General features: G+C 41.6%; 1 protein-coding gene and 1 pseudogene across 2 annotated transcripts; both read right to left on the reverse strand.

Moving 5' to 3' along the window:
• Positions 1-8,865: 8,865 nt before the first annotated feature.
• On the reverse strand, positions 8,866-53,189 carry MFAP3L (microfibril associated protein 3 like). 2 transcript variants are annotated; one of them, XM_024568778.4, is made up of 3 exons: positions 52,451-53,189; positions 31,016-31,441; positions 8,866-17,769 (listed from the first exon to the last, which is right to left on the reverse strand). In XM_024568778.4, exons 2-3 carry the CDS (start codon positions 31,308-31,310, stop codon positions 16,835-16,837), a joined length of 1,230 nt encoding a protein of 409 aa, XP_024424546.1. In that variant the 5' UTR covers positions 31,311-31,441; positions 52,451-53,189; the 3' UTR covers positions 8,866-16,834. The 2 variants fall into 2 exon arrangements, with proteins under 2 accessions (XP_024424546.1, XP_045058309.1); XM_045202374.3 differs by lacking the exon at positions 52,451-53,189 and adding an exon at positions 38,821-38,912.
• On the reverse strand, positions 23,078-24,672 carry LOC112312367 (mitochondrial import inner membrane translocase subunit TIM14 pseudogene; annotated as a pseudogene).
• Positions 53,190-72,089: the final 18,900 nt, after the last annotated feature.

The raw sequence follows: 72,089 nt of genomic DNA on the forward strand, positions 1-72,089 counted from the left end.
ATTAATCATTCATGATAGAGATCAATGGTTCCACTTTTCTGACAGCGTTTGTTCGCTGTTCCCAGTAACTGCATTCTCTCTTTTCTCGAGAGGGCATTTAGAACTTGAAGCTCGTTCCCTCAGCTTGTTTATTGTGTGCGGTCATCTGCAGAGTGGCTGCAGCATCCCGTGCCAGTTTGGCAGCGGGAGAAGGGTTTGCTCTCCCATTCTCCCAAGAATAAGCAGTAGCTCTCTGGTGACTTAGAATTCCCTTCCAAATGATGACTGTGACTAGAGAGGCCAAGAAGTTTATTTCAATCGGTCCTAGTTTCTATGGCTACAAAAGTCCCCCGAAAGAGTGACAGAAAATAAGGGCAGATTTTTCTCAATTTCTGAATTCATTGATGTAAAATGTTTTTAAAAATCCAGTTTCTGAATCCACTCTCAGGTTGATTATTCCCCTTCTCTCCCTCACCCCTTCTCTCTCTCTCTCCTACCATTGGAGATTATAGCAAATACCACTGGTCGCACCCCAACCACCATCTGTCTCCACTGCCCTCCTTCCTCCTTCCTGTTATAACCTCGATTTTGCTCACCCCTCTTAATAGTTGTAGCTTCCAGAGGAGATTGGCCCTATCAACTGGGTATTTATTATGACTGATATAAGCCAGTGACTGATTTAGGTATTGGGCATTTCAGTTGGTCCTGAGAGGAAGTCTGCTGAGTGTACTTATGAGAAAGATTTCCCTATCCTTAACATTAAAAGAAAGCAAATAAACAATTGAAAAGAAGAAGAAATAGCCCTTTTGTGTTTTCTTTTTCCAACTGGCAAGCATGAAGAGATGACGCCAGCCATTGCTTTTGCTGCCTGGAGACCGTGAGGGAAGCCGGTTGAAGGACCAAGGAGAAAATGTCATTGTTGAGGGCTGCAGAAAACCCTAGCCCTCAGTTATGCTAATTATCTAATCAGTCTGGGAAACTCACCACCTCCAGAGTTCTTATTACGTGAGCAAAAACTCTAATGTTGTTTAACGCATTTTGAGTTGGATTTTCTTCTACTGGCAGCCAAAAGCATCCTAACTAGGCCATTTCATTTCTAGCTGTTTATGCAACATGTCTTTATAATTACCTGCTCTTCATTGGTTTGGTAATAACATTGGTTTGGTAATAAATTGGTTTTTGAATAACAGCAAGATTTTCTAGTAGTGAATAAGCCAAGATATCAAATATGATGAGTCTATTTTCAACAGAAGACAAATTATTGACTATATTTTAAGTGCTAGAAATTGCAATGTTATGTGCATTTTATTTTCAATATACGAAATGTCATTTCATATTCTTATATCATAGCAGGCTCATAAAGGCCTTCTATGCAAGGAAGTCCAAGGACAAGAAGATATTTAATAAATCCAAATATAATGAAAGAAAACATTTCTGTCAAATTACATGAATATCGACACAGATATGTCAATCATAAGGAGCTAAAAAGAACTTTTAAAAATTACATTAGTAATGATAATTGTTCTGAATGTTCTATTTTCTTTATGTTCTTCTTTCTATTTTTGTTGATGACACTATAATTCTCTTAGTCATATAGACTTAAAATCTCCATTTTATTTTTGGTTCCTCCTACTCCCTTGCTCCAGAGACTGTGTTGCTAAGCTGCTGATGATGCCATCTTAGAAATATCTCTTACGTCCCTTCCATACGCTGTAGCTTTACTGCCTGTAACCTGGTGCAGACCATCATCCAACGCCTTCTGACTGCTCCACAGAGAGACAGAGAGCCTCCACTTTCCCTCCATTCATCTTTCTAAAGCACAGAGCTGTCATGCCCACTCTCTCCTTTGCGAGTACACGTTGCTCAAGGGTAAAGCCTGAGCCGGCACTCAATGTCCCAAGAGCTGGCTCCCGCCGACCTCCTGACCTTCTCCCACTGCTGCCTCATATTCTCCATGGCAGTCCAGGGGAAGGTCCTTTTTAACTCTTTATTGCATCAGCCTCTCATCTCACATTGAGTCCCATCTGTTCAAGTACTGCTTTTCATGGACTATCTGAAATTACCGTTTTCTTCACAAAGTTCTCCTGATTTCTTCAAGTCAACAAGTATGCTGTTCCTCCCCTGAATTTTACTAGGGTTTCATCTATCAGTGAAGGCATTTATTAGTTTTTAGCCACCTATTAATATTATAGTTATTTACTACATATATTATGTGCTTCCTAGAAAGGGAGAGTTCTTGAGGGCAGGAACCAGGTCTTGTTCCTTTTGTGTTGTTGGAGCCTAACATTTCCTTGACTGCTAGAAACACCCAGTAAGTAAAGCTGAATTACTAAAGAGTGCCAGGCTTTCCACTGAATCCTGTTTTGTGTGTCTAAAGCTTATCACCATTCAAGGACATGCTGTATTCAAATTCTTTAAAATTAAGAATACCTCTGAAATAGAAAACTAAGATATTTATAAAGTTTTATAGTAAATATGATTCTGAATTCATCACCCCTTAAGGAATTCCTTATGTGGTCAGTTACTGACTGGCTGAACCAAATAATTTCCCTTCCCCCCAAAAAATTTATTATATTTTAATTACAATGTAAGGAGTGATGAATTCAGACTCACATCAACTACAGGACAGTATACATACTTAGTTTTCTATCTTAAAGGTATTCTTAATATGATAGAGTTTGAATACAGCAGGTCCTTGAATAACGTTGTTTCATTCACCATTGTTTTATTATAACATTGACTGGATGGCATAGGAACTTAAATCTTGTTTCTGTCAACTAGCATATGGTAAAATTGGTTTTGTAATATGACATTTTGCCTAAAGCGACAGAGTCTATTGAAAATGTTAAGTGAGGACTCACTGTAACATATATACTTCAGGGTTATTCTCCAAATTTGTAAATACTTTTTGGTATTTCATTTGAATATTATTATTTGAACTTTACAAAAGAATGTTTTACTTTACAGAAAAAAACCCACTAGTTTTCAATGAGTCGAGAAATTGTATGTATCAATATCAAGGCAAAGGACACAAATGCCTACTTATTCCCTGGGCAGACTTCTCTCCTTATCAAGGTTAGTGCAGCGCGGTTCACTTGCAGGTATCATGATGAGACGTACAATTACTAGTTCCAGTTTCCAGTTAACACGAGGGAGGTCCTATTGAACCTCAGGAGTCCCTGATCAGCTGGCCTTCGGAAAACAGTGCAACACACGCCCACGTAAGCTGGGATTCTGAGAAATAGGGAAGATTTTTCTCCACATTTTCTTGCCCTTAATTTTCCCGTTTAGCTTAAATTTAGTACACAGTATAAAATACAATTAGATCCGGAGGTTATTAAATTAGGAAAACTGTACAGTAAATATACCCTATTCATTTCCATGAATTTATTACTTATTGGTTAAGAAGATAATGTAATTCTGTACCACAGTAGGATTAGTTCCAGCTCAGTATAAAGACAGATTACAAAGTAAGCAACTGATAATTGGTAAAATTAAATTCTAGTGTTTAGCAATAACAAGATTTTATTGCAAACTATTCTCACAAAAGAAAAAAACAACTGCTCCCAGTTTTGATCCATATCTGGATCTAACAGTTCCTTCATCAGGTGGTGATAAAGAGGTCAAGTGGGGCTCAGAAAAACACAGCAAATAAAAGGAGAGAAGTGATTTACAAAAGGGTTGAAGAGGATTTCTACCATATAGTTAAATAATACCTAGAGTCCAGCCTCTTATGACTCTGCAAATGCTAGAAAAGAGGATTTACAGTGAGGTTGGGCTGATGTTACATAAGAAAGCAGAAGCCAAGCCGAGCCACGTGGCCTGATGCCAGGTCAGTGGAGAGCTCTGGGATCCAAGACCCTTCTCAGATTAGAGTAGCAGCAGTTACTGTACTAGGCCACGTAGGGGAGTGTGACTGAGTGGCTGCAAAGGGACTCTAGGAGAAAGGTTTAAAATCTGGCTATGAATTCCACCCTCGCTACTGCCTCTGGATAGGAGGGAAGGATAGTATGAGGACCAAGACAAAGAACTGGCTGATTTGGTTGGTTGTGTTTCTGTTTGCACGGAGTGTCATGGAGGGCATGAGAGGGAATAGGTTGATTTTTCTGGTTGCAGATATTAATCCCACTAGTGGTGTAAGATCGCATGTGTGTCTGTGGTGATGCGATTCTGCCACTATGAGACCCATCCTCTTGATCCAGTTACTGTTTCTGAGAATCATCAGAATGGCTCACAATCTTGTTAGCATTCTTCTGCTTCCTTATCTGGCTCTGGGTGCCTTGGAGAGCTGGACTGTGTGTATGTGAGTGGGTGCACGTGCACACATGAACACACATGCAGGTATAGTGTGGGAAGTAGGGCGCACGGACATAAGCAGTTTATTACATAGGGAAGCAGTTCAGGGTCAGTAGCTTGAGACCTCTAAGACGAGTTTGCTCAGTGTCCCCGAGAACAAGGGTGAATAATGATGGTAACGTTCTCATGGTGGTGACATGTCCATGTGTAGGCCAGTGGAGGGTAAGCTCAAGAAGGGGAGAATGAGAATGAATCTGTGAGGTCCAGGGACCAGAACGGTAAGAAGGAGTCAGGTAGTGGAGATACATTAGGCCTGATCAGTTGTAAGGTTGGAAAGAGAGATGGAATTAAGGAAGTCCGCAGGCTTATCTCTCAAGGGCCCTTGGAAAGTTTGAGGAAAAAAACTAACCCACAGCATTAAATGCACTTAATGTTTGGACATTTTTATGTGTTAGCAGGCACATATGGTGACGAAGAATGGCTGGAGGGGATGAGATATAATTGAAGCAGAAATACAAGAATCAGTAAAAAAGCCATTATCTCCTGGGGTACATTCAGTAGTTGCTTGTGTAAATTTGAGCACTAGCCTACTTGTGAAGCATCTAACTTCAAGGGAGGAGGAGAACAAAGGTGTTCATTCCCCACTGGGGGCTGAGGCCAGAGCCAAAAAACCAGTCCAGTTTGCCCCGTAATAAGACCAAGGTGGAGGGGAATAAAAAGCAAGGTGAAACTGGATTTCTCTGAGGAGGCAGGGAGGAAATGGTGACTCCTTGAGAAAATGATGCCCCAGTTAGCTGTAGAAGTCCATCTCTCCATGAATGGTGTGAATGGTGGGTAGCACCCTCCACAAGCATAGGCACTGGCCGTGTAAAGAAAAATGCGTGTGGGTGACACCAGAATGCACAGGCTCAGGATGTTGGAGTCAATGCATCCTTAAGTTGGTATTCCGTGCCAGTTATAACCAATCCCTTCTCAATCTTGAAATAATTCCCTCACTAAATGAGTCACATTTTCCTGTTCCTATTACGAGATCCACATGCAGTGCTGCCTTGTTTGTGCCAGGCAAGCAAATCAGGGAGACAGACACCTTATCACTTAGGAAAGGACAATTTGAAGTCATCGGCTGTTTGTGGACTAATTTTCCAGTGGAGCTAGTCTGCTTCAGTAAAGATTTAAGGAAAAGATAGCACAGGCTCTGGGAACTGGATTTTCCTTTCCTGTTTTTCAGGAGAATCTTGTTTTGTGTCTTTTGTGGTAAAAGACACCTAGAACAAAGTCAGGACAACCTGGACAGTTAATGTGTTAATCTCTTAAGGAGGTGCCTTGACTGTCCCTGCCAACTTCTGCGCTGCAGGGTGTGGTTTGATTCTGCTCTGTCTTCCAGCGACTGGTGAGTGCCCGCAGAGAGCAAGACACATAATGGCACGGAAGTAATTTCACTGTCACGATTCCCGTCCCTTGAACTCGCTGCAGATTTCTAACTGTAGACAAGAGTCCCACTGGACACAACTAGAGCACACAACATTGCCCAGAAGACCTAATCAGCCCTTTCAACTATTAGGTTAAAGTGCGAACAAAAAGAAAATGGAAAGAAATTTATATTATTCTTGAAAAAAGAAATCCACCCAGAAAAATCACCCTTGAAATGGGGGACACTGTACAAGTATGATTTCAGGTTCAAAGAGACTCTTCAAAACGTACTTTTTACCCTTCACTGGGCCCTATGATTGAAGGCATTTAATCCAATTCCAATAAATCCTAATTAGCTTGAGGACGTATTTGTTTTCATTCAATTAACATTTACTAAAGGCTAGTGATCTTTAATGTTCCATGGGAAGCACTGTAGTGCTACCATATGATTCCTGTCTGTACAGAGCTCACAGTGTAGGAGCTGAGGAATCTACTACAGTCTTGGGAAGATTCCTTAACTTTTCTATTCTTTAGAACGTGGGGCTCATTTATGAGGCTAACCTGCCTGTATGTCAGGGAAAAAGCATATATATTGTTGAAGGAAAACCAAAGAAAACATTTATGGGCTTACCTGGCTTTGTCTAAATACTCTGATTTTTAAAAAAATGACAGGATATGTTACATCCCACTGTTGATAAACAACTGTAACAATTTTGTAAGACTGAAGTACAGCATATACAGAGAAAACAGAACAAACTTAGTGTAGAATAAAATTGAACGTCAGTGTTAGATATGGTGTAGATCTTGTGCTTAATCCTCAGTTTTGAGTGAAAATACAGAACAGCAATGTTACTGATGTGACGATTATGAAAAAACATTTTGAACTTGATAGAGATCAAGTATCCTAATTAGTGTATCATGCTCAAAATATACAAGTGTTTGAAAGATGCTTTAATGTTGCTACTTAACTGAAAGTGTGCCCTCCACTATCACTGGGAATAATTTCTTAGAAATGATTTAGTAACTTGATTTTTATAACAGGACACTTCTGATTATCTTAGATCAAACTGCATTGGACATTGAGGTTTATGTCATTGAGGAGACAAGAAGGACAAAGCTGAAGGGGTTTCTTGACTAGATATTAGATAATGAGTATTAATTTTTTGTAATTTTATGATTGATTCACATAAACTAACACATATTCTATTTGCCCTATTTTAAAAATTCCTCAGCATGGCTGGGTCTGGGTGACAGTATGAAGTAGAAGTTACTTTTTAGTTTTCTAGGACTTCCCTTTGGAAACTCCTCTTATGCCTCCAAGAGGTCCGCATGCAGGAGCTTCCTGGCTGCTCTGCACCTCCACCCAGGCTTGCTCCCCCCAGGTCTCCTCAGGAGTCAACACCATTCTCCTCCTCTCCCTCTTAACACTCCTGTGCCCCTAGCTGATCAGATTTCCACTGGTTGTTAAGTAGTCCTAGGATTAAACCCATTCATACTATGAATTAATAATACCTGACAAAGGCTAATTATGATTACAATTCTAGGACATTTGCATAATAAGAGAAAATTGTTACTCTGAAAGAATGAATCTTTCTTGGCAGCACTGCTGTGGTTTTGAATGAGGACCTTTCAAGACTCCTCAAATGACCCCCGCTCAGGAATCTGCCTCCTGCACCTCCCCTTGAATTGAGTAGAGGCTCTCTTTTCCCTCAACACTGTGGCCAGTTGTCTTAATTTTAATACTTGAGATACTAACTGGCATTAGAGCTTTAATGCTTATGTAATATAACATCAGAAATGATAGATATCTCATTATGGCCTAGGTGTTGGGCACTCCAAGTCCTGTCTTCTTAAGGGAAAAGAATGCCAGGTTAACAAGATCATCAGTATCACTGAGGTTGTTGGAGCCTTTACTCCAGATTTTCTACCACTCTGTGCCCTTCGTTTTGGAACTTCATGAGGGGTAGTGAGATGCTGGAGGGAGTGCTTCCTCTTTCCTTGAGACTTTTAAAGGCATATAGAAACCACACCTTTGTTTTATGCTCTACATCTTTTGGCTACAAGTGTGATTTAAATGTCCAAGACTTCTTCCACCAAGAACATTATGACCTCTTGCTGCCTCTGATCCCTTACTTCTCAAGGGTTTTCTAGGATTTCAAATGTGTGGCTGTCCTTCCTTTATGTTTCAGAAATCGTCTCTCTGTCTTCATTGTGTAAGTCCTTCTAAAGTGACAGGAAATCAGACATCAAGAAATGGATAAATTTGAGCATATTTCTATGGAAAACAGACTTATTATAATTGATTCCAGACAAACTTCACTTATCTAAGGAGAGCTTACTGATTTAAAACCAAGTGTTCTCGGGTAGGAGGTGGGTAGGTGTGCTTGTAAAGGAGCAACTCGGGAAGATTTGTGATGATGGAGCTGTTCTGCATCTTGACCATAGTGGTGGATACACAAACCCACGTGTGATAAAACTGTATAGAATAAAATCGACACACACAAATGACTACATATTAAACTGGGGAAATCTGATTCAGATTAGGAAATTGTATCAATGTTGATACCCTGATTATGATAGTAGGCTATACTTTTGCAACATATTTCTATTGAGTAAGGGGTACAGGGGATCTTTCTGTACTATTTCTTACAACTGCATGCAAATCTACAATTATCTCAAAATAAAAAATAGGATCTAAAAGATATGTTTTCTATTCTAGGATCAGAGTATTTAGAAAGATAAAATCCATACATGCATATTAGCAAACATACATGTCCACAAAAACGTAGTTAAGGTTCAGCCTACCATACACATTCTGAGTACTAATTGGAGTCAATTTCATGTTTAGGTAATGGACTGAGTCTAAATCTGGTGTCAAAGAGCATAGCCTCTTGAGATTCACATAAACAGGACAATCGTGACTATTATATTTTTTCTATACTGGTGAATGTAAATGTTTGATGAAGAAGGAAAATAATCTGAAGGTTTGTAATTCTCTATCTGTATTGATTTTTATATTGAGGTGTTTAAAAAATCTCTTAAGGAAAATGTTTTAAAAGGCAATCCAAATCCACATGTAAGGACTTGGAAGAAACAAGTTGCATGTTCTTGTGCCATTTTCCATGATACACCCTCTCTTAGTCCATTTGGGTTGCTATGACAAAAATACCGTAGACTGAGTTGGCTTAAACAACAAGGATTTATTATTTAATGTTCTGGAAGCTGGGAAGTCCAAGATCAAGAAGTTGAAAGATTTGGTGCGTGGTGAGAGCTGGCTTCCTGGTTCAGAGAATGCTGTCTTCTTGCTGTGTCTTCATATGGCAGAAGGGGCTAGGGAGCTCTGGGGGATCTTTTTAAAAAGGGCTCCTCCTTCACGGCCTAATCACCCACCAAAGGCCCCACCTCCTGATACAATCACATTAAGGATTAGGATTTCAACATATAAATTTTGGATGAACACAAACATTCAGTCTATTTGTGAGCATAGTACAGTATAATAACAATGTCTTATCCTTGTGTTAGAGCACAAGGCTTCCATTTTTAGCTACAGATAAAAACATTTACAGATCATCCAACAGTCTGTTTATAATCATACTATAAATCTCTCATTGATTCAAAATGAGTAAAATGTTTGATTAATAGAGTTAGTGAACTTTAATGAAACAGCAATGACCAATTTCAAAGGATTCACAGAAAGTAAAATATAATTTAACTCAATCACCTCAATCATTATGAATGAGAAGTTAGTATAAAGTAGAGAATGTGATGAAGAATACTTATTTAAATTTGGGGTTAAATTTGTTACTTTTCAGGATCCAGCAGGGTTTTAAAAAATATTAATGTATCTCAATAATTACTGCAATGAGAAAATATAGGGAAGTTATATTCTACACATTAAAAAAATGTAATGATCACAGATTCCCTATATCCGCTATCATTTTTTTTCCTTTGTAAATAAAATGTATTTAAATTTTCTGCAATTTCTGAGGTCTTAACACTTTCAGATTTCTTCTTTAGATGAAGACATTTCTACAAATATGATGCCAGGTCATAATTTTTATAATGTTTCAGGGTTTTTTTATAAGTTAGTAATTGATTTAGCATTTTTTGTTTTGTTCTACTTATTAGAGAGCGGAAGGGAGGGAGAAAGAGAGGGAGAGAGAAACATAGTTAAGTTGCCCCTAGCATGCCCCCAACCGTGGGCCTGGCCTGCAATTCAGGCATGTGTCCTGACCAGGGAGCAAACCAGTGACCTTTTGGTTTGCAGGCTGGCACTCAATCTACCAGCTGGGGCTAATGTTTCAGTTTTGAAATAATTTTAACCATCAGCAACATTGAAATTTACCTCTTTTATATTAAACTGATAGACTGTCTACTACATGCTAGACCAGTTTTCTCATAGAATCTATTCTGTAATCAAGTATTTTAGTTCTTGCCTGATAAGTTGGTCCACTTGCCAGATAGTTGAGGGAATGCCAGCAGGGAAGAGAATAGGAAACATCATTGACAATGAAGGCAAGTTGCACAGCTGGTACAGAACTTTATTCTTCTTCAAACCTGTCATTTTTCTCCCCACTGCATGTGAAAAGCTTGATCCTTAGAATTAGGAATTTTCTTAAGCCATCAAATGCCTATGAGGAAGAAGTGTACAGCACTTGCAAACATGATAATCAATTAAAACCAGAGGCACTGGTCACTTTAAGGGCCTCTAATATGCATCAGCGTCACTGACTCATGAACATTTTCAGGAAATAGATGCTGTACAGCACTTACACTAAACAACAAAAAGTCATCCAATATTGTTAGACTTCTGTGCATTTGATTCCCTGGGATTCCTATTCTGTAATGAACTTTGAAGCATGAGTCAATTAAAAGAAAATCCACTCCATTGGTAGTGAGAAATTTTTCTTTGGAAAATTCATATCGCTCTATCAATCTTCATTCATATTTTTTAGCTTATTTAATACTTATTAGGTATTTAGTATCTTAGGAAATTTCTTATTTCAGCCTTGGAGTCTTCATTTTCCATAATGATATAAATGCAATTGGTGCTGGTTTCATTAATTGCTATTTTAAAAACCTCAATATTCTACTTAACACATATATACACTTCTTTCAGTAGGTCAATTCTAACGGTTCTTCAAAATCATAATCTACTGAGGCAACTAATCTGCTGGTTCTTTCCTTTTGGTTTTGACCTGTGCAACCGTCCTTCATTTAATGAGCTGTAGCCTTGGGGCATCTCAGGGGCTGGGAGCGGGGCAGGGGGGAAGCACCTGACTTCTGCCTCTAACATCAGTTAGCAGAAACCATTCAAGCGAAAGGGTGAGCGTCACATGGCATGTAATTAATGTAGTATTAGGAGCACTCCCAATTTTTGCAATCCTCTCTTTTATACGAATACATTTATGATTTTGGTTTTGTCTTGACAGTAAAAAGACAATTTTAACTCATGCTTTCAGCTCCAGATAGCTCAAGGACCAGTGTGGTACTATTTTTGAGATTTCTTGACTCAGAATTAAAAACCTGTCAACAACAGAATATGCTGCTGTATGAGGTAGTGAGATCCCTATTTATCAGAGATTTTCAAGCAGAGTTGAACTACTACCTGTGAGGCACAGTGTAGAAAAGATAGGTAAACCTGATAACCTCCTACTTTGTGACTCGGTCCTTTAAAAATCACTGATTAACATTCAGCCTTACCTAGCTCCTTTGATTAAGACCCATGAAGAACATGGCATTCTAAACCCTGGAGGAATAATTTAGTAACTGTTTGTTCTGGGTCTGAAATATGCACCAGTCAAAACTACCTGGTTAGGACAAAACTTCCGTATTTTCTTTTATGAGGACACAATCATTAATACTTTTCATGAATGCTAGCATAATTCTCTTAGACCCTTTTTTTTTGAGAGAACCTATGGATGGTTAGTTATATGCATGGTTTATTGGATAACTCACTCAGTAAGTTTTTTGCCTCTTTACTCTACAGTAAAATACTGACTTTCTACCCTTTTCATGTGCTTTACTTTTCCCATTTGGTAGTCTCCTTTCTCGTTTTGCTTACAAGCCCCACATCTCCTTTACCTGAGAGGAATTCAGCTTTCGAAGGTTACTGATTGTCAAAGAAACTTATGTTCTTAGCTTGATCTTAGATTTGGCCTGGATTTGGTGTTGTCTCGGTGTTGTGTGGCACATTTATTACTCTTGCCTATTCCCATGGGAAGTTCTGGGTATGTGAGTCTCCTGATATTTTTGGATTCTCATCATTAAGTTTGCTGTAACATGTCAAAAATGATTTCTCTATATAGATAAAAAGCACTTATATAGATAAGTGGTGTTAAGTTTGTCAAGACAGAGTTAGGTTTCTGAGTTTGGAGAAAGCTTATAGTTTTACATAAAAATTATTTTATTTTTCTTTTTTCCCCCAAGATATGCTTTGGATGCAACAGATAGGGAAAAGAACTGACTGCCGATTTCATATCATTGGAAAGAGTCGATCAGGCCACAGTGACATGCCCTCTGGGTGGGACGGGGCACGCATTCTGCACACCCGTGCACACCCTTTATTAATGCAGTAATCAAAACCCAGGGCGGATCACATGTTTTTCTACTATAACATCAACTTAAACAGTAGTCATCTGTTTCCATATTTAAGTCATTTTAAAAAAGTGAACATTTAAAGTTCACAAAATCACCGGCTTGACATTTATGCTCAGGCAAATTTTCTTCTATCTTGTTTTCCGATTGTAACAAAGGATATCCAGAACTAGATATACAGCAAACCAAACATAAATACAAGCATCTTCTTTGACCCTAAATCACTGTAGGAGCCTGAGAGATACATTTGAAGGTTTTAGTTACTGGTTAAATAAAAATAATTTATGCCAAAACATTGTTAGAACTATTTGTTTTCTATTTTTATATTCTCTAAAAGCTTCAATTTTGATCACGGTATTCTAAATATTAGCCTCCTTAAAATGAAATCTCTATAGAGTCTCAAAGATCATTACCAGACTCATATGATATTTTCTTGTATAACACTCGGCCCTCTGGAAAACATAATAGACAATTCTGTTTTATTTTATTTCCTCCATCATTGGTTTATCTAATCCAAACCTGATTAATTACTGTGCAAACCCTAAGCAAGTCATTAGGAAAATGAACTTTGTTATCTACTGAAGAATTTTTAAATGAATAGATGAGTATAAAAATGACTAATATCTTGAAGATATTATGTGCTTGAAATATGTGTGGGAATACACAATGAGATTTGGTAGGTATTTAAAGAATGGAATAAATTAGTTTAAAAAGTAAAAATAGAAACAGACCAATAATCATAAGATCCTGCCAAAAGGATTTGTGAAGACAGGTACAGGATAGTAGTTGAACTGTGCTGAGTATAAAGTAGAGTATCTGAAAGGTAAGTTAAACCCTCCATGTTCGTACCACATGAAATACGCAGAGGAAATCCCCCATTCACAGAACCGTAGCGGCTGCCATTTCAGAGGTTCAGCACTGAGACAACGCTCTTTCCATTTGCGAATACAAGGTGTCTGATTTGCCTTTGTAAAACCGTTCCTCCAGTGGTCGAGACTGGCGTTTCTACAGTTAACTTGATTTGTGTTGGCTGCACTACATTGAGAGTATGCCTGTACAAAACATGCAAATATTCGTTGTGCCTCACATTTTCTTCAAGTGCTGAAGAAGTGAGCAGATCTTAGATCACTAATAAATAAGAATCCAAGCATTGAACTTAAAGCAGGTTATCAGTCCATTAAATAATTTACAGAGCCATAGTTCAGTCTTTCCACCAAGTTGTTTTCTTATTTAACACTTGCTGTTTTAAGGGAAGCTTAAATACCACAGACAATTAAAAATGAAGCAAACAATAAAAAAAGAAAAAGGAGATTCCAGAATCCATAGTGTGGGATGGCAGGCCTGTTAGCCTTAGTTTTGAAAAAAAGGAATGCTCCTAAGCATCTGAGACAAATCGTTCTTGATGTAAGGACAGGACACAGTAATGCTTGGGTGGGTGAGAACACTGACATATTTTTAGTGATTTCTATACATTAGGTAGCACATTTAGTTCCTAGAGATTTTAGTCAAGTATTAGTATTTCTTTTTGCCAAGTATGATATACAAAAAGATGAGAAAAGTAGATGTGCCCTAAAAATATGAAAATATAATATATTAAACAAAACCACTATAAATTACATAGATTTTCAGTATAAAATTGTTTTTTTTCCACTTAGAATAAATACCATCCAAGTTTGCAGATCATCTAAGTGAATTAAATATGCACATGTATCTGAATCATCTTCAGAATTTCTAGATAAAAATTGCTAGAGATATAACCAGATGACTCAGAAACCAGAAACTGTTCGATTTTGACAACGACAACATATGACCCAAAGAACATGGCTTGGGATTTAGTGTTAAGCTTTTAAAACCGCCCAAATGAGTCTGCACACACACAGCCATATGTCTAGTCTATGAATTCTATGAAGCTGTAATATCTTTAAAAGTCAGCTGAAAGTCACAGGTCTCCTCCATTTCACATTCTAGCAGGAGAACCTTTCTTAATTTGTAAAGAAGCTACAGGATGGATAGGGAGAATGTAGAGCATCTGGAAGGAGAAATCTCCATTGTAAGCCAATCTTCCTTTAAGTTGGCTACTATATCAAGAGCTTTTTGATACTTTAAAGAGGGGCAAGTTTTGAAAATCTATATAATCTCCCTAGTCTAAAGAAGCTAAAAGCAAAATGGAAACATTCTTTGGTCACACATTTCTGCTCCTAATTCATAAAAAATTTGCCCATTTTAAACTTTTCATTCCACATCAATGTCTAAATTAAATAGATGCCGTCTCCTATAATTTTCATGTGGAAAGATGCACATGGGTTTGAGTGGAATGAAAACTTAATATATTGAGAAGAAGTTCACACAATGCCACAAAATGAGCTTCAGTCTCTGCTGTTTTGGGTATACAGATCCATGGTAAGAATTTGTTGACTTCCGTAACAAGTGGAAATGTTTATATTCTAAGAGTTGGAGATACAATTTTTCTGCAACCCAGATACATAAGAGAGCCTAGTCAAGAGAGCCTAATCAGGAATCATGGTATCTTTTAATTGCTCACTACTAATTTCTTTTTGTGACCACCCATGATTCCAACTGTTCATTCCTGGCCAAGAGATGTCTAATCAAACTCCATGTCTTGTAGAATGCCTTCCACATCAGTTATCTATGAACAAAAATGACCCTGCCAAAGCCATTCCTAAAGCCAAACCCTCTGCCCTCACCTGCAGAGCTAGATGTATTTGCTGCAAAGTTTGGACAGCAAAAGCACCCAACCTCATGTACCCATTTTTGCTCCTAATATTGCTTGTCTCATGCAATGGGGGCCAACATGAGAGATTACAAACTTTCCATACAACTATAAATATCTGAGCTAGAAGGGATCTTATGATCCATCAGGTATAATACAGCCCCTATATTTTGCAGGTGAAAAAGATTAAACCCCAGAATAAGAGAACGGTCCAAGGTGACTGACTCATCCAGATAGTGACAGAATGAGGACTAAATATCTGCATCTGCTCTCTTCACTACCAATGTGGTCCATGTAACCTCCAATGTCATGACCCCAACACTTGATGTGGCCAAGGCCCTTATAACTACTTCAAGGTCAGTGTCTCCCTGTTCCTAAGAGAAAATGAAATAACACCACTCATTCTCATCATGATTAAATCTAAACTGTAGAAGTGGTCTAAATGATTAATTTGGGGTGGAGGGAGATCCACAACTTGCTTAAAATGCTATGATTTTTGAAAATCATCACATTTATTTGAGTAAGTAATGCAGCATAAACAATGTTAGGTGAACCCAGATGTATAAGTAACTATCTTTAAAGTGACCATGAAAAAACACAAGGGTGAAAACATGGGTTTGGTTCTGTGAGAGAGTGAGACCCTTTAAATGGCGCCCAGGGCTCATCTAGTGTGGCCCATCTGACAGATAAGAAAACTGAAAGCCAGAATTGCCCAAAGCCAGGCAGCTGGTTATTAGCACAGTCAGGTAAGGTGTTGGCCTTTGAATGACTAGTTTTGTCTTTGTCTACGACATCATTCTGCCTTGCATATAACTGCTTTCTTGTGAGACTAAATAATTCAATAATTTTGGATGAAATTTGATGGTGCAGTTTTCTATGCTATTGTCATAATATTTATATCCTTCCCTGCAAGCTCCTCTGGGTAGCCAATATTCTACAGCATACGGGAGTTCATCAAATGCCATGAGTATTATGGATATGTTCAACCTTTTATAACCTCCCCCACCCATACCTCAGTTGAGCTCACCAAAATGCTCTCTAATTGAACAGGTAAACACAATTTTATTTGGCTATTAAAGTGCTATTCTTGGGCAAAATTTTTCTCAGTTTCACAACAGCAGCTTCATTGGAAACAAATAAAAATCAAGGTATGAAAACAAGCCTGGGAAGTAATAAAAATAAGGAGCCTAGTAACAACTTTGGAACATTACAAGTGACTTGTAAGATATCAGACCTGGTACTAGTGACTGATACCAAAGCCTCTGAGGTAAATGTTCTAGGGGAAAATAAGGACAAAGAGGACTAAACCAGAAAGGGCAATTAGTATTAATATAACAACAATTACTCCATTATAAAGGAACAGTGAAAGTAATAAAAACTGAGAAGAAAGTGCAACAAACCCATATACGTGCATTTGCTATTGTAGCAGACCTATAATTTTTTAAAAGAAAAGCAATGCAGTGTGCATTGGACAGGACTCTTGAACTCAGAATTTATCTTACAGTAGTGTACTCTTTGCCAAAAGGGCATCACCAATTAAGGTACTTGGCAGAGAATAGTCTCTAAAATTCGTATCACTTGGACAGACTCCTTCTGTCCAAAATTACCAATTCTGCACCCTGATGTTTCCCGCATCCTTTTCTGCTGGGGAAGGTCCGGTCACGTGAACTGCACACAGGTGTTTCCCCTTTCAAAATGGCATCACTCCTACCTAAGGGATGAGAGTCTCCTGGTAAGGCTTAGCGGCAAGTGCATACTACATCTGGACTACGAGGAGCAGCCCCTGATTTTCTTGATATGCATAGCTTTTCGGAGTTGATATTAGACATGGCTTTCGTAAATAATGCAGGTGTTTCTGTCGTGTGCTACTGCCGGCTCTGTGGTTTCCAGGTGAGCTGGTGGCAGCACTCTATCTAGCGATACCTCCACAGGCGTGGGCTCTTCAGATGTTAGCTCCGTGGATGTTACATCTGTGGAAGGCTCTGCAGTTTCTGGGGAATGTTCGGCTGATGGTTCTGTCTCCTCTTCATCTTTAACTTCAAGCTGTACCCCTTCCTGGTCATCCACGTGATCTTTTCTGGACTGTGGATGAATGGACACCTTGATGGCAATCTGCTGCGGCTGTTCATGCAGCGATGAGGCATCTGAGTCGGCGGTCGGGGAGTCGCTTCGCTTCAGCGAGTTCGGGATCGTGTATACCTCATCCCTGTCTGTGGCCTCCTGGCCTTCTGGGGTGTGCCGCACGAAGTTCTGCCCCTGCTCCTCCAGCCCGACCACTTCCATGATCTCCTCCATGATGGTCCTGCAGTTCATGATGAGAGGAGGCAGAGGCACGCTCCTGGCAAGCTCTTCAATGTAGCGGGCAAACTCCATGGTTTTGAACTGGGTGACTTTGGCAAGCTCTAGAGTTTTGGCTGAGGTGATGATGGGGATCCGCTTGGCGATCTCAAACGCCTTTTGCAGCTTCTCTGCACCTTCTGTCCTAAAGAACTCGTTGATGGCTTTCTCAGTCTTCTTCAGGTGGCTGCTCATCATACACAGGCGGGTGATGTTGAGGACCATGACGATGGTGAAGGCCACGAGGCAGACAACCATGTAGTAGACACCCATGTCCCCAGAGGTGAAGATGACGCGCAGAGTCACCGTGTTGTTCACGGTGCCATAGACATTAGAAGCAACGCATGTGTATTTACCTCGGTCTGAAAAAGACACCTTGGTGATGTTCAGGAGGCCACTCTCGAGCATCTGCCACTTTCCTGTTGGAAGGGAGAGAAGAACATTCAAAAAAGGACACACGGTGCCCACTGGTGTGACTACAGACTGACATATTACTAAAAACATCTACCGTTAACAACCACAACAGTGACCATTTCCTGTGTGCCAACATTGGCATGTACGAACTCACGGAGTCTTCACAACTCTGCGGGACAGGCAGGCACTAGTACTAGCCCCATGTGCAGGATGGGAAAACTGAGGCACAGTTAGATTAAACCTTCCCGAGGTCAGCAGTTCGGAAGCAGCAGAGCTAGAAGATGAACTCAAAGTTCAAGAGGCTGTACTCTTAACCACCAGGCCACACTGTGTAATTTTACCTCCTAGTGAAAATAAGAAAAGCAAACCATCTGGAAAATACTGAACTCTTACTGGAGAATTCCTTAATGCTAGCATTTGATTTTCTAACCTGCCTGTGAGCATGACTCTACTGAATATATGTTTACTGGGAGTTTAATGCTTCTCAGAGTATAAAGTAGTTCAGTAGTTCAGATCAAACCTAAGATCTGGAGTAAGTCAATTAAATTATAATTGTTTACCTGGGTTCCTCATATTTGATATTGAAGTTATCCTTGTATGACCTCAGTTAATGAAAACATAATTATGTCATTAACTTTGAGAGTCTACAATGAATTGTCTATACTACTTAAAGTTACAAGCTAACAATGTACAGATTCAGAGGCTATGTATGAATTAGTATCAATTTCAGCCTTGCAAATAAATTATAGACCCATCAAATTGAAAATAAGCCTCACACAAAAGAGAGAATGCATGTTGAGAACAGCAATTCTTCCTTCCCCCTCTGGCCTGGAAAGGACCTAGTGTTGCCCTCAGAATGGGGTTCTGAGTCAGGCAAAACTCTTTAATTGGGGTTCTTGGTCTGCTTGTATACCCACAGGTCAGAGGAGCCCTGGACAACATACAAGCCATGCTGGCTTGTGGATCTTGGGTCTGAGCCTTTCTGTAATCCTACCACCCACCCCCCTACACTGTCCTATAGGGAATGGAGGGTCCAGGTCAGCCCTCTTGGGAATCTAAGGAACAGAGCAGGCAGATATTTCTCCATAAAAGCACTGCAGGTCCCTGAGCCAACTAGAGGGACCTCTCTGGAGAGATGGGACAATTTAATGTGTAGTTTCCTTTTAAGGGTCTATTATTGCATTGTGTTTTTACTTGTTTCTTCCCTCCTGGCAGTGACTTTTCATTCTAATTATAAGTCTGATATTTCCCCAAAGCAACAAAGTGTTCCTTTTTTAAACTTGTGAGCACATATGTAACCAAAGTCTCAAGGGACCGGGAAAATGAGGCGACAGAGGGCCTTCTTTAGGCCAGCATCGTCCTGCTACAGCATGGTGACTGCAGTCCAACGAATGTCCTTCCCTCCTGGGGTGGCAGTCCCTCCGACTTGCTAGCCATGGCGAATCTGGCAGGATGCCTTTGCTGGATGCTGCCACATTCCTTTACTTTCTGAAAGAACAGTGAAGAGTGGTTTCTAGCGTCCCTGAGTAACCCTTTTCTAACAATTCGCCCAGTGTATTTTCCCCAGGAGCAGAAAACACTGGATTGAAAAATCCAGTGAAGTTTCAGTCTCTGTGAATGTGCATGAATAAACAAACCTAACACCCGGTCTGTGAAATTTCTCTCATTCAGATGGGGCAAGAGCAAGCCTTCCACCCCTTTCATTCCATGAACCTGAATTTTGATACTTTCGCTGCAGATTTACCCCAGTGTATAATCATATGAGGCAAGGGAAATTATGAATTTATTTTCTTAACATTTGCATGTTTCCTAAAAGTAGACTACAGCAGGCATGGGGGGAAAAACTCTAATTGACTGAAAGCTTATTATAGATATAGAAGGTAATGGATTCCAGAGAATCACAGACTACATTACATCACCGTAGTTTCTCATGTTTATCTTCCTTCATTTGTAAGACAACATATTAGGAAATAGGGTGGAAGAGGATGAGGTGAGGTTAATTGTATGGGGAGTGATTAGGATCAGTTCATCCATTTACTAACCTCCCCATTGCCATTCCTTTTATGGAGGGATTGATTGTAAATTCAAAGAAAGACTAATTTGAACCTGATGCAGAAGACCAAAAGCAGAAAAGAACACTAAAGGAAGAAGCCAGGCATCTATCCGATGGTAATATAAAGAGCTTTCTCCTCACCCCCATCATAATTTTAGAGATAATTATATTCTGTTATAGACAAAGGAAATGCTCCAATACATATTAGTTATCATACCAATGCTTTCCTCTATTTAAAAATGTTTAAATTTATAATTATTTTCAGGCATACTTGTCATTGTGTACTGCCATGTATTTATCTATTCTGGGCCTGAGTGATTAAATGCAGATTAGAACTTAGTCAGTTTGGAAATTTCTCAGCACGCTGTGCGAAGAGGCAAGTTTGGAATCAAACACAACCCTGTGAAGTGACACCTGTGGCCTGTTCGGGGAAACAGATTTTCAACAGATAACTACTTGGGGCACATGTGCTTCCTACGGGATCGTGGGTCCTCAGACTAACGTCTTTCATGTACTTTATTCAATCACTAACTTCGTTTGTTCTGGAATTCCAGCTATGTATCTGTGGCTATATTTGCTTAACTATGAACTCTGACAAAAATAAATCTATGTTATGATCCTAAAACTCTTGGGTTGTTACCTATAGTCTGAGCTGCAACACCCCCGTTAAATGATTGAGACCATATCTTTCTGCCAGCAAGTTCCTGTGTCCAGTCTAAGATGAGGACACCAAGACATCTCTTTAGTTTTTGGTCCTTTACTAGGTTCCTCTTGAAACAACCATCATATTTATTTTATGGATTGAGGTAATATTAATGATATTTAGACTGCCACCTGGATTAAACATTCTATTATCAGATCACACGGCAAGTATTTGGAAGCCAACACACACACATCCTAAGGACTATAATGCCAGAAGAACTAAAATTGTGCCCTCAAAGGTGATGCACATCTGTATAGCTTCCTTTTTAAAGGCTGGTACATCATTCCTTCCTAGGAACTGAGACTCTGAATAATGCCTCTCAGCTGCAGCTTGACCTCTGACTAGTGACAAAGATTTCTGCATGTTCTACTATTACATGAATCCCATAAAACTATGAAGGTGGCACAAATTCCACTTTGGGGGTCCTCCCACCCCAGCTTTGAGCCCAGGCCCATGCAGCATCTCCCAGGGCACCCGCCCAGCTGAGATCATCTCAGGAACACTTTCTGTGCTGCCTGTAACCATTCAGCTCCGTCTATATTGTGTCCCCAGACTTATTCGGGAACAGTTCCAACTTCAGCTGTCAGGAAGCTAAACAAATAAAAACACCCTCAGTGTTATACACACGAATCAGGCAAACCCAGTGCTGTCCCTATGTATTTTAAATTGTAACTGAGTGGGAACGTCAAAGTTACCTGTTGAATTTTCATGAAGTTGCATCACTTTGGCACCAATAAAAACCTAAAATGTCAGCAGCTGATGCTACGTCAGTTCTACGTGCAAAGATTTTGGAGGAAAGAAAAGAGGTAGCTATTTAATCATTACTTTCTGAATATAATAAAAGAGGTTGCTAAAATATTTCCCGAACACTCTTGATGGAAGTTCACTTCCATCCTGTGCCTTGCTCAGACTGTAGTTCCCCACTTGGGAACGCCCTTCCTTCACGCCCTCTCTTCTCACTCTGGTCCTGGAAGGTGACACACACCTGAAAGATTCAGGCTAAAACACTGAAACACGCAGCAGGAGAAGGGCTGCTGCATCTCTACCGGAGACCAGTGTTTGCCCAGGAATCTGTCACAGTCTTCCCTAAGAAACTCCAGGCACGAGAATCACACGTGAAGACCACCCACACGTGATAGTCATGTTGTGGTGACACTGTCTCCTTTGCAAAGAGAAAAGCTAACAGATGTTATTTCTTAGCTGTGACGCAGTGTGTGCTATGCTGCACAACAAAGCTGACACTTTTAGAAGGGAAGTAATCCTTTTCTATCCTGTTCACGCCTTCAGTCAACAATTATTGAATAAACCATCCATACACTAGATTCCATGCTCGACTGTGCAAATAGAAAGACGATGTCTGACTGTGAAAACCACCCAGGCCAAAAGGGGGACACAGACTCCAACAAATAACCGGGGGATCACTGGTGCAGGACAGTAGGACGGAAAAGGGAACAGGGAGGACAGTCTTCCTAGAGAGACTTGAGGTGCTCGCCAGGGCCAGGACATGGTGGAGTGCAGGGTGCAGGCAGGCAGGAGAACGGGGGTAAAGAGAAAGGACTTTTAAGACCACAGGGGGATGGCTGGTGGAATAGGGCAGCATTGAGCCAAAGATGGAACCCAGTGTACAACACTCCTGTGGCTAACAAACCATTTTTAAAATCAAGGAGGTCTAGGGCAGAGACAAGGCTTGAGAGGCACACAAGGCCAGAATGTTCCAGAGCTTAATATATTTATGCTGTCAGAGAAAAGGAGCCCCTCATTTCATGAGACTTTCCCTGATTTCTTATCTTCAGGGGCCTCAGGACCCTCCCACATGCTCTTTCTGCCTGGAATGCTCCCCTCCTTCCCCACTCCAAGCCCCCACCTCACACATTCTTAGCCCAGTTGAGACACCACCTTGGCATCTTCCCTTGTTTGCTGCGAAAGCCTTCTCTGATCCCTGATTAAATCAGTGGAAAGAACCTCGAAGTCCAGAAGCAGACACTAGGAAGTGGGGGAAATGTAAAAAATAAGAAAGGTGTCATTTCAAATCAGTGAGGAAAAATATTGAGATAATCGACTACTCGTTTGAAAGAATAGTTAAATTCTTTCTTTATGTGATATGTAAAAATAAATTTGAAGTATTCTGAAGATCTAAATGTAAAATTAAAAGTATAAAATTAACAATCTACTAAGACATTTTTATAACCTTGGAACAAGAGGGATATTTTAAGCATTTCAAGAATTGAGGAAAATGTAAAGAAAAACACTGATGGATTAAATTTCTCCCAAATTAAAATTCTTTATACTACAAAATATGTTATACTAAAGGTAAAAGCAAATGAAAAAGTGGGAGAAAATTCTAGAATATTTGACAAATACTCAATAACTATGAAACATAAAAAAATCCCACAAATCAAGACAACCCAAAGAAAAAAAATGGGGAAAAGATATAAATGGGTAAATCACAGGAAAAAAAAAAGCAAATGGCATCTAAGTGTAGAAAACAACCCAAGATGAAATTATAATTAAAATCTGAAGGGATTTTTTTTAAATCAAGTTTTTAATGTATGAAATCTGAACCCTGTCAGTGACATATACATACCTACGTGAATTTTTTTTTAGGTTAAATTGTGTCTAAATTCATTTTTAAATTCACAGCTCCAAGCCGCCGAGCCAGCGCTCTGTACTTTGACAACCTTTCTTCCCAATGAGATGAGTCTACTATAATAACCTCTGCTAATTCCATCATAGTGTTTATCACATTGTATTTTAATTACCAGTTCATCAGTCTCCCATTAGATTGGGGCTCCTTGAGAGCAGAGACCTTCATGTTCACTTTGCCTTGAGTAAGTACTAAATTGTTTGCTAGATGAGTAATGAAAAATATTTCTATTTGAATGGTATGTATTTATCCGTAATTACTGAGAAGTAATGTACAACTATTCTATAATCTGACAAAATCCTCAAATTTAAACAAACTGATACAAGGGTTTGACTTTGTGCTAAATCATTTCTAAAATTTGTAGCTTTGGGACATTTTATAAAAAGCTGGTACTTGTACACATGACTGATAAGAACTTTAAAATTCATACATTTTCTCCACTTTTTAGCTTGACCTTCTAGTGAATCTTTAGCGTCATTCATTTTGGCTGCTATATAAGGAGATCCTCCCTTGTCTGGATGATTTAAAAGCATAATTCGTCGATGAGCATCTCTTATCTTTCCCTTATTGGCAGTAGGGCTTACACCTAGTATTAATGCTGCTTCCCGTTTTGTCATTTTGGGTTCAAACCCACCTCTTTAATAGCCACCACTGAAGGCAGATTTTGGTAGACTTTGAAAAACTTGTTTGACTTGAGGTTCCATATGCTTCAAGGCTTGCAAAACATAAGGGCCTGTAAATCCCGCAGCAGCAATGGTCAGTCCGACTGCTACCACTGTACTGGCCATGGCTCCAGCTCGCTCCGCTGCCTCCACTGAGAGCGCCGTTCATCCCAGCCCAGAGGCCGCGGCCACCCACTCCACGCCTCTACCAGAAAGCAAGGCAGCCACTGCCAGCAAGGATGAAACGTCCAGACACCGGCGCCCTCGGGATTAATTTTTAAAAATCAACTGTCTCACCTTTCAGAGTACCAAATAAAGGTGGGGCGGAGCACTGAATGTACATGATACTTCCAAGAGAATGGAGAGAAGGGCACTCCCACACGCTGCAGGGTGGAGCTGGGTGGGTGCAACCTTTGGAAGGTTGATTTGGAGGAATCCCTCAAAATTTAGAATGAATGTAATCTGTGACTCACGTTTAGACTTCTTGAAACTCTTCAAATCAGGCAAGCCTAGATTGACTGGAAGAATATTAATGAATGTAAGAAAATCAAGGCAATGAAAAATATTTCTTTCTAGAATAGTTCTTCTCTCCAGGCACATAATTCCAGAGCGTTCCTCCCCTGCCAACCTTCTCTGAGAGAAGCCATAATCTCGGTCCCATCCAGAAAGGAGGCTTACCATGGGGCCTGCGTGCACACGTGGAGGGGAAGCCACTCAAAACAGCACAATGTCCCGTCAATAGGACAGTGTCAAGAAGACTGTCTAGCAATTAGAGAAGGGATCAACAGCATTGGATGGCTACAGTTAAACCTGCAAATGCCCCCAAATTCCACGGTATGGGGGTTATTGTGACTCAAAGTGTAACTAATATATGGCACGAGATCATAACCACCATCCAAACAGCTTCTGTCCAAAGTATTGCTACACAGGAATGAGCTGCAGCAAAACTTTCTGGAACTGAAGAACCGTAAGGAATGTGAGAGCACAACCAACAAAGACCCTGTAATTACAGCCGTTCTCCAAATACCGTGTCTAAGAAATCCTAAGTCTTTCCAGGTTTCCTGAGGATCGCTGAGCATTAAAAATTAACATTATACTCAAATGCTAAGCTCTTAGAGTTCCTGTCAAATTACTTGCTAGGAGAAAAGGATTTCTTTTCCTTAGAGAGTTCTGTGAATGGGTAAACAAACTGATGTATGCTTTGTCTCTATCCCCAATGAGCGGTGTAAGAAGATTAAAGCTGTTCATAACCTCATTTAGATACTTAGGCTCTTAAGCTCCTCACACCCATGCTTTTCAAAAAGGAGTTCAATCTGCCAAAACAAGTACATTTTATTTAAGTTGCCTGAAACAAACATAAATAAAAAATTTCAGGATAGTGAGAATTCCAGTGAATGTTTATGTAAACATAAATGAAACGTAACATTCACTTGAATGACTATCACATTGAATTGACACTTGTCAAGTAAGAACAAAAACACTGTGGGTGTGTGGTTATAAATGTGGCCCTTACCTTCCACTGTGTGAAATATAGGCTTCTGAAAAGAAAGGACTCATGCCTTTTTACAAAGCATAATTGGAAACAAATTTAGCACCGTGTGGCTGCACCTGTTACAGAGCCTCTGCAGTACATGTCAGCTTCTTAAAGCCACTGCCGTCAGGCTATGAACGTTGCCAGCCACAAGGGCTCTTGTGTCTTCTGCCCCAAACCTCCCAAGGGACCTCTTCAAAGAGCCCTACTAGGGCAGCTCTAACAAGCTAGCGCCCAATTCATGTGGAGCCATAGTAGCTTAGGACAGCACAGACTTAGCTCAGCTTTCGCTCAAGAAGGTAGGGTGGAAGGACTGTGCTGCGCAGAGCCTGTGCTGCTGCTCTGCGTAAAGGTATGAATAGTATCTGGAGAGAACCTATAGTTTCATTTCCTACAAAAGGAAATATCCGACACTCTAGCTCACTTGATCGGGGAATATTAATTTTTAAAATTGCCAAGCATGTAATTCCAGGCCAAGTAGCAAGAGTCTTTTCTGACAGTAGCTGTAGGTGGTCTTCTAAGACAAGAGCACCCTACACTGGGTTCATATAAAAAGATTACACTTTGGGAACCTCAGCTGTCCTACTTATCTGAGGTGGGTCTGGAAGCATCTTTCATGGCTAAGGCTAAAGCATTCCGGGCTCACATTCCAAGTGCAGCACAACTCATTAAAAAAAAAAAAAAAAACCCACTATAAGTGGTGCTCTGTTACCAAGTTGGCCCTTAATATGACTCAATTTGGAAAATGAATCAAAGTACCATAAATTAAATCACTTTTATGGCAAAATACATTAGGGGTTGAAGGTCTACTTTGCAGTGATTCTTTAGTTAGCTGAGGAGTGCTTCTTTGGATTAGACCAGGTCTTCTCAACTTGGGCACCACTGACAGTTTGCACTGGATAATTCTCCATTGGGGTCTATCCTGTGCGTTGGAGGAAGTTTACTAGCAGCCCTGGAAACACTGGGCGAAGCAAATGTAAAGTTCATCCTGTGCATAATACAGGTACTTTATAATTTCCACACGCACCGCTGTTCCAGAGACAGAATGCTACATATCAGTGGGCCCCATGCTCACAAAAGTGAAGCGCTGGGAAAGAGGGGCCTCTGATGGGGGGGCGGGGGGCGCGGTTTCCGAACTTGCTTTCACGGCAAGTCACATTATTTTGAAATTTTAAGTAACATTTAAGGGAAACAAATTTTGTGTGTTTATCAAATTTTATTTAAAAGGTTGAGAAATTGAGGTAGAGAATAAGAAATTACCCAGAAAATGATTTCCTTTCTTTACAAAACACATTGTTTTATGAAACAGAGTTAAGTGTTTAGCATCTGTTATTGTGATGATATAGGACTATGTTGCTAATAATAGCAGTTGTGATTTAGTGATAGTTTGGTATGTTCCAGGTACTATATTAAGCTTTTAATATACAATAGTTTATTTAACACTGACCATCTCACATGGTAGTAAAAAAAATTCTCTATTTTACAGATAAGGAAACTGTGGCTCAGAAAAATTAAGGAACTTGTTCAAAGAAAAACTATCATGTGTTTCTTTGGAATTTCCAATAATATATTCATTACATACATTTTGATTAATGCCTTTCGATAAATTGATTTTTTAAATGTCAAATATTTAATGTTCTAAAATGGGAATTCAGTAAGATATTTTTGTAAGTTAACACATTACTTCATGCTGGTCTTAGAGGCCAAGGACAATTTACATTTAACACTGTGGGAACTGACCTCCTTTCATACATATTAACTAGAGAAGTGATACACTACAGTCTTAAAACTTGGGTGGCACAGCTTGTTGATGTCCTTTGCAGAAGTAGTTACAAGGCAATTCATAGTCTATTCAAACAATCTGAAAAGCAAAGAGATAAAAATAATATACTGATGTCAACTAAATGCAAAATTTATAATGATGAATTCCACAAGGCTAAAGGAGCAGCTGTGACAATTATGGACTTCGTGTGGTTCAGCTCAGTGCACTCTGTGCATGTTTACTTTTGAAGACAATTCTTAATTAGTTTTGGTGACAGAAATCTACAAGAGTACAGAAAACAAATCCACAGAAAGGTCTAAAACCTCACTTTAAGGATGATTTTAAACTTAATTGCTAACAAGCCAGACAAGTTTACAAAGGCCTATTATGCCAGCTGACTTTCTTGAAAAGCTTATTTATCATCTGATAAAGGTGCTAGTGTGCATTTAAATGGTTTAAAATTAGGGTAAAAAGTCAACAGCAAAAATGCACCAGATAATTCGTACCTGAAACAACTGGGACGTTTTCACAATACTTTGACCACTATATATTTATTTCTACTCACCTCTAGCAAAAGGAAAATTGAAACCAGCACATCATGTGGCCATTTGTGGTTATTCATGTTATTTGAATTCTGAGTTATTTCTGCAATATAGTTGGTGCACCACCCCAAACATGTCCTTTAGTGAACGACTGAAAAAAAAAGTCTTCCTCCAGAAACATTATACACTGGCCTCTCCTAATCCTGTGGAACTGAAGTGACAAACACAGGGAAGAAAGGCAAAGCAGCTGCGGCACCCTCCAATGACAGGAAACACCCCCCTTTCTCTAGGACTGGCAGGGTTGGCATGAATAATAGCTATCTCACTTTTTCAGTATAAACAAGAAATTGTTCCCTTCCCAGCTAATCACAAAGCGAACAGGAATGTGCTCCGGGAGCCTGTCCTTAGGGGTCTGAATACATTTCTGTACATGCATGTCACAGCATGCACCCTAACACTGTCAACCTGTGACGGTGGTGGTTACAACGCCTTTTCTCTCCAGGGGGGCTTCTCTCACTCACTCAGTCTGGGTTAGACGGTCTTCCACATTTTTCACCTACTGAGACCTGAGGGATAAGCAGATGCTGGTTGGGCACAGAGAGAATAAATACCAGCTTGTCTACACTCTCGTTGTGTAATTTCCTCTCCATTCATCCGCTGTCTCATCTGTAAACATGAGGATTAATAATACCTAACCGTCATGCTTACTGTAAAGATTAGAAATAATGCATGTAACTTGGTACAGGGGTTTAATCAATAGTAGTGGTTGTTAATGAAAATTACATTCATTTTGTTAGTGTAATTGTAGCAGTACTCTACTGTGTCTAGGCAACATTCCAGGATATTAGCATCATTTTTCATTATATTCAATCACCTCTTTGTTGAATTATAAATGAAATATTGCTTTATTTAAACTTCTGGCCTATTGGCCTGAAAACTAAAATCTATGTCTGTGTTATAATATAGGCATTTTCTCCCTTAGAAATGAGGGATTAAAGACAATGGGTCCTCTAATTGGCCATTGTAGGACTAAAATTCTAATATTTAATATGTTATGAAATTCTAACATTTCTACCGTTTCCTATGTTTTGCTTGGTTGTTAGGTACAGTGTTTTTATTCTGCTTTGTGTTACTTATGTCCTGAAATTACTATTATTATGCATTGTAATTGCAAAAGCTGAGCTAGAACATTAAGTACTAGTATTGAGAGTTCTTTTTAAAAATCTACAGTGTATCTTCCTCATGAGGTTTAAAACCAGCTGATTTATCAGCAGGCCTGCTGGCTACAAACACGATGACAATGCTGAGTTCCGACAGAGCAGGTAGTTCTCCGTGCCAAAGGCTTCCCAGTGGCTACCGAAGGTCAGGGGTCACTGATAGGCTGCTGCCGCAGACCACCTGAGCACCCACAAACAAACGAATATTGGGCCAAATGTAACTTCCATCTAGTTCAAGTTCCCAATACACAGATGATGAAGGTACAGACTCTGCTTGCCAAGACTGAGTCAATAGTATAAGCACCTCTTCAACTAAGACATCATATGATCTCTTTGAAGCAATAAGGTACTACTTTGGGAAAGTACTCAAGATGTTGTAACTGAAATTCAGGCCTCAATACCATGCTGTTCCCATAGTTTTCTTCCTCTCTAGGACTCAGGGGTTCTCTGCCTCAGCCCTAACTCTTCAATACCCAGGGATAACCTCTGCTCCAAGGTCCTCGCTCCCTCAATTCAGTCACCTGGATAGTCTTTGAAGTGGCCCAGTCCTGCAGAAAGACTTGAGGAATTACAGGGACCTGAGTGTTGTTTATGTTACCATAGTTACTGTCCCTCTTCACAAGTGTAATGTCACTTCCTTTTGCCTTGTAGTTGGGAAGGAAGGCACTGTAGGAATGGAAACCAAATGTGGGCTAGGACTGGTGGTATCTCATCTTTCCACTGTCAGTAGTGAAGGTCCTAGTCATAGCCACTTAATAACAGCAGGACCTTGGGAAAATCTGAGTAAAAGATGGATTTGTAGTATATTGTCCTACCGTACCCTCTAATTTAAAAATTCTGTGGTCCCCTAAGTTTACTTGGTAGGGAAAGTGTTCCACTCTCCCAGGTTAAACAGACAAGCATATGTATGACACCCAGTATATAATATCTTCATTAAAGGGAAGAAGCTTTTCTATGTTGTGCATCCTTGAATGGCCGACCAAAAGCAACAGAAGGCAGAGCACGACAGAGAAACCCAATCTCTGCAAGTTAGACTTGGAGCTGCCTTAACCGTTAGGCGCACAGCTGTTAACAAGAAGTATGTAGTTGCAAGAAAACTTCCTTCACTCGGTTCCTAAGGAGACATAAGGCATTTGCCTCTCTTCCTTTTTCAAAGCAATTAAGATAAAACTAGGGGAAGAGGTTGAAAGTGTGGGTTTTCTTGGAGCAGAAACTCTTCTGGGGCTTGTTCATTTGTTAAGGGCTTTAGGATAAGGAAGGTGTGGATGAAAGGGCGGCAGAAACCAATAAGCTGTTACTTCACAACAATGGTCTTTTTACTCCCTGGCCCCCAATCCCCTACTTGATCTCACAGGAAATGCTTGGGAAAGTACATTAACTGCTTCAGGAAAATGGGACAAGCTTGGGTTTTCAGACAACTCTCACACCTAAAACAAGAAATGTACTGATTCTCAGTAACCCAAGCAATCCCTTCTCTGGCTGGAAATTTCCTTTAGGTAAGCTCAGTGCTTAGGTAGGTGATTCACACTTTTGGGTCAGAAACTCACTTATTGAAAACCAAGCATTCTTCTATTAGTGTGTTATTTCTTGCTATTGCATTCTTCCTCCCTCTGGGCCTCAGCCTCAAAAGTCTGGAAATTTTCGCCAGGTCTCCAAGAGCACAGAATGACCTCTGCTTAGTGGCAGAGAACTTGCACAGAGACTTTTTAAGAAGTGTGGTCTTTAAATCCACAGTCCATGGATTAAACTGACATCTAAAGATAAGCAACTGCTACATTGTTTATTTGAGCAGTTGCACGAACCAAAACCAAAATAAAACTCCCTCATATAGATGGAACATATACTTAAGGGAAAATCCATTTTACATTTGTCCCTATAACATTTTGTATGCATAAATTAGAACATGCCAAGAGGCCTTTTAAAAGACTGATGTTTGCCCTTTGTTTCCTGAGTCAGAGTGAAAGCAATGAATTAATTACTGCTTTGAATCCTTAAGGATATATACTTCAGTGTCTTGCCTCAGAAAGAAGACAAAATGAGATCTTTAAATGACCCGAATAAGAACAACTTACATTCCAGGTGCTGGCTCCATAGTCCATTTACATTTTGTGACATTTGACCCAACTTTAAAGCCTACCTCCTCCTCTCTCGTTCTCATCCTCTTCTTTCAGCAGCTTGCCAATGGAGTTATACCACTTGAACTGTGGATTAGGGATGCCATCAACACTACAATTAATCAAGGCACTATTCCCTTCCTTGACTATAATATGGTCAGTTCTGGCAATGATTACAGGCATAAAGCCCCAGACCACGTCAGTGCCATTTAAAGTGCTGTTAGTCACACTCTTTGCAGTCGCTAGAGTGGATACTAGGATTAAACAGGGCACAGAAGGTAGAAAGCACACAGGCAGATGGCTCTTCAATCGATCCATCTTCTTTGCTTGCTCTGTAAGGCAGCAGAGATGGTTTGCCACTGGAGTCTTCTGTCAGCCAGCACGCTGTTCAGAGCAGGCCGTGGGACAGACCCGTGCTGGTTCCGGAGGGGTGGTTCTTGATCAAGAACCTGTTAAAAACGGATAAACAAACAGACCATACATACATAAATATTAGCATTCATACCTTAAAAATATTATTTATAAAATGTTAGAAACCCAGCTAAAATACACACCTACATAATTTTTAGACAACACTCAAATTCAGATGTTTCAAACATTAAGTTACTTTTTGACAGGCATCATAACAAATAATTCTGCTATTTTTGCTACTGACATATATAGCTCTTAGTAGGAGCAAATATACATATTTCTTAGGTTAAATTTGTCACATTACTTCAGAAAGTTCAAAAACTGACTTGGGCTTCTTTTGTTTAGCTTGACAAGATCTCTTTCTACCCCATCACCGGTCTTCATTGCAGATGCCCTGACTGTTCACAGGGTGTTCCTTAACCGACTTTCCTCCAGGGAACACCACTTCCTGCCTGTTTCTGGGGCCACAGCTCTGCCAGTGTGGGGACGGGCGCTACGAGAATCAGTCTGCATTCTCCTGACTCCCCACTGCAGCTTCCCGGGTACCCTTCCTGTTCATGCAGCTGTCCATGCAGCTGTCCATGCTCTTTTGAGCTTCGTGCCATCCAAGTCTGTCTCATGTAATTGTATGGACTCCTAATCACTCACTGAATTCCTAGTTTCTTCGTCTGCCTCCCAGACGCTGGGGTGAACATCAGTACGTATGCAGTAACATTACGGGTGGCAGCACTTCCATGTCCAAAGATCTAACCTTCACCTACATCTCTACCCTCTGTTTCATCCACTAATCATATGGCCACACTCTAGATCTCTCATCTGTCCAAATTCTAAATTCTGAAGTTCCAAGTAATAGTGAAGTTCTAAATAACTACCTTTAACTGTACCCTACCATTTCTCCAGATCTCTTACTCTTCTCACTGGACTTTCTAGCCCTTCTGTTTTTCTCAGAGTCTATCTCCCTCCCCACCCTCCACCTTCATGCTCCGATTCAGTCCCAGTCTAGACCCAATCCCCAATATCCTCACCCCTTGTTCTCTGCCACAATTATGATCAAACTAATTGTCTTGGCTCCTACACCCAGGAGGCCAGAGCACTACTGGAGGGAAGCATACAACCATGTTATTGACAAATTAAAGAAACCCTCTCCAACCCTAGCCAGGTCATCTGTGACCACTGGCAATCTGGTTATCAGGGCCTGGTTGGTTCAGTACCTGCTTTTCACAATGCTATGGACATCATCAGCTTTCAAGTCAAGCACATTAGCCCAATGTTGTTCCTACTGTTCTCAAAAGACACCTTTCTCTTACTAAGACTTGTAGGCATGAATTCCCACTGTCTTAAAAAGAACCCTGTATTTTATCCTAAACTCCTCCCCTGCCAATTACTTCAAACTACTCAGGTCTGTATTTTGCCTGCTCTTCTTTGAAACAGCTCTTGCTCAAGTCACCAGTCACTCCTAGTTGCCAAGTTTTCAGTCCCTCTCATGCCAAATCTCTGTGGGGATTGCCACTATTAACTGTTCTTTCTCAAACTCTCTCCCTGGCTTCCATACTCTGCTCCCCTTAACTGCTCTCATTATTCTTTACTAGTTCCTCTTCTTCCCAGTCCTTGAAAGTTAGGTAGCGCCTAGAGTTTCATCACTGGCCCTCTTCTTTATACCTTCATCTCTCCCTAAGGTTCCATTCCCATGCCTTTATTACCACTTCCAACCTTGTAACTCTCAAATCCCTGTTTCAGTCCCGACTCTTTTCTAGCTTTCACATGGGTATTACTAACTGACTACTGGACATCTCTGCCAGAATGTTCTGAAGGTAACTCAACTTTGCCAAACCACATTCTTCTTATCTGCTACATATGCTACATTTCTGGGAGTCCTTATTTCAGCTCAGAGCAGCAGCGAATATACAGGTGTGCATGGGTATTACTCCTCAACTTGACTACTGCCCTCATACCCTCAGAACTTCAGTGATCACACGTTGTTGGTTCCACCTTTTGAATGTTGCTAGAGTGCTCATCCTTTCTGTCTCCTCTGAGAGAGCCTTATTTCAGGCCTCCCTGTCTTCTTACCAGAAACGGCATGATAGCCTTCTGAAGGGTCTGCCTTCAATCTTTCCCCAGTTCCCAATCAAATCCCTATAACCATTCTACAGCACAAATTATATGGTGCCATTTCTTTACTTAGCAACCTTTAATGTTACTGCAGTGTCTACATCATAGAATCTGAATTCCTTACCTTTTTTATTCATTCAAATGTAATTATTGAACATCTACTATTAGGCAGACACTATTTTAGTCCTATAGATAGAAGAGAAAGAGAAGACAGACCTTTCCTGTTATGTGGACATGATATTCTCATGGGGAAAAGCAGACAATAAATAAATACCATGTAAATAGGAATTTCAACTGATGATGCATGCTTTGAAACACACACCCTAATGCACTAGAGTGGTTAGGCAATCTGGGAGAACTTCACTGAGGAGGCAGTTCCTGCACTGGGCTGCTTTAGGAATCAGCCACACCTAAACCTGGGAGAACAGCATTCCAGGAAGAAGGAACATGAAAAGCAAATGAAGGCGGCAAGATGGGTCAGAGAAGTAGACAGGCCCAGATCACTTAGGACTTTGTGGGACAGTGTGAAGCATTTGGGTTTTATCTAACATTCACTGGAGTCTTTCAATGTATATGATTTCAAAGAATATGATTTCTTTTTGAAAATCAACTTTACTGGTATAGTAATTTTCAAACAATAAGTGTATACCCATTTGGGGTACACATTTTAATGGGGTTTGACAAATTTACACAGCCATGTAGCTAATATAATAAAAAGATACAGGGTGTTCCCATCACTACCAAAAGCTCCCGTGTCCCTTCCCAGTTGAGTTTGTACATTGACCCATTCATTTTTATGGGTGGCATGAGGTATGGACTAAGGTTCATTTTTTTCCCCCGAAATGGATATCCAGTTGTTTTGGCACCATTTGTAAAAAGACTGTCCTTTCTGCAATGGATTATTTTGCCTCGTTGTAAAAAAGAAAAAGAAAAAAGAAAAAGAAAAACAACAACAACTAGTCTATTTCTAAATTCTTTATTCTGGTCCACTAATATTTATGTCTATCCTTATGCCAGTACCACACTGACCATCCTGTCTACCTCAGTTAGCTTGGTATCTGCAGTGCCTGAAGTTGTCCCTGACACTTTGGGGAGAGTCCATGCAGCCCAGGATGGCTGTGAATGTGGCCCAACACAAAATCTCAAGTTTACTTAAAACATGAGATTTTTCTGTGATCACATGTCGCAATGTAGTTTAATGTGTGGCCCAGAGACGTCCAAAGGTTGGACACCCCTGGTAGATACTTGATGAATTGCTGAATTAATGAATCTCTCTCCAAAGGCTGAAATTATTATTCCAATTTGGTAGACATTAATACTGAAGAGGTCCTGCAGGGGAGAGGGGGTGATAAATTAGCTTCAGACCATAGATTAGTTCATTGGGAAAGAAAAGAGTTCTCTGAATGCCGTAGACTTCCACACTGCCCCCCCAGACCAGAGTGCCTTCCTGTGCCAGGAAGACCGACACACTACTCCACCCGCAGGAATCGTGTGGCTCAGGGAGATAGCACAGACTGCACGGCATGACAGATAACCCTGCCATGACTTCGTGATGTTTCTCTTTACTTGGCCAAATGTGCGGTTTCCTTTTAGTGGGGAAGTTGTAAATGCGATCTATTCAATAGAGCGCGGTTGGTGAGAGCACGGCCTCAGGTTTTAGATAGAGTGTGGGCCAGGATCTAACCACCTTCATGGGCTGTGCTTTTCTGACCAAGTACTTCCAAGTATAGGACAATTATTATGATCCATGGCCAAATGTGCATAAAGCATTTCCATACTGCTTAGCTTGATAAATAAGAATTATTAACATGATGTATGAAACATCCTTTATTGAAAGTGTGCTTTTCAAGTTGATTTTTAGTTTATCCTTCAAACTGTATCATTTAAAAGACATACCTTGTTTTTGGTTTTGTTGAATACATTATTAACTGTCATCCTACCACTAGAAATAATTAGAAATTCTTTTCAGCACTGGGTCCTTTTGCAGAGACTCAAGTCTGAAAATGCGTGAGCTGCCCCACTAGGCAGATGTGGCGGTGAACATCTTAAGGGCATTAGCTGGGGTCACTCACTCATCTGGGACTCCCCGAGTCCCAGGTCAGAGCAGACACCCAACTAAATACCTTGGAAGAGAATGAGAGACAAGACAAAATGGGAGATAGGTTCTAATAAATCTGTGTAGTAAATATACTGTAGCATTTTTTTTTTCACAATGAAGATGAATGTAACACATGGAAAGATCAGTTTTAACATGCATAATGCAAGGGCTGTATTCAAACAAAGCCCAGCCACACTGGTGTTATATTTTCAAACACACTGTGCTAGCAAGAATAAAGAGAAGGGGATACTGCTTACTGCTCTAGTATATTTTAATAATGTCAGTAGGCTTTTGGCTAGAAACATAGTAACTGTTCTAAAGCTGCATCTAGTTCCCTCAGAGATCTTGAGATGTACAGAGAAAGATTTTTCACTTGAATGTAGTAGGCATTTCAGTTAGCAAATTCATTCCTCCCTCCCCCTATTTTCTGTCATCCTTTCTCATTTTGAAAAGTTACTAAGATACAGAAAACATAATGTGTAATTTATAGGTTGTTTGTATCAACACATTTTTATTCTAAAATTCTCTCTGAACATTTATTTCTGCCAATCAAGCATTAAATTAACACTAATAAAATAATCATTTTTAGTAACACTCCACTACATCTTACACCATACCCTTGCAGTTCATTTTTTTTAAGTATTTATTCTGTGCTGAGCACCCTGCCAGGGGTTTGGGGGGATGGGTTAGGAGTCTTACAAAGCTCAGTCAGTCATAGGTTATGGCCGCTTACAGTCTAATGTGGGGAGAGAGACAGATTTCAGTAGGTTCTGCAGCTGGAATGAGCTTAGGGGTGGGTAGGTGGAAGGAGGAGCATTCGCCTGTCTGGGTGACAGCTACCAAGCATCCCTTCCGAGTCCTCCTCCCCTTTCCCGTGAATCCCATGGCTCAGAGGGGCCTTCTAATCTGCCCGTGGCGCCTGCAGCTAGTTCCAAACTTCGGGCACTCTTCCCGGCACATGAGCTTGCCCTTGTCTCAGTTTTGTCTCAAATTACAAGGACAGCTTCTTGATTTAGAATTTCCTCAATACTGGGCAGCCAAAGTCATGCTCACGCACTTGCTGTACGAAAGCACACCTGTGAGGGATCCGATGGCAGTTGGTGATGGGTAAAGTCACAGTGAGCTACCAGAAAGCACAAAGCCGTCACGTCACTTTGGGCACTGGGGGAATATTCCACAAATATACTTTGTTCAGCTTGTCAGATCTTCTGGACCCCATTATGAAAAGTTCAGTTAATAATACTACATAACATCGTGAAAGACATTTTACCCACTGAAGAATAAACCGCAAGTACTATAATCCATCAGCTTAAAATGCAGTCCTTCAAAATACAAGAACAGAGGCCATAGATTCCAACACCCGGGTTCAACAGAAGCTACAATGGACAAGTTGTTAAGCTTCATGTGTTTGCTCATGGCCTTTGGGAAAACTTCCACAGAATATTTCTATAAATAAGACAAAAGAGAAAATATTTAGCAAACATCGAATGTCCTTTCTTTAACTTGATTCCTTCCTTACCTCCGACAACTGTATTTTATCTAAAAATATTCAACAATATGCTCTATTGAACCTTTTTGTTTGTTCATTTCTCTGCGGGCAATAAAACATTGCCATGTATTTCTGGAGCTGGGAGGAAAAGGGCCTCTTGTTCAAGGGTGTTTTGAACTAAATGAATATACATTATTGTTTTTTCTTGGCAGTATTCATGCTGGCATTTTTCCATCAACTATGATGAATAATTTTATAGTTACACAACTGGATTTTTTCACAACTTCTACTGAGAGTTACCACGCTTTTCACTTGTACATAAATGATGCCACAAAGGCTGCCTTTGAGTTTAAGACACTCTTGCTAGGTTTCTACTCATGAAGCAAAGACGAGAAACCCCAACTTCACGTGAAATGGAGAGAGGCACTAAAATGCTCACTATATCATAAATGCTAACTTTGCAAAACTGGCAGCCAACTGAGACCATTTTAGTTGTGAATATATTTCTGCAACTTCCTTTCCCATATATCATAATTAATGAAAAATATATACAGTAGTCATTTTAAACATTTAAAAATGATTTTCTTTTGCAATTTTTAAGAAAAATTAACCAACAAAATTCTCACTAGCCCATTCATTCTCCCCTAACTACTTTCAAGACCAACATATACTGAGTTTTGAGGTAGTTTAGGTGATGTCTGAATATGGACTATGGGAACCCAAAGTCAAAGGGCCAAGGGATTTATAGAAGAAGAATGTTCCCGTAGCAATTACTGCAGTCTAGGATCAAATCGTTTAAGTGTCAAATCAGCTAACTTTTATCTCAGTGTCCAAAGTCACATTACAGAAAGAGATTCATACTGTCCGTCTTTTTTCCCTACCCATGTTCAAGAATCTATTTGAGTAGAGACTCTTAATGCTTCTAATCACACAAAGGTAATTCCCGACTTAGATGGCAAATGTAATCATCACACGAAAGTATGGAGGAGCATCATTTTTACTTTTAGAAGCATCCAGACAGATGAATTCAGTCCAAATCTATACCCTCCCTGCGCTAGGCACAGCACCAGGGGTGAGGAATACAAAGCTAAGACACAGTCTTTCCCCCTGTCACCCAAGAATCCAGGAGGGGGAGAGAGTCAAGTAAAATAATAATCACAAGACAGTGTGACAGCTGCCCCACCAGAGGCATGTCAGGGACCCACCGTGGTGTACGAAAGAAGACCCAAGTGGCCTGGGGGCCAGGAAAACTTTCTGTAAGTAGTGAACATGTAGCTTAATTATCAAGGAGTTCACCAAGTAGACTAGGGAAGAGAAGCTGACTCAAAAAGGGGAAGACCATGTTCAAAGTGGTGACCAGACAGAACCTGGCATAACTGGGGAAGTGTATGTAATTGGGCACTGCTGCTGGTGTACAGAAGAAAAAAGGGGAATAGACTGGAAAGGCAGGCTGGTCCAGATGATGGAGGGATGGTACGAAATGCCGTGGATGGGGCGGACTCGCAGGTTTTGAAAGGACCAGTGACATGGCCGGTTTTGCGTTTAGAAAGATCACCTTGTTTATAGCGTGGCTGATAGCGTAGAGTTGGCTAGGAGCCTATTACAACGTCCAGGAAGGGAAGAGGAAACAGGGGCTAGAACTAAACACAGTGGGGAAGGAAAGACGTAGGCAAATCCAAAAGAGGAACAGGAATTAGAATGTACAAGATTTAATGACTGACAGACTATAGAGCAGGTTAAAGTCACCGCAGACCTCCCCAGCAGTGGGGCCTCTGGTTACACGGACAGCTCTCTGAGGAAAGCAGCGTCTCATTTGTCAAGAACCAATGCCTGGCACTGTAAGTGGAATACACATAAATGCGTGAATCAGGGATTCCAACTGACAACTTCCTTGGGCTTCACAGCACACTCACTGCTACACTTGGAGGAGGGCCTGCCTGCTGGCAGTGGCCGAGCAGAGTCCATCGTGGCTCCTGCCGGGTCCACTCACCTCTCCCCCTAGCTTCATGCTTCTCTTTCTGTGCAACTCGACTGGCGGGAGGTATCATGACAACAAACAGCAGCAGCGACTCTTATATTTATGAACTGTCACAAATTGAGAGGAAGAATTAGGACCTGTCTTATGAAAGTAGCCACTCCCTAGGAGGAAAGAGGGACTAAGTAAGGGAAGAGGACCTCATGGCATTCTTGGCACACCCTTTGCTTACCTGTGTGGCATTAGGATGATTTCCAGCCCCGGAACGGGGACAACAAAACATACACCCTGACTTGAGGGACTATTTTGTGAATGACCACTGGATGAGCGCTTTAAGCGCACCGAGTAGTTTAGAGAGAGCTAGAACTAAGGTCTCATTCTCTTCTATCAACTACTCTAACGTTAAAGCTTCTACAGAATTTTATGCTCTTATTTTTTTTTTGCTATGCAAAAGGTACATACTTTTCAAAAACGGATCTAAGTCACTCTTTTCATACCTAAAACTGAAATGCGGGCCCAGATACCATCTTTGCAATACTTAATTTTTGATTGTACAAAATATTAAGAAATCATTCTTGGGTCTTCATCACATTTTTTCCATGTAATATATTTTTTCTGATTAAAAGAATGATATAAAATAAAGCTCTCATAAATAAAATGATTTAAGAAAGGAGAAAGAGAAAATATTATAAGCTTTCCTCTACAGCCCTGGCCAGGTGCTCAGTTGGTTGGAGCACTGTCCTGTGTACCAGAAGTTGCGGGTTCAGTTCACATACCGACGTTGTTGGTTTGACCCCAGGTTGGGGCACATAGAGGACACAACAGATCTCTCTCCCTCTCCTCCCTCTCCAAAATCAATAAATATATCCTTGGGTGAGAATAAAAAAATATGTATATATACATATATATGTTCGTGTGTGTGTGTATAAAGGCTTTTCTCTACAGATAAAATAATTATCATTAAGCAAGATAAAAACAGGTCTACCATGGATATTTGTTTACAGAACTAGAATTTTAGATCTGGAAAAACTTGGATGTTTTCTCATAAAAGTTTTTCTTTATATGACACTAGAAAGGGACGCCTAGAGAACATAATTACCCAGGGTCACACAACTTAGTGGCTTAGAACCAGGATAAAAGCTCACGCCCAAATTGGGTCTGATAGTACATTAAAATCTCTTGCTGTATAGGCAATTTTTAAGTTGTTCTAGCCGTTGAGACATGCAATGAAGGCTACTCTGATCACAGGTATATCTTTTAGAAGAGTTTATTGATGTTTTAGTGTGTATTTATTTCTTTGAATTCTCATTCTAAATCAGTAGTCTGAAATACTTTTGGTCCCAATTAATATAAATCCTTAATTGATCAGAGAGACGTTTCCGCACAGATCTGATGGCCCAGGGAATAAACCAAACCTGGGAACTGCCTGCGAATGGGATTCTGCACTGGTGGATGGTGCCTCGATGCCAGCCAAGCCAAGCCGCCAAACACATTACAATGCAGATAAAAGGGTTAGCATGCTGTCGTAGCATTTTTCTTTAATCTCTGACACCATCATTATCAAAGTCTGTAGTCAACCTACAGCTGGGTCAGAAGCATCTCTAGCCACTTCTGTCTTGCTGCTTGTCTCTTCCACCAGATAGTTTTTCCAGCATCTCTCCATCCCCTTTATAAAAAATAGTGTCCTTTCAAAATGTTCTCCCTGCTCTTTGGGAATATGTATACAGGGAGATTAATAAATTTTTATTATAGCCTAGTTAATTTCTGTTGCTTGCCAACCTATATATAGCACTACTTCTGCCAGCTTTCAATTCTTCTTGTTTTAATTTCATCTCAAGCCCACTTCCCAAGAAGATCTTGGTGTATTTAGTATGGAGGCACCTACATCCAGAGTAAAACTAGGAAGGAGCTGATGGATACCTGAAAGCCTGCACACCTCAGTGAGCCAGAACCCTCCGCTGGCCTGGAAAGATGGCCAGAGGATCCCATGCATCGGAGAGCTGTCTTATTAGGGCGCTGGCCCCTCGCCGCTGCCTGGAGGTCCAGGTGGGCCAACACTCTGCCTAGATGGAGGAGGCAAACACATGTCCCCCGTACAGCCTACAGAGCGCCTGGTCTGTAAATCAGAGAGCAGTATTCTCAGCATGCTTTCCTAAATATGACTCATGGCCTGAAGCAAGTGCGAGTTTACACTTTCATGCAGATTCCGACATACTCTGTAAACTCTTAAGGCCCTAATAGTGAAAGTGCCTTTCCTGACTGCCCCATTTGATTACACACAGATGGCTTCCCAAGCGGCTAAATGCAGTGCTCTTGTCTGCAACTGGGAGGGAAGTTCTTCATAGAAGCAATCATATAAAGGTCGGTTACCTTGTAGTGGGACCGCCCATAATAAGGTATTCACACGCCCATAATGAGTGTGAAGGATAGTATCACTAAGTGCCTAACTAAGACAGAGAGTAATAAGAGGAATACATCCAGTGTTCTAAGTGACAGGCACTGTGATGGGAAACTTGTCACAGGTCTCCCCGGGGCCAGGGAGCTGAGATCAGAATTAGGGTGGAATTAGGCTCCTAAAATGTAAAATGGGATGGGTCCTGAGGTTAAGAGCAAGAACAGAAATTTTGAGGTGAAAAGTGGGCCCATTTAGCCTTTTAGGATTAAGACTCACAGACTGGGAGTGCCATACTAGCTCCTTTCCACAGTTTTGCCATTTACTAGTAGGTGGCCTCTGGCAGTCAGCTGATCTCTCTGAGCCACAGGCCCATCTTTTAGGTCCCTCCCAATTCTACCATTCTGTGACCAAGAACAGCAGCCAGGGACGTGATTGGGGCTGGCAAAGGAAAGAAATGGTGCGGTGAGGAGACAAGAAGGGAAAAACAAGGGGTTGTTCATGTACAGATGAAGATCTCACTGCAGGGATTTCAACCAGGGCCAGGTACTATGATCGCCAAGCCATTTGTGATTCAATGGATGGCCCAGGGCCCAGCATGTACAAGGGAACTGGTTCTCCATAGAAAATGCAACTTTCTGTATATCCCTTATGTTCTGGACTACATGACGAGGGAGAACAGAGACTCAAGCTCCCAAAGTCTTTGGACCCCCCCTCCCCCCACATCCCCATCGGTAACCTTCAGCTGTCCTCAGTGCACTGCAGAGGTGAATCGGCTCAGATTCCTGTAGGGCTTCTTTAAGGTAGGCAGGATGGGCCAGCTGGGAGGCTGCCAGGTAGGGATGCTCCTCAGGGCTACAGATGCAGGCCTCTCCCTTCAAGCCCACTCTTGGGGCAGCTCAGCACAAGGACTGAGCCTTGCTGCTCGTGCCTTGCTACCCGGACTAATGGGGCTAATCAACCTAGCACCCTTGCCCACACCACTGACCCAAACTTTCCTCTTCAGACCAAGGGCCACTAGCTCTGTAAATCTCTGCTGTACCACCGAGGGGCTGGTGATTATCAGTACCCTCACCTGGAGCCTTGAAATCTTCATTTCACTGGATAATTCCTACAGAATTATTGTGTCTGCTCTTGCAACTTGGGTATAATTTCTATCATGAAAATTCCCCTGTAACAAAACATGGTTGGTGCCCAAATATTTGTTGACGGTGCTAGGCACGAGGCATTCATTACTTTTTTTTTGAATGATTAGTAACAATCTGTACATGGGGAATACCTTGAAGAAAATTAAAATAAGTTATTATAATGTACATTTGCAGGAGTTCCTCATTCAAGGGTGAAAGCTAGAGAAGGCCCTTTCACGGCCTCAGTGATATCTGGTCCCTGGCTGCCTCGCAATTTTCATTTCTCACTCCCTACCAGCCGCACGGGGCTCAGCTCATCCTGGAATGTGCCACAGACACCAGACACCTCGAACTTGATATTCCTTCCATCTGGAAGCAGTTCCCTGGATACTTATAACACTCACTCCCACACTTTTCCTTTCTGACTCTCAGGCACCTGCTGGTATGTCCCCTGGTCAGCCAGCCCTCCCTAGTCATCTTACACAAAAGAGTGGGCTCTGCCTCCATCACCTGCTGTCTACTTTTACCCTGCCCATGTTTTTGGTAACTACCACACATTACCTACCATGTATGTGTGCATGTGTCTGCCCCTACTAAGTTTTAAGTTCCCAGAGGACTGGGCTTCTGTTGCAGACATTGGTCACTATCTGTCCCCCATGCCTAGAAATGTGCTTCTTGCAGAGCCAAGCACCTGAATATTTGCTGAGTGAATTTATATTACTTTTATGCCCTTTCATTTGGTCATATTACTAACTTACTGGGCAGCTACATTTGCCCTGCATTTCTGACAAATTCCACTCATTTATTAGAAATTCTAGGTAAATATATCTATTATTTATCACAAAACTAACTTTAAAATATCAACTAAGATTTCTTTAAAAGTCAGTCTTTGGAGTTGCCTCCTTTCCTAACACAGCCGGGGAGGCTGTGGCGCTCCAGACAGGGCCCTGGGAGCAGAGGCTAAGGGAGCAGGAGGGGGCTGTGGGAATCCAGGCTGGGGCATTGTCTGAGATGAGTAAGTTAATGGGGACTAACTTCTGTGCCTGTGTGGGGGTCCAGAACAAGTGCCACTCTGTTAGGCAGATCATTTTGAGTTGAAAACAATCAAGGCCCAGAAGGCTCAGGAAGAACCTTATTGCCTTCCCACTTACTGCCTAAAAGAATTTAAGACAGAGTACCTGCTCCAGGAAGAGAACTATCATCATAGGTAACTACAGTCTAATCTGATCTAGGTGTGGTAAGCAGGAATCTAGCAAAGCCCAGTTCATAAAGGTCTTGTCTTCCCTCTACCCTTGATTCAAGAGGGCCCAGCAAATGCTTGCTTCCTAAACATTGACTCTTTTCCATCTCCCGGTGAATTGCTTAATTCAAGTCCTAGACCCCTTCTTCTGCCTCCTTAGTCCAGAATGGCATCTATATCTCACTTTGCCTCACAGTCTGGAATTTTCATGCTTATGTGAATTCCCCATGTGCACTTTTAAAGCTTGATTTTCTCCTGTTAATTTATCTTATGTCATTTTAATTATTTGCCCAGCCAGAGGAACTAACACAGAAGGGAAGGGGAAAGTTTTCTCATCCCCTGAGATATATGTTCTTCCTACTGGTGAAATGAAAAGCAACTGCCTACTTAGTTTAGATTGCAAAATGCTGAAACCAGTCTTCACTCCCTATCGCTGTGATTGTCTGATTGGGGCCATTCCGAGCTACAGCACAGAACTGGATCACCCGCGGTTTCTTCCTTTATCAGAGTTTCATCTATTTGAAAAAATATGCTCTATACCCAGAAAGGGTAGTTTAACAAGCTTGAGATATGTCGTTTCCTTCCTCCTTTACCAGCCCATTTCCACAAAGAGGAATTGCATAACGAACACTTCTCTGATCGCTCATGCCAAGTGTTTTTAATAGCCTCTTACTAAGAACTGGATCTTAGTGAAAGACAGTCCAGAAGAGACCCTGCAATTCAAATTTTGCTCAATTTAATTCTTACTAAGAGCATGATAAAGTCTGTTATGTTCACCTAGCATTTTTGGGTTACAAAACACTACCACAAAAGTTATCTGATCTGACACCACACTGAGCCACGTGCAGGCTTGTGTGGTTCTGTACACATTGACAGTGAGAGAAGCAGAGGCCAAACTACCAACCCTCCTGGAAACACTTCTTTGGACCCAGGCCAGGCTCTGGGAACCTGGACACAGTCTCAGTGAGTGAATGCCACGGCTTGGGTAATAGTCCAAATGCCACAGACGTCCAAACCATCATAATTATTATTTTAAAATAATAATTAAAAATATTGTGACTATTTAATTTTTTTTAAATTTTGTACATAAGAGCAATACTTTTGCACATATCCTAAGATCAATCAATCCCCCAAATTAAGTGGCCCTAGACACTTTCAGTGTGACAATGGAAAATAAAACACCAGAAGAAAGTTGAAAATGTGGACTCAGTGGTTTCCACAAAGAATTTTTGAGGAGCCAGTCATATCAATTAACTGAACTCAAAGTATTTATGAGGCCACTATTATCAATTTAGTACCAATTCTTATGGCGATTTAAAAAAGAAAACCCTAAAGGTGCTTAGAATTTTGATGACATCTGCTTACAAAGTCATATATAATTAAGCACCAAACTGGGTAAACACCAGAAATTCAGTGGCAGGCCAGCTGGAAAGGTCACAGACTATTCCCTGGGGTTGGCCAAGTCCTGGAAGATGAATAAAGAGACAGGGCAGTTTCCCAGCAGGAGTAACGGCTTACTTTAGACAAGCAGGGGTGGAAATAAACATGGCATGACAATTAAAAATAAAAATCTGTTACAATGTGTCTTAGCAAGGCCCAGCCAGAAAAATTCTATTGGATATTAGGCACCCTTCCAAAATTCTTTTAATAAGAGGCCTCTAGGGCCTCTTATGAGAAATGGTAAAGAGGACTTTGGGACAGATGATCTGTTACTTAGGATGTAAAAATGCTCACCCCAGTAAAGAAGGGGAGGTGGCCATGACCTGGAGGTGGGGAAGAGATGCCCTGAGAAGGCAGGGGAGGATCAAAAGTCCACTACAGGTCCTGGGTTCATAGGCACTGGGCAGAAATGCTCAGCCTCCAATAAAGCGAAGGATTAGTAATACTCAAATGTTTTCTTGCAATTAATTTCAAGTTCCTCAAGAGTGTTTTAGAAAGGAGAAAAAGCTTTAGGAAGTCAATAAGAGAAAGACTCACTCAGAGACCAAGTAATCTAGGGTTGTCCAAAGCTTGAAGGGAAAAAGTTTCCCTCCCACTTGGGGCTGACAGCAGGAATGGCAAAGAGATGGATGGAGAGAGGGCCAGAGCAGAAGTGCAGGCAGGCTAGCAGCAGGGCAAAGCAGCCCAGTGTCTGGCTTCACCAGGGAAGCCCACATTTACAAAATGAAATTAATAATAGCAGCTGAGAAGCAAGGAACATCAATGATTACTACGAGTATTGGGTGAATCTTGGAGGCAAACACTAATGCAGTTTTCATTCAAATACTTTCCTCTGCTGAGGACCAGGGAAAGTGGATTTATATCTTTAAGAAGGCACAGTTCTTATGCATCTGCCTACCTGTTTACATGGGAGCCTGGCTTCTGAGAAAAAGTCAGCTGCTTGTTGACTTGGGATGGTCTCCACTGTTATAAATGTTATAGAGCTCTCACTAGTTTCAGGAGAGCACAGAAAAGTACAGACCCAGGAACAGAAGCATCCCATCTTGTCTAGGAGAGGTACTGCTCTCGTAAACAGATCACAATGATCTGTTTTAGCCCCAGGCCACACCCTCTGGCCTTAATTGAACTGCCTGTGCCCCTGCAATGGATAATTCAGGAGCACTTTACCCCAGCCCATTTATTTCCTTAAGCAGCAAAGCCTCCCCTTGTGTTCTTCCTGGCACCCTGAGCCAACTCAAGTCCTCAATGGAAGGAAAGAGTTGGGATTATATTTAAAAATCTGCTCAGCCAACTTCCTCTTTACCACTGTTTACAAAGAGCTGATTTCAGCCTAGACTCTAAAACAGTTAGTTTGTAATCCAGAATTAGGTAAGCCTTCCCCACACTAATTTCCTTTCAGTCTGATTGGCAAACACCAAATGCTTCTGTCCACAAATGGGAAAACCATCAGGGAATTAAGTTCTTCTTTCTTTGATGTCTGTTCTATAAATCTATGCCCTGTGGTGATGAAGTTTTGACTTCTTCCCTCACAAACAGCTCTGTGTATACTCTTTCCTTACTTTAGCTCCTCCTACTTAAGCAAATGCAGAAGTTAGTTCCTTTAGTAACCCAAAGCCTTGCACTTGGTAGCAGAGCCCCAGAGAACTGCTTTAAGCCAGAAATCCCTTGAGAGGGTGTGCCTTGCACATTTCCCCAGTAGTTGGCATGGATAATCCAACTGCATCCTTTCCTTTCCTTCCCGCATGGCTACCACTCCATGGTATTGTGCTTATCATCTCTGACTGGCATCATTTAACAGGCTCCTTCCTTGTTGACCTGCCTCTGGTCTCACCTACCTCCAGTCCATACGCCATGTTGTTGCAGAAGTCAGAAGACTCTAAACGATCTGATTTAAAACATATTCCATGTCTTCATTTTGTCAGTAGCATAAAACTATGAAGTCCTTGGCAGAACATACATGATCCTTCATGGCCAGACTCCCATCTACCTCTTTAACCACGTTGTTGGAGCATCCCCTCCCCATCCCTATCATGTTGTTCTTCCTGAACTCTTTGAAGCCCCCTGAACCTGTGTCTTTCGCCATGCTGCCTTCCATAACCTTGCACAACTGGTGGACCCCTACTTACCACTCCAGCACACCCCAGGTAGCCCCAGGCACTCCTTTTCTCACTGACTTTTACCTGTAACTTCATGTTTTCACTGTCACTGTCTTTTTTGTCCATCTGTCCCTCCACCAGATTATAAGATCTCAGGTTATCAATATTTGTTGAATGAATCAGTGAATTAATTAATGAACAGATGAGAGAGGCTGATCTGAAGATATAGGTTTGGTATATGGGTGACTGATGCAGTCCTGAGGAAGTTAAAGAACACAGTGGGCCACAAGATGAGAAGACGAAGGTCAGAACCCAGTAAAACTGGAAAGATAAACACTCAGAGAAAGAGCAATAAAAAAAAAATTTAGAAAAGGAAAAAACATCTAGGGTACATACCCCAGAGACCAAGGCAAAAGAGATTCAAAAAAGAGGAACCACTCACACTGAGCTCTTCCTTTGCAGTGGAAAACAATAATTATTGCATCATTATATAGGGAAGTTTGGGTAAAAATATCAAAAAGTTATGTAACTAGAGGCTACATAATACAGATGTACGGTTTTGTTTTCATTAGTATAAATCTTAATCAAGTCTTACTGTTCTTTCCAGTATCAGATTTTGCCAGCCTATGGCTTTCTTTACCATGCTGTCTGAAAAATTTGTTTCTCTCTTCCTCACTTCTTCTAACATACAGTTCAGTTTCAATTCAGAGTTTTTCCTGTAACACTAAGATTTCTTCAGTTTAGGGTTTCCAGACACAGAGATGTCCATTCAACTGGGCTATAAGTTTTTAGAGGACAGATATCAAGCCCTTGAACATAGAAGAGACTGAATAAAATATGTTTGAAAGAATGACTAAATTCCGTATACTTAATGCAGCAGTTAGGTCAACTTCTGCATTGTAACATCTAATATTACAGCTACCACCCATCCCCCAGCAAACATGGAGCCCATGGCAAACGTTGCTAATTGATCCTGGCAGTTGCTCTGCTGAGCCCGTAGAAGCCCAAAGCACTGCAAGCAGCTTCTACCAACTGGTCAGAGTTGGCCCAGATGACATAACAACATGCTCAAGTTAACTGTGTTAAATTTGAGCTTTTGCAGCTCTTGGCTCATGACCGCATGGTATGTAGCCACAGAGCAGCTGTGTGCCGAGAGGACAATGGGCAGAAACAAAGCAGTCAAATTCAACTTGGCCTTTCTGCCTTACTTTCTATGTTGCTTTTCTATTAGGAATTGTGAACACAAGTTTTCTTAAGCTATTAATTTCACACATGCCTACAAATGTCATTTCAGAGCATTTCAGAAAACCAAATCCCATAAGATGCTGGTTCCAGATCTCTATCCATCACTGATCACCTCTGGTTACATACGCTTTGTCAAAATGCCCTGTGAAACTTGAGATTTAGCTACACACTGCTTTTTGGGGAAGATGAATCTGGCAGCAGACTGGTCATTGCACCTTCCTGTTTAAAAATCCTTTGCTGGTTTCCCATTGTTTTCCTATAATAGGATAAAATCCAAACTCCTTTGCATGACATGACTTTCTCACAATGAAAGGACCACTTCATTGCCCTGCTCCTGCCCCTGCCCATTATTCCATCACACCAAACCCTTCTTTGTGTATGGCCGCATTAGCTTTCTATGGCTCTTTTCTATGGCACATAAGTCACAGCCTTAGTGACTTAACACACATTTATTTCTTTCAATTTTGTGGGTTAGAAGTTCAACATGGGTCATAATGAGTTAATCAAGGAGTTGGCAGGGCTGTTATCCTTTTGGAAGCTCTAGGGGACCATCCATTTCCTTGCCTGTGCCAGTTTCTAGAAACTGCCCTCATTCCTGGGTTCGTGGACCACTCCCACCTTCCCAGCCAGCAATGGCTGGTCAAGTCTTTCTCACACAGCATCACTCTGATGCTGACTTCTGCTTCCCTCTTCGCTTATAAGAACTCTTGTGATTATACTGGGCCCACTAGATAATCCTGAAAAATCCCTCCATCTCAAGATCCTCCACTGAATCTCATCTGCAAAGTCCCAAAGTGAGTATCTTTTGGGGGAGGAAGGGCTGTCATTCTACTACCATAACGTTGTTCTTTCTGCCTGCAAAGTCTACTTCTCTGCTTAGAAGTCTGCTTCTCCTACCCAATTCCTAAGGCATTCCTTAAAGTCCTGTAGATGTGTCCCCATTTTCCTGAGGCCCCTCCTCCTCTAACCCAGGGGGCTCATTCCTAACCCTCCCCAGTTCCCTGTGCAGCCACCGCCCCTGCAGCACTTACTCTGCACTGTAGTTCATCTTTCCTCAAGCCTGTCTCTCTGACTGGACTGTGAGTCACTGCGTCTTACTCATTTCTGTAGCCTCCGGGGCCTAACTATGAAGATTGAGGGGAAGGAAAATGCAGGTGCTGTTTTAATGAGGAAAGACCCCAGGTGGAGGCACAGGCAAGACTAGTAAATTCACAGGACTTCTGTTTTGAGTACAATTTGAAGCTAGATCTGACAGCCCTTACCTGGATATTATCACATAATCAACCAAACCCCTTAATCCTTTAACTATTCCAGGGAAGTATTAGAGCATGCTTAAAACCCACCATTTGCATCTAAGGCCATTTTTAACTTCGATGTAATCTGCCATGGATCACAACAGTGAAAGTTTTAAGTGTCCTCCTGGGTTTGGCTAGAAAAGGGCAGGCCACACCCCAAAGGCTTGGTCAGATGCTGAGTTAGTGCAGATACTATCTACATGCTTCATGAACTCTAAACAGATGATACTCATCTGACAGGTCTGACTGTACTGTGCTGGAGGTTAAAAACAACTTTGCCACAATATTTATTTGGTATTCCAGTATCTGGAAGTTCCTGCATTAAAAAATAGAACAGAAAGCCCAATGAAGCAAAGTTTACACAGTTGAGCTGCAAAAACCCAACAGTTAGGTACAAAAGAGAAGAAATTACCTGTTTCCTAGTTTGAATACAAAACTACTTCGCTATTTTTTCTTCATTAGCAATAATAAAACCCCACCTCAATCTAAATCCTGTTGGTTTTGTTAGTTTTAGGTGAGGAGAATGTGGCATTCTTGAAGCCAAGAGTGGTGTTTAAATATGTCTTTCGCTAAAATTTCGTTGTTTCACTGTCTTTCCTAACTAATATATACATATGATTTTCAGACCCCAAAAAGGGGCCTATTGATCTGTATTAAACCTCACACTCACAAAGGGAAAACTAAGGTTTAGTTGCTTCCTCTAAGTCCGGAAAAAGCCAAGGGTGAGGGGAGACAGTACTAACTTCCACCTGGGAATGTGGCCTGAGAACACTGGGCCTGCTGTACAGGATACGCTGTGCACATATGCATTGCTTCATGGGAGATTTCAACCGGAGGCATTTTTATAGAAAAGGGAAGCAAAATTTCTGCATATTTGTATTGGGTTTTTCAAATGTCTAAATTATTCTATAAATGTATTCAGAAATGTGTTTAGGAACAATGAACACCAAATTATTTGGCTAAAATGGAAGATTACAGGCCTAACTTACAGAAATAGAAACCATTTGTTGCTATTGTCTGGACATTTCAAGCCTTTCCTTTTATAAGATCTTGGTTCTGTACAGGCACAGCATGGAGCCCACTTGGGGACACCATCCAGGGCGGCTGGAATTACAACCACAGCCACAGAAGTCAAGAACAAACATTAAAAGCTAGTCACAACCCAACGAAAAGTCAATGCACCTCCAAAGTCTGTTACGGTCTATCAAGAATGCAAACAAGGAGTTTTGTAATAAGCTTAATAAACAAAACAACTGAGCCCATTAAGTGATACTTATGGAAATAAGCTTGAGAATATAGCTTTAGTTAGAGGAAGAACTAGTTCCTACTAAAACAAGGATTGATAGCCTTGTTCTTATTAGGTCCAATAATCCTAAGAATGGTAATGGTACTAAATATTTTAGGAGAAATCAAGAGTAGAAGTCACAGTGGAATCTACAAATTGCTTTTGTAAAAGTAAAATGTCAGTAGAACTACATTGTTCTAACTTACTCTTCTGAAAATAAATCTCCTTTCACCTTACATTTCATCTCGAATAATTTTACTATGTTCAGCATAGTAGCAACAGAAAAAAAATGTGTTTCATCTAGAAACAAAAGTGAGAAAACGTTACAAAAACATTGAGCTTCTGCAATGGTAGGCTTTCCACTTCTTACTATAAAGCCAAGATAACACAAAATAAATATTGCTACAGTAACCAAACTTTTCTGTAACAAGTATCCTTAAAAACAATGGCAGTACAACCATAGTATATTATTTTCTACAGTGTGAGCAGATAATAGAACTGCAAACCTTTTTTTGCTAGCTTGCTTTATAAATCTTGCAGCTTGCATGCTCCAGTTTTTTGGAGGGGAAGGCAGGTTAATGGTCGAGCGTAAAATAAATCAGCTCTGCAATTACTTTGTTTTTTAAGCCAAGGATGCACGTTTCCCTTTCCAAGCCATAAAGCAATTCGATGTGAACTTGCTATTGAGTCAAATGCGACAAACTCGAGTGCTCCAGTCGCGAGGCGGCGGCTCAAGGCACTCACAGCTTCCCGCACTCCTGCAGCATCAAGAGGACGCGCTCTCCCGGATACAGCCGGAACCCGAACTCAGGGCCTTCCGGGACAGGATAGTAAACCCTATCTTCTGTTTCGGGGAAATTGAGGCACGGTGACCCGAGAGACCTGGAGTTAGGCGAAAGCCCCTGTCGCGCCTTTGCGCCCCTTCCCCCTGTAGACCGGTGAGGTTCCTCGGTAGCGCGGTAGACACCACGTTCCACGCCGTAGGAGGCTTTTGGTATAAGCCTGAGAGGCTGCTGTCCCCCAGTCCATCTGCCCCCACCGGTCCCGCCCCGCACTGATCTTGAAACATCCTGCGACCCCAGGAGCCTGCTGCCCGGATCTCGCTGCCTCACAAGTGTGCAGGCTGCATCGTGGGCTCCGCCGACCTAAGCACCAGATAAAGTTCCCCGGGAATAGTCGCAGCCACGACTCCACCGCCCACCCGGTGCGGTGCTCTCCACTACCCGCACCCCCGGCTCGCCGGTACCCCAGCTAACCTGACGCTGCCGTGCCACTCAGGTGGCTGCGGTGCGCTCCTCGCCATGGCCAGCCTCAGTGCTGCCGCTGCCGCTGCGCCGCGCTCTGCCTCTGACAGCCGGCAGCACCTACTGCGGACAAGCTGCCTCCGCCAGCCCCTGCAACGAAGCCGGCTGCGCGGCGGGCGGCCGCCGGGAGTGCGGCGCTTCCCACCCACTGGAGCCTGAGCTGGCTGGTGCTGAGCATGCCCAGTGCGGCTCGCCCGGCGGTGCGGAGGCGCGGAACTGGGCGCGGTGTCTCCGCCGGGTTTTCGCAGCAGCCACCGGGGGAAAGGCGGTGTTGCAGGAACAAGTGGGAGCCTCCGATCCACCCGCAGAGCGGGAGGCGGGTAGAGTGTTCCTGGGAGTCCCTCATTCAGTCCACGTAGCCTCTGGGGCGGGACTTGGTGGCCCACTGGGCTCCACTGCAGCACACCTACCGGAGCAGAGGACACTTACTTCTGATGCTGTAGCGCTTAGGCAGCGTGACTGATAGTTGAGACGCATTCGCAACCAAGGATTCCACCGCAACTTTTCTGAGTGTCGTGCCGCCTAGTTGTTCAGGGACACCCAGGAATAGGTTTCTTAGAATACCATCTTGGGACAGAAGAGAACCAACCACACAGCCCCCGAACCTACCCTATTTCCGGGGCCACCTGTCAAGCCACCTTGTGATCAAAAGTTTCACAGGCCTTCCCAGGTTACTCCGCTGTCAGTTCTAAATCCCACACATAAGAGGCTGGACAAAGTACGCAGGACGTTCACTGGTGACTTCTAAGTGGTGTGGTTCAGGGATTTTAAATTTTCTTTTTTTTAATTTTGTTATTTGTAGTTCCTAAGTTTTGTTCTAATTACAAAATGGAGCTTTTTAAATGAAAAAGATGCGTTAGTCTAAAACGCCCGCATGTATCTGGCAGCAAGATCTTGCACTGTAAGCGTCTCCCACCACCCTCCCCCTCCCCCTTTTCTTTAGATTTGCCAGGGGCTGTCAATTTCAGGGTCCGGGACTGAGCTAGTTTTCCCTGGCTCTTCTAGGCCCGCCCCTTGGCCACGCCCCCAGCGGTCCTTTTAGTCCAGTACGTCCCTCCTCTACGGTTCCTGCCAAAACCCGGGAAGGTAGATTCCACACACTGACAATTGTGGCTCCCGCAGCCAGACTGGTCCTGTTCCGCTGCAGGGTTAGGGACTGCTGTCACCTAGAGTGGAGGCTTTTAGCAGCTAGCAGTTCCTCTCTTTCTTCTCTCGATCTTTGACAAAATAGCGCCACCGACCCCCTGCCCCAAGTTCAGACCCGTAGAAGTGGGTCAGGACCTGACTGAGCATGCTCTGGGCAGTGCCAGGCTACCGCATGTGGCTGCTTCGGGTTGCCCAAGATTGTTGTAGCTGCCCTCACTCATCACCACATAGAAGGTCAGGAGGCCGGTGGAAGCAGGGCCCTAGAGGGGCGTGATAGCCTGGACACGTGGACGGACAGGTCCCCCTGCCAAGATCCGTAGTGGGTGCGGGGGTAGTGGGTGCGTGGGAAGTGGGTGCGTGGGATTTGGGTTACAAATGAATCAGAGCATGCTTTTTCCCTAAAAGGTTGAAATTAGAAATGATATTTTAACCTCGCTTTTTTGTGGCATCTCAAATAACAACACATTTTAGCTCTAAGAACTTTCCAGTCTGGCTTTCTTTCAAGAAACCCAAGCCTTCTTTTATTTGTTTTTCAAGTATTTACTAAGCATTCTTTACAGTTGCACTTGAACACTAAAATTTCACCTGTGTTATCAAAGATCAAATCTTTGTCCTCTCTCTCAGATAATTCTGCAATATTCCTTTATTTTATTCAGGCTATACTGCATTCACCATCAGACTCTCCTGCTTCCTTTTCAAAATCTCAGAGAACCTGCAGAATGTTCTCATATTGTCTTTGATACACTTGAGGTAGGTGTGGGAAACTTGCTTTTAATCCTCTGTTACCGAGGAGAAGTCTGAAATGGAGAAAGCTTACAGGGAAGAGATTTTATAGGCTTGAGATAAACTCAAGAACTCACAGAGCCTTGCATTGAGCCCAGGCAGGTGACTGGGATAGTTGTCTGTTTTATCTGGGGAGGAGGAAAATGGGCAGGTGGGGCAACTGCCCAGTGAGGTTTGGTGCGACAGACAGTGGAAATGCCCTCAGTGAGGGTTGGTTCCATTTCAGCATCTCCCACTCTTGCATCCCTCTCCAGCTTAAGCATGACTGGAGACACCATTGTTGGTGGAAGGCCACTTCTGGGAAGAGTAAGTCCCCCCTAGGGCTCCTAACTTGTGCTGAAGTCATCCTCCTCCCTGAAATTTCCGACTTCATTGTTGCTGGTATACCTGAGTACTGCTCTTCAACTTGCCCAGGTCCCAGTAGACACCTCCAGCACAGACAGTCTGGCCTGGGAATGGGTAATGACATATCTCCAATAGTCCATTCTACCACTCCTCCCCATCTGAAGCTTTCTGGTCCCCTGTGTTCCAGCATGGTTAAAATATGCAAAAATATGAAGTGAGAAATCAAAACCTCTTGGGCAGTTCCTTCTCATCTTCCTTCTGCAGGTTCTTTTCCTTTGCACCAACCCCCATTGTAGGCGCTCTGTCCTGTGGCCTGTTCCCTTCTTGTCTCTCTGAGGGCTCTCATCTACCTGAGGACTGTCAATACCAAGGCTGTGTTGATGTGTGCACATGTGGTCATGCTGTTTGTTGCTGGGATCCTTTCTGGTCCATCAGGCCTCTGTTCTGATTAGTCAGTGTCTATGCCCGACTGTCCATGCCAGTTGTTAACATTTTAAATCTTATCTTTGCCCCAAACCATTACTTCACATACCTGAGTTCAGACCCTTAGATATAATCTACCAAATATCTTAACTGCTATGACTCAGGAAACTTGAACCCAGAATGTCCCAAAGAGAACTCAGGAGCTGTGCTTGCTCTTCTGCCTGTATGTACCAGCTTGTTCACTGATTCCCCTACCATCTCAGCTATGCACATCGCAAATGTGGATGTTATCTCAGATTCATCCGTCTGCCTTTCCCCTGTCATCTAGCTGGTCGCTGGCACCATCCACCCTTCCCATAGACACCTGTGAATGCAGACCCTCCACCTCTACCTTCCCTTCCAGAAGGACCTTCTCTCTGTGTTCCTGCCAATCCATTCTCCTCAGATTTTCTTTTTAGACAATTTATATTTCAACATGGCTGCTAAAAATCCTTAAATGGATTCATAGTGCCTTCAGGGGAAAATCTAAATTTCAAACATGAACTGGCCCCATCTCTGCCTCCAGATTAGCCTCCAGCCAGTGTCCCTTAATGTCCCATGTCCTAACGATCTGAATTTCTTGACATGAGAATTCACACCTCTGTGTTCCTGTAGTTCTTCTCTCTGTCCTTTCCCCATGTTCACTCCTTGGCAAACATTGTCTGCAAGACTCAGTGTAGGCTGGGTCTCCTCTGGCCCCCCCAAGGTGACTTCCTCTTGAATACTTCACCTGAACCATATACCTTGTCTCTATTGTGACACCTAACTTGATTTATTTTCCTGCATCTCCTCCATTACATTGTAGGCAGCATGGCCACATGACCTCCTTTCAATAATCTTTGTATCTTTGTCCTCAAGAAAACTTTACTTGGTAAGTGAATAATAGACATATATACCTATGTAATATTTGTAGTTTATTAATTTTTAAAGTTCTTCCTGAGAACTGTAAATAGAGTGAAAAGAAAAAATCAGAACAGTCACATCATATCCAACCTGCTGAATGGTTATGCTCCTTTGAGTTGTATAAGCAAGGTCTTGGATTTGATTTGAAACCCAGTGATTTTCTTCAGCCGCAGAAATCAGGATTTTTTTTTGGAGCCAGTCTGATGTACTCCTTTTATCAGTCTGTAACTGCACAAAGCGTAGTGCTGTATTGCTTATTAATCTACAAAGTCCATTGTTTTCTCTCATTGTGTTTCTTTCCACTGTGTAGCTATAACCTCCTATGGTTACTTCTTAGAATAGCTCTTGCTTATTTTTTCGGTGGAAAGTATGGGACTCGGAGGGCAGATGAACCAACCATTTAGGAATGGACATAATTTTTATAGTTCTACCAGTTCCCTTTGTCTGCTGAGAGCACCTGCACTATGACTGGACAAACTGCCTCCTTTAGTTTAACCAGGGAAGATGAACTCATCCCAGACCTCCTGAGTAGAGTGGTCCAGTGGCAGTAATTTTTATAGCCTCTCCAGTTGATCCCAAATGATATACATGAGAAACACAGTTTTAAGTCATATGGATAAAAGGAAAAAATTAGCTATTAGTCTAGAACTTCAAGTAGCCCCTAAATTGGTTTTCATTGGCAGAAAGATATATGTGGGTGAGAAGAATATTTGTCCATTTGCTAAAAGTGTTATTGATGTTTGTGCTCATTAAATAGTCTTGGCTTATGTTAGAGAGTCTGGAGAATATAGATGGATACGTACGTAGTCAGGTAGCTGCTTGTTTTTCTACATGTTGAAGTACAGCGGCATTTTACTTGATGACTCATGTAGGCCAGGTGTTATTCTCCAGCATCTCTTTCCAAAATTCAGCCTCTTTTGACAGAGGGTGAATGGGACAGTGGAGGTTCTGACCTTACTTCCTTCCTGGAGGAGGACAATCACAGGTGATTGTCCAAATGTGACCCTACATTTGGCTTTTTCCTTGTTCTTGGGAGTCTAAAAGGGTACAATTAGGAAGGAGGCTGGGGAAGAAATGAAAGGAAGCAAACACTTCTCTATAATCTTGTGACTTGCTGAGGAGAACAAAGCTTCTTAAAAAGTCTGAGTCAGTATTAGGAAAATACTCCCTTCCTCATTGTGGTTGAGACTGAGCATTGATGTTGTTGGTTCTGTGGAGGTGTATGTGTGCATGTGTGTGGTCTAGCCAGTTAGCCAGCTGCGAAAATAAGGAGAGCAAATGGCGCGCCTGCAAGTCATGTGGGGCAGAAGACCCAGCTTGAAGGAGCATGCCCTTCCTGGACCTCCCTTTGAGACCACACCAAAGCCCCACTCTCCTGGACAGTTTCCCGCCCTGGGACATCAACAGGCATTGCAGACAAGTCTCCCTCTCCTCAGGGCTTCATTGCAAATGGCGACACAGATTGCAGGACACGAATCCTGGTAGGAGAAGGGATGAACCTTCGAATCACCTCCTGTGTGTAGGGACTTCCTGAAAGTGGCTGGACATTTGCATAGGAAGGTTAGAGGAGGGGCTCTCCTTGTGAGAAGTGTGGCGAGCCTGACTGGGGAAATGAGATGAGTCCCAGAGGGGGCTCCTTTGTATAAATTTGTCTTCACAGATGCTTTACCTTAGATTCTGGAAAAGATATGTTATGTATATAGCTTGAAGGTTCTCTTTTTGTTTTTGTTTTTTAGTGTGTAATTTCCTTGGGAAGGACAGAAGGCATAATATCCACTTAGCCACCATAGGATAGAGGAGGTCAAAGTTGGCTGATAAAACTAATCAAAGAAACAAGTCACTGGTCAATAAGTGGGAAAACGAGCACTCCAAAAAGCCAACATGACCCCCTCCTCCCGGAGCATGGCCCACAAGGACAACACTCGACAGCACCCACTTTGAACGTTGCTCAGAACTGAGGACCTCTCAAGTCCAGGTGAGCTTCTGCGGCTTTGCTGCAACCTCAGCAGGAATAACCTGAGAAACCTGCATGATGAGAAGAGTCCAAAGTAAACTTGGAAAGTTGAATTGTAATTTTCAAGCCTCTCTTTTATGAGTAGTTTTTGACTAGAACTAAGAGGATAGGAAATATTTTATTTTTTCTTTTTATCTTGTCAATACATGTGACACCAAAAGTCTTAGTGTGGACAGGGGAGCTCTTGCCAGGGCGGAGGCTGGGAAGAAGCCCTGGCATGTGGCCAGTGCAGGGAGATTGGAGGGTGAGGTGGATGATGGGAGTAGGATCCCATTTGATGGTTTAGGAGACTGACAGGCAAGGATGATAAGAATGAGATGCTGTCCTGGCAGTAGGTGGAAGGAGCTGATTTTCATCTGGTGAGACCTGAAGGGCACTAGGAGGCAAAGAAGCCCTGTTGTATGTGGATGGCCAGCTTCCTTTCTCCGGCCCTCCCCTTGGTGCGGTGATGGTTGGACAGATCAGGGAGCTGCTGTCCAAAGCCCAGGTCCTGCCCTGAGAGACCACCACATGCGGAGCATGAAGGCCCTGAACATCTACTAGTGAGTTGTCACCATGGGAAAGGACTGTAGTGGGAACTGAAGTTTACTTCTGATACTTCTATGATTGTAGCTTGAATCAATGTGAGGAATGAAGTTACTTAACACATTGAAACTCTTCTGCCCACTCACAAAAGACACAATCCAAAATATTCTCACCTTCAGTATGATCCCACCTTCCACTTCCCAATCACTGATACCATTTCTACCTGCAATTGCAGGAACGATTGTCCTTGGTTTGTTCTCCACTACGGATGAGTATGCTTATCAATAGTTTCCCTCACTTATGGACCATGCAGTGGTTATAATATAACTGCACTTATCTGGCTGGAGGAATAGGTTTCTTCATGTGGACCACACCTGCTTTGCAGGCATTTATAAGCTCTGCAGCTTCTCTTTAGTGGTCTTTTCAATTTAATCTAGTATAGATTCTAGCACATATAGATACCAGTAAATTTTGTTTAATTACATGCTGGAAGTTGGTGTTAGAACTCCACATTGGATTATCTTGGAGGCAGGCATTTTAAAATATGGATACCATCCGTCCCTTGGTTGGTCTGAAATGCCATTCAGACTTTGGCCTCAGTCTGTCTGGTATTGGGTCTGCTTTTCTTCCTGAAGAAGTGTTTCCGATCTGTTACCAGCATATTTCTCCCTGATTTGGGTCAGCTGACAAAAAGGCAAAGCTGCTCATGAATGTGGATGAATCGACCAAATGCATAAAAATTTTTGAAGGACAAGGTTAAGGAATAGTTAGTGGCTATTCTTCAGTATCATAATTTATTGTAATAGAGCATTTCTGCTATTAATTTCTTTCTCTTTCTTCTTCCCTCTTTATTTCTTCCTTCCTTCCTTCCTCCCTTCCTTCCCCTCTTCCTTCCTTCCTTCCTTTCTTTCTTTTCTTTCTTTTTGATTGAGAGTACATTTATTAAACCTGGATACAGAGAAACAAGGAAGGGCTTAACATAGAAGAAGCAACAGGAGAGCCCAGCCTGGGCTCCTTTGATTCTCTAGAACTGTTATAGGAAAGAAATGAATTGAGGCAGGGCTGCTTTAGCTCACTGGGAAGTCCGACAAAAGTGGGCCTTGGAGACAAGTTCAGGAGGTTAGCCTGGGAGGAGCTGCCACTGCCCATTGCTCCCTTGGTTGTGAGTCTCCTGGGGTCCCTTAGAGTTTAGGAGATGAATGCCTGTGGGGGAAGAAGAGCGGGGGAGGGAAAGTCACTGGCATGCTTCCCAGAGGGAGAGCACACTGTGCTATTAATTGAAATGAGCCTTTCTTTTTGCTTTAAAAGGAATTTTAAAGTTGTCTTGAAAATAACCATCCCTAAAATCTGAGGAATATTGTGATTGTATTTATGAACTAAATGGGCCACTTTTCTTAAGCTGAATAAAAATTACAATTTGCTGCTTAAAGTATGGAATGTAGGCTACGGTGACTCAGACGAGCAGCTAAAAACTGCTGATAAGCATAATGACTTTGGCCGACCATGGCAGGGAGAAAACAGAGCAGCGTGTAAAGGGCCCTCCGTGTAGATCTGTCCTGATGTGACTGATTGCAGCGGTTACAATGCTGTGTATGTGCTTTGGCCTGTAGTACTACTTACTGAAAATGGACTAAACTTGAAATGGGAACACCCATCCTGTCTTTAGGAATCTTCTACTGTTACATGAATATTACATTTAATTACATTAAAAGTCCACTATTGCTTATTGCACGTAAGACACATGGTAGATAATGAATTCGCTAGAAGAGAACTGCTTGTCATCTCCTAGGCATTTACCAACCTATCATTCACCTAGCACTGTACCCTCATTCCTGAGGGCACCAGGAATTCAGGAGAACCAAAAACAGTTCTGAAGGTATTAGTGTTACAAAAGAGCACCAATATAGTCATCCCTGAGAAAATCACACCCCCTGACCCCGCCTTACACTCGTTTTTCAGCGAGGCATTGTTGGCAGGATGAAATTCCTGTGTACTTTTTCAGTACTAGGTGCTTTGGTTTTAAAGGTCTTATTTGGTTTTCTATCTCCATTTATTATTTTCATTTGTATTTACTCTCATGCTATTTATTTTTCTCGAGATTGTTATTTGCTTTCTTTTCATAATGTAATGGGAAGGCCCATGAGAGGAGCCACGGGGAAATGAGGAACCAAAGCCATCACTAGAAGGATCTGAGGGACTTGTTGGAAGCCAGGCTGCAGCCCTCAGACATCATTCCTGTTGGCCTGACTTCCGGGACAGTTCCCAAATACCACATGCTTAAATGGTCGAGTTGATTCATTTCTTGTAAGAGTCTGACTCAGGCATCGTTTCCCTTTAAACAGTAGTCATCTAACCTAATAATAAACATGTTATATGACAGGTCATAGAAGTTACATAATTTAAGGGTTGCCAGCTTTTTGACACCAGCATTTTGTATGAAAATACCTTTTTTTGTATTTGTGAGATCTACTTACAAATGCATTTAGTTGTGGAAGCCACATTAGCAAATGTGCCAGCTTCTAAGAGGCTGCTGTGCTGTCAAATTCCTTGCTCAACCACCCCCACTTTCCTCAATGACACCCCTGCTCCTGGCTCCACCAGAGTCTCACTTCAGTTAGGAGAAGGTCATGGTCTAAGTGGACCTCTCTGCAGTCAGTACCTGAGGGCCAAGAGGCTGAGGACCAAAGGTGCAGGGTGCTGGGACCTTCTGGGTGCCCAAGGTCACCTGGGCTCAGGAATGTTCTGTCCTGCTTCATGTTCCAGCCGTCTCATGGTCCCTGACTACTATCATCAGGGTTGAGGGGGATGGAAGAATGTAGCGGTCATTTGCCACTGCCCTTAACTTCCCTCTAACCACACAGCCTCTTGTGGTGGCCCCTGGTTGCAGCCTCGTATTGGGGCTGGAATGGCTCCCCCACTGTCCTCTCATCATCTCCACTTCACCAAGCACCTGCTACTTTCTTGTGCTGAGGCACTTGTTACACCTGACCCAGTCCTGTCAAAGATTCCTGGCCTCCTGTGGGTCACCCCTGGGGATCTCTTCAGAGCCCCTCAAAAGCCAGGAGACCTCCCAGAGTTGCAGCTTGATCTGGAGTTGCAGTTGGAGCCATGAGTTCCTGAGGAGGTCTAGAGGTGGGACCGTGGAATGACAGGAAACCGGAATTTAAGACGGGGATATGTATATCTTCACCTCATACTGAGTGCAACTTTTAAATGGAATCAATATTTTTAATATCTGTAAGTGCCTATTGATAGTTTTAGGGTGAGAATATTTTTCATTTGTAGTAGTCCTTAACATTGAGATGACTAGAGATCACCAGCACCCCTATGAGGAAGTGGTAAGTTGGGCAATGTTTTATAAGCTCCAGTATGATTGGCTCTTAGATGGCATCACAGGAAACTAGCCATATAATTCATGAGGTTTAGATGTAGTATTTTGGATCAGTGAAACTAATAATGAAAATAAGTGGGAACATCGAGTCTAATGCATACATTTTAATTTATTATAAAATAAATATGCCAGATTTGTCTAACAACTTAGGAACACTGCAGAATTTATTGTGACAGTTCATTTACAAAAGAATTAGGATGCCTTTTTTTTAAGCTATAAAACAAATTGGAGAGCGACTCTTCTCCCATGGGTTATTTATGGTGGAAGATTAATAAAAGCATTGGCATGATGAATGAATTTTCAGTAACAGGATTATAGTAAGAATAAATATCAGCAACAATAAATATATGATGAATTTACATTGTAAATCCATCTAAAGAATTTTACAAAACAGCAAATTGATTTTATTTTTACCTGGTGCATTAAAATTGTCTTATCATGCAAAGTACATTTAACATATGTTGCCTGGACTCCCAAACTAGTTAAAACCCCCTAAGGATAGAGGCCGTGTCCAGCCGCTACATCCAGGGTATTATCCTGTACATGGTAGGTACTTGCTAAATGTTGGATAAAATATGAACCCTGTAGTGATTTACACAGTTTTCAAATAAACTAGTCTATATTAGGAAAGGAAGTATATGAAAGAAAGGCAATGACTTCATTTTGAGTAATTATTTCCCCCAAAAATAAAAGAATGGGATTTGGCTAGAAGCAAGTCGGTATTTGGAGAGGAGGCTTCTCATGGGGGGCTAGGTTCTAAAATTAGTATGTAGCCCTGACCAGTGTGGCTCCGTTTTTTTGGGTGTTGTCCGTCAAAGCTAAAAAGGCCTCTGGTTGGATTTCCGGTCAGGGCACATGCCTAGGTTGTGGGTTCAGTCCCTGGTTGGGGTGCATACAACAGGCAACTGTTTGATGTTTCTGTCTGTCTCTTTCTCCCTCCCTTCAGCTCTCTCTAAAAAAAAAAAAACCACCATAAAATCTTTTTAAAAAATAAAATTAAGATGTAGTCAAAATTAAGCACGAAAATCCCTCACATTGACCATAAAATTTAACATACCTGTTTGAGTATATCATCTACTTTCAAAGAGAGGGATGAAATGAGAGTCTATACAAATGTCTGGGCAGCCAGATCCATCTGTCTGAAGTTACCTGTCAAGATTCCAGGTGAATTGAGGCTACGGAGAGACACCCAAGAGTAAAGCCCACAGGATTTACTCCATTCTGTCTAAATATTAAACCTTTATAACTTGGATTCATATCACCATGAGGGTTCAACCTAATAAGGAGTCACATTTTCTGTATCTTACGTAGTGGGGTAGGATCAGATGCTCAAGTCAGAGACTCCACTGCCTCTGTGTTACAGAGTTTTCTATGATGTGAAGGGAAACTGGAAGCCCACGGCAACTCATTGATTCAGTGAGAGGATCTGAGAGTTGCTGCAGCTCCGTGCTGTATCCATTCTGGGGCGTGGTTGGCACAGAGAGGTTCAATGTGCTCGCATTGTCCGATGCGGCCTGCTTGGCCAGTCGTTGCTCTCAGATCACAGCACACGACAGTGGGGCAGTGAAACCGAGGTATTATTTATGTTTGGGATTTCATCTCACTTTGTTTTGGTTTTAGGAAGACTGTCTAACCATTTTAGGATAGTCTCACAAGGGAGGTTGCATAAGGCTTAGTGGATTAGTACTAGCAGCTTGTCACTGTTATTAGGAAAAATGAGAATCTGGTGAGCTGTCTGAAGTTCATCATCAGTAATGGTTTTGGACAGAAGATGTAGTACTTCTGTTCCCTTTGTGTGAGGGCACTGGACATTTCTCAGCTTTTCCTTTAATGATATCCTTACTACTGCAAGTGCCATCCAGGGCCCGTTTGTAACCTGTTTAAGGAAACTGGATGATCAAAGCCCTTGTGAGATTTTCCCTGAAACAACTTGATGGCGTAGATGCCAGGAATGCTGACTTAAGTTTAGGTTCCAGATATCAGCGGTCATGCGGGCTTATTCTAGCAACAAGATGCACTTCCGGCAATACTGTAGAGGACTGCAGCTACAGCATGGTTTTCTGGGGTCACAAGAGCACTGACACTTGCCCTGTTGTTGAGTGAAGCCTAATGACGGAGAGCAAGGACTCCATGAGCTCCATGAATTTCTGTGCACTTCTTATTTAATTACACTCAATATCTATAGCCTGGAGTGGAGTATAAGGAACCTCCATCCCCCAGGCCTGGCTATCCATGGTGTCAGAGTAGCTGGACCTCCACCTGCAGAATCACTCAGGACTGAGAGTGTTGTCTGTGTGTCCTGCCAGTGCCCTCTGGCTGGTCTGCCACAAATGCCTCTCTCCTGCCACCTGCGTATTCCTGCCATTTGAGTTGCTCTTCATGTACAAAATGGACATTGTGGTCCTTTCCTCAAGTGCTTATAGTCTTAAGTATGAACAGTCTGACTGTATGTTGTGTAAATGTTCACTGTAAAGCCCTGTACACAAATGCATACAATGTATCACTACGTTTGAGATGGCGTGTGTACCATCTTAGCAACCCCATAAAAATCTGTGGGGTTGGTGTGCCAGCTGTGCACCCATAAGTAATGTACATGCGAGAGGACCTCGAGAGGGCAGGCAAACCTGGGTGAATACTGTATCTGTGCTATGGACTGAGTCGTGTCCTCAAAAACTCATATGTCGAAGCCCTACCCAACAATGTGATGGTATTAGGAGGTTGGGGTAGGAAGTAGTTAGGTCCTAAGGATGGAGCCCTCATGATGGGATTGGTCCCCTTATAAGAAGAGCTAAGAGAGGATCTCTCTCTCCCTCTGCCTCCCTCTCTCTCCCACTCTCTCTCCACCCCCATATGAGGATCCAGTGAGAAGGCAGGCCTTTGTAAGCCAGGAAGAGGGATGTCACCAGAAGCCGGCCATGCTGGCTCTCTGATCTTGGACTTTCCGGCCTCCAGATCTACGAGAAATAAATGTCCGTTGTTTAAGCACTTAGCCTGTGGTATTTTGGTGTAGGAGCCCAAACTGACTGAGACGGTATGGTTCCAGAAACCATTTGTCTAGAACACAGTGCCATCCTTGCCCTGACTCATGGCTCCCAGTACTGAGGAATCAGCTTACATCAGAACAATTGAGTAACAATTATTTTTACTGTTGATGCTATGACAGATGTCCTCCATTACACACCCCTTTTGCCTGTGTCCACACAGCTCCTGCCCCTCCCGCTGGCCTTCACTGCATTGTTGTCTGTGTCCATGAGCTATGCATGTGTGTGCACATCGTTCTTCGGCCCAGCTCTCCCAGTCCGTGCCCCCTGCCCCTCCACACACACATGACAGCACACCGTCACTTCAGTGCCGCTATGAGGAAGGACCGAGAAGCTTCCCTTTCCGTGAGGATGTGATGTAATGCAGCTTTTGGAATAGCATGCCGTGTTGCTATGGAGTCGTTTGAACATGGTATAAATGGAATTGTGATTAGAATGCAACTGCCGTATATATGTCTTTTGAAGAAATGGTTCTGGTTTTCGGCTTGTTTGTTTGTTTGTTTGGGGACACTAGGAGAATTCAGACAATCTTATACAGAAAAGGCCTATGCGCATTTTTGTTCTCACCAAAATTCTTGGACTCTGATTTTTAAAGAAAAATGTTCTGAAAAATTAATTTATCAAAAATTCAAAAAATTTTAAGTCACTCCCTAACTCTACATCTTTTCTTGAATTATATTTCTCTGTGTAAATACCTTATAAGGAGTTGTAGTGCTTAAATGGTTATTTCTCTAGAAAAAATTATTTATTTACTCAATTATTTTAATTTCTCCTGTCCTTTTATACTCCTGTTTTCCTGTTATATATGTCTATTATCTCAATTTTTTTTTGTCTCATATTTTTTTATAAGTTCTATCATCTTTAGAGTTTGTACAAAAACAAGTTAGAAACACACAAAGAAGAAAAAATTTTCACAAAGTGAGTTGTCTTCCCACATAGGGAGTCGTATTGTGTTACCGAGCCTGTTGAAAGGAAATATGGTGAGCACATAAGAACAAGAAATGAGAACATTTTCTCCCTATTTTCCCTGCCATTTATATCGAGCCGTTTACCGCTGAATGTCTGCTGGATGTAAAGGATGGCGTCATGGCAGATGAACTATTATCGCCCAGTGGGAAAGCACATGTCTTCTATAGCACAGGCAGGTGCACATGTCCACTGGGTATTTGAGAAGACCTTTCCATTCCAAAAAGGCAGACTTTCTAGAATGCGTAACTACCCTGTCAATGCTGGACCACATACTTCCTAATGTTCATGTTGTCCAGGTGTTTTTTTTTTAATTAAATTTATTGGGGTGACATTGGTTAATAGCATCATAGAGGTTTCAAGTGTACATTTCTGTGGTACTTGGTCTGTATACTGCATTGGTGTTTGCGCTTTAAGTCACCTCAAGTCCTTTTTGGAGATAGAAGAGTCACTGAAATAAGTCACCAAATAAAGAGAGATGTGGACGGTGTTTTCAGATAAGCACAGTACTGTCACCAAACATGGAGAGTCACAATAGATCAGCGTCAGGAACAGTGTGGATCATCCGTCAGGTTAGCAGTCAGAGAGGATAGCCCAGTTCTGCCACACTAGGGGCTCTGTATGCCAACAGAGGCGCCGTTTGACCAAGAACAAGAAGAGGGACTCGGGAGGGCCGGGAATTCCAAGAGCCCAGCTGCTGTTCCAAACAAGCGGCGGGTTACAGCAGAGGTGCAAGCAGCCCTCCGCAGGATTTGAAACCTAGAGAGCAGCCTCCTCCGGTCCCCTTGGCTGTTTCTCTGGGCTCCGTCAGCAGCCACACTTAATTTTAAATTAGTAAAAGAGTCTTTGAATTTATACAGCCTCTGCATGAAACAGTTTCCCCCCAATCTGCATTTCTAATGTGCTGTCTACATTTGAATACTTCAGTTGGATTTCACTGTATGTGTTTATGCACATACATATAAAATATTTAGATAAAGACAATTAATTTTGGTTGAGGTGTATTATTAGTTTCCTCAGGTTGTTAACAGAGGACCACAAACTGAGTGACTTAAATGGAAACTTGTTTCAGTTCTGGAGGCTAAAAATTCAACATCAAGGTGGCAGCAGGGCCAGTCCCCCTTGGAAGGCGCTAGGGAGGGATGTGCCCCAGGCCTCTCTCCTGGAATCCAGTAGGTCCTTGACCTGCGGCAGCATCACTCCGGCCTTCCCGTGGCATTCTCTCTGTGAGCGTGTCCGGTCCAGATTTCCCCTTTATGAAGGCATCAGCCATGCTGGGTTAGCCGCCCACCCTACTCCAGGGTGACTCAACTAGTTACATCTGCAACAACCTGATTTCTGAGTAAGGTCTCCTGAGGTGCTTGGAGTGAGGATTCAACATATACATTGGTGGTGTGGGGGCGGGGGCACAGTTCAGCCCTAACTATGTGACTGGCATGAAGATAATCAACTATGGAGGGTTAACACTAGGAGGATCCTGGAAGATCACTGGATACAACCATCTTATTTTGCACATGAGATCAGTGGGCAGTAAAGGGCATATTACATATTTTAAAAATTAAATTAGGTGAAGCGTCCTCCAAACGGAACATAATAATTAAAGTTCTTCTGTGTTTTCTCATGTCTCTTTCCTAGTGGAAAGTGGCTCTTCTCCTTTTCCTTCTCTTTCTCTGACTCTTCCCCAGCATCTCCACTCCAGCTCACCTTTCTCACCTTGGGGAAATCTTTCTTAGCTATTCTCACGAGCAGACTGCCCGACACTGCCCTTGTAATCTGTACCACCAACCTTTAACAAGTGGCCCAGTCTGTCTGCTGATTTTTATTAACTGACATTTGAGATGTACATATTACCTTATGTTCTTATCGTAGCATGCATTTATTAGACTCCTGGCCCTGATAGAGTGAGAATTTTCTGGTTCTGTTATTAAAAGGAACTGATAGTTAGGCACAGGAAACTTTTCTGAGATACAAGTTTTAATGACTGGAGTTTTTTTTTTTTTTTTGTTTTGTTTTTTCAGAGTTACAGCTTAAGGAAACAGAAAAGATATTTATCTTTATAAATACAATGTTACTATTTTATATAAATAGATATTAATACATAGAAACTTATGGCTACAAGAACTTTTACTGTTATTATTACTACAGCTCTTACCACCAATAAAATTGTTTGCAACCATCATAGCACTTTCCAGTTTCAAAAGCAAAAAGATAATTTTTCATAGCCTTAGTATCAAGAAATATACTGCAGGTTTTCCTTGTTGCCTAGACCAATTTGAGAATTTATCATTTTCTTCCTCGTTCCGATTTGACACAACTTTTCAACCCCTGCATTGGTAATGTTTATGAAAATTTTCAGTGACTGTTTATGAAACTCTAATATCAGAATAAATACTCAAGATCTCCAAATCTTGAGCTTTAAAGAACCTTGGGGAATATTTCAGATGTATCAAATCTGAGGCTGCATTCTTATCACAAAATTTACGTAATACCTTTCTTTGTCATAGAACATCATGAACTGCTTGTGAAATTATGTTGGAAAGCTTACGTTCTTATTCTTTACTCCCAGAAGTAGGGCCCAGTGTGTCAGGTAATAATATGACAGGTGATAATGTGTTGTTTATTACATTTACGTTGATAACACTATGCTGTATAATTGAAATAGCTGAGAGAATAAAACTTAAATATTCTCACAAACGAAGGTAAGTATGTGAAATGATGAATGTGCTTTTTCACTCAATGGGGGAAATTCTTTCACAATGTATTCATATATTAAATCATCATATTGTCCGCTTTAAATAACTTATAGTTTGATTTGTCAATTGTATCTTCAAAAAAAGCTGAGACATAACTGTCTGCATGGGAAATATCAAATGTGCTACAAAACCCTCCTGGAACTAGTGATTGTCGTCCAGGTACCATGATAACAGATTAGTGTAAAAAGTCAGATATAGTGCTTTACAATGTCAATGAAAAATTGAAAATCGAAAATTTAAAGAACATGTTTAACAGATCAAAAAAGAAAAATACTTAAGTATAAACCTACAAAATGTGCATTTTATAGTGTGGATGAGTTATATTCCAATTAAAATAAAATAATTATTCCCTTCTAGAGCTTTCTTGGCTGGTCCTCTCTCTGCAAGATCTTTTCTAGTTATGAGAAATCCACTAATTTGAATGAAAAACCTTGACTGTGATGTCAAAGTACTAAAACAGCCTTACTCCATCTTATACTATTTCTGAATTTTTCATATAGTGAAACAATCTGTAGGGAGACACTCAAATTCAAATTGATTAGAAAAATTTATGACAACCTTGGCAAATCCAACATGCACTTCTTTAAAATACAGTCTATTACATTCTTTTTTTTTTTTTTTTTTTGGGGGGGGGTTAATATATATATATATATTTTATTGTTATTTAATTACAGTTGTATGCCTTTTCTCCCCATCCCTTCACCCCACCCCAGGTGAACCCACTTTCCTCCCCCCTCTCCACCCTCCCCCTTGGATTTGTTCATGTGTCCTTTATAGTAGTTCCTGTAATCCTCTCTACCCACTGTCCCCGCCCCCACCCCCCACCCCCGCCCTTGCTATTGTTACATTGTTCTTAACTTCAATGTCTCTGGTTATATTTTGTTTGCTTTTTCCTTCTATTGCTTATGTTCCAGTTAAAGGTGAGATCATATGGTATTTGTCCCTCACTTCCTGGCTTATTTCACTTAGCATAATGCTCTCCAGTTTCATCCATGCTGTTGCAAAGGGTATAAGCTCCTTCTTTCTCTCTGCTGCGTAGAATTCCATTGTGTAAATATACCATAGTTTTTGGATCCACTCGTTTGCTGATGGGCACTTCGGTTGCTTCCAGTACTTGGCTATTGTAAATTGTGCTGCTATGAACATTGGGGTGCACAGATTCTTTTGGATTGGTGTTTCAGTGTTCTTAGGGTATAATCCCAGCAGCGGAATTACTGGGTCAAAGGGCAGTTCCATTTTTAGTTTTCTGAGGAAATTCCATATTGTTTTCCACAGTGGCCTCACCAGTCTGCATTCCCACCAATAGTGCACGAGGGTTCCCTTTTCTCCACATCCTCTCCAACATTTGTTTGTGGATTTGTTTATGTTGGCCATTCTGACTGGTGTGAGATGATACCTCATTGTGGTTTTAATTTGCATCTCTCTGATGGCTAGTGATGCTGAGCATCTTTTCATATGTCTCTGGGCCCTCTGTATGTCTTCCTTGGAGAAGTGTCTGTTCAAGTCCTTTGCCCATTTTTTAATTGGGTTGTTTGTCTTCCTGGAGTGGAGTCGTGTGAGTTCTTTATATATTTTGGAGATCAGGCCCTTGTCTGAGGTATCATTGGCAAATATGTTTTCCCATATTGTTGGTTCTCTTTGTAATTTGGTGCTGTTTTCTTTAGCCATGCAGAAGCTTTTTATTTTGATGAGGTCCCATTTGTTTATTCTTTCCTTTATGACCCTTGCTTTAGGGGATGTGTCTGTGAGGATGTTGCTGCGTGGAATGTCTGAGATTTTCCTGCCAATGTTTTCCTCAAGGACTTTTATGGTGTTACGGCTTATATTTAAGTCTTTTATCCATCTTGAGTTTATTTTCGTGTATGGCGTAAGTTGGTGATCGAGTTTCATTTTTTTGCACGTAGCTGTCCAGATCTCCCAACACCATCTGTTGAAGAGACTGTTTTTGCTCCATGACTGGAGTTTTGAAGACTGGATGTGCGAGCATGTGGGGGTGGGGCTGTGGAGAGAGGGCGGGGAGAGTGGCTGAGTTAACGAGTGCCTAGCCTACCATTCCTCACCCAAAAGTCACATGCGCTGCCATTGTCAACTTCGATAATGTAAGCTTTGTGCTGCGAATGTATGTGTGATCACATTTAGGAAGTGCTTAGGGACATCAGACTCGTTGGTCTTGTCTCTGTAACAAGGGTATGTGCTCCGTGGGGCAGGAACCGGCTCTTCGGCTAAGTGCCCAACACACTGCTGAGGCGGGGCAGGCTCGTGAACTTACTGTGCTAGTTAGTGAAGCCAGAGGCTGTTTTGATGTAAACAAAGTCCACAGACAAAAATGTGTTATCTATGGTACTAGACTTAGCAAATATTTTGAGAGTCAACATAAATTTACCATGATTATCCAATGGGATTTACCATTTTAATTTTGAACCGTATTAAAATATACTTTTAATATTGTAAAAATTGAAAGCATATATTAATCTTTCTAAAAAGTTAAAAATAAATTTTAATATTTTTCTAGAATGAGTAAAAACTTAAAGAATTAAATGAAACAGGAGTATGAAATATAAAATTATACACATCTCACATATATATTAGTGGTAAAGTAAATATTTAAATATATCACCTTCTACCCACTATTACTTAGAAAGGTTTAGATATTATACTTCATATCTAGTGTGCAGAAATATCTTGATGATTTCTCTTAATACCCAAATGTATTATCTTGTACTCCTGCTGTTTAATGAACAGATTTAGTCAACATTAGTAATGGAACTCCAGGCCACTGTACTATTAAATAATATTGTATTCATAATTCATGCTAAATATGACATATGTTTGGATTTTTGTAATATCACTCAGAATCAAAAATAATCCTTTCTTCAAACTCTTAATTATAGGGTAAGCCTGACACCTACTGGTTAAGATTTGTTACTTCATTTTACATTTCAAATAAACTGCATTTTTCATTACAGCATAGAGATGTAATACACTTTGAAGCAATTCTACCTACTTATGAGATTTCCTAGGTTGTTACAAATTATTAAAGCTCGATGTTCTAACAACTGTCATAACCACAAGTCCCTCCTCGTTTATTCTTGCCTCTTGATGACCATTGATAGATAACAAATCTATGGCTATGTATTTCTGAGTCTTTTCTACAGGGTCAAAGTTTTGTTCATGCGTTTTTCTCTTGAGAAACTGAGTGCCTGTAGGCGAGGGGCTGTTAAGTGCTGCTAGGCCTCCTGCAGAATTGCACTCCTCCGCCTCT

This window comes from Desmodus rotundus, chromosome 9 (assembly GCF_022682495.2).
Source record: "Desmodus rotundus isolate HL8 chromosome 9, HLdesRot8A.1, whole genome shotgun sequence".
Classification (NCBI taxonomy): Eukaryota; Metazoa; Chordata; class Mammalia; order Chiroptera; family Phyllostomidae; genus Desmodus; species Desmodus rotundus.

Coding starts and splice junctions, on each gene's coding strand:
- MFAP3L (XM_024568778.4), bottom strand. CDS start 31,310: ATGGATCGATTGAAGAGCCATCTGCCTGTGTGCTTTCTACCTTCTGTG. Junction 17,770..31,015: donor TGAGAACGAGAGAGGAGGAG/GTAGGCTTTAAA, acceptor CCCTTCCAACAG/GAAAGTGGCAGATGCTCGAG.